Source organism: Clytia hemisphaerica, unplaced genomic scaffold (assembly GCF_902728285.1).
Source record: "Clytia hemisphaerica strain Z4C2 unplaced genomic scaffold, Clytia hemisphaerica genome assembly, whole genome shotgun sequence".
Lineage (NCBI taxonomy): Eukaryota > Metazoa > Cnidaria > Hydrozoa > Leptothecata > Clytiidae > Clytia > Clytia hemisphaerica.
The window spans coordinates 935354-1007442 of record NW_027103721.1 but is presented as its reverse complement, the minus strand read 5'-3'; the positions used below and the strand labels follow the sequence as shown (position 1 = coordinate 1007442).

The following is a 72089-nucleotide window of genomic DNA, read 5'->3' as shown; positions in this document are numbered from 1 at the left end:
TCAAGATGACAACTTTCCTGTCAGTTTAAATGATAAATTTTGAAGGTGCTGGCTCGAAATTTTCACAGTATTATCCATTGATTTCTAAAAAGATTTCACTGAAATATTGCGAAGGCATTTCGAGGCACCTCATTAATTTTTTAGTTCTTTCAGCCCAGCCATTTTGTGCTTGTTTAAATTTCTTAGTGTTGATTTTTCCTTTGCAATGATTTCATAATGCAAGTGTATTATCAAAAGAGCATATCATTAATGTCTAAAACGCACTGAGAAGTAAGTATTAACGACAAACCAATAAAATTTACCATTAAAGATGCTACATTACTGATTTCTTGATCAACAAATACGACAGAGATAGAATAACAGAAATTCAGATGTTATCATTCCAGCCGCGGCTTTCTTATACTATGATAGGTATATGATTCATTATAACATTCTCTTTTTTTTTAAGTTTTTTTTATAGCAATGAAATAGGTTTTTTATTCAAAACTTCTAGGTGACCTTAAATTTCAAGTTGATAAAAGTTTATAGATGAGACAAACAAACTAAATACAAACATTACGCTATGAGTATCTTTTCTATTTCTATCGTCAGATAATAAGTCTAGAAGGTTTTCATAAAATATTTTTAACTTTAATTAATATTTATTCATGCTAAAATTTTTCAATAGTTTCGTTCTGTACTTCATAACATATTTTATTTTCTCGAAAGAAAAAAAAGTGCAGGGATTTCTATAAATAGTTTGAATATTTATGTTTTATCGTAGCCCCATCATTCTATTTTGTGAGTGTTTAATAGCCCCTTTTCTTGAATTTCCACTAATGTTTTTCGTGTATTGGGTGCTTCCAGAAAATGTTTGTACATGGGGGGTGGACACTATGTCCGTGGGGTAGTAAAAAATCTAACACTAAAATTTGCCTTGTCAGGGGGGTAAATTTGCTCTATTTAGTGGAAATTTTGAATGTCCAGGTGGTCAACTGGTGTTTGTCCGGGGGATTAGACCTGCTGTCCGGGGGTCACAATGTCTGTGGGGGGTGAATATCTAAAAAATGTTATGTTATATCCTCCACCACCCCCCACCCACGTTCAAATTTTCTCTGGAAAAGCCCATTTTTAACTTCCCCAGACCTTGTGAGTTTTATTAGAATTTCAAAAATTCAATACAAATTGCAAATACAAGAGCCCTATTTTGTCATACGGAATCAATGTCCTTAATAAACCATGAAATTTAATTTTTCAAAAAAGGTAACTGCTATATTTTGGCCAAAAATCTAAAAAAAGTTCTTTGTAAATCATAATTTTATCGTCCAGTTTCAATATTCTCCAAATCCTCAATCTCTTCCTCTTCTCTCTTTATAAACGTCATCAAATTTTGGTCATTAAAATTGCGAGGAAAAAATATTGACTACTTAGTACTCTTTGATTGTCTTGATGCATCCGTAAACAACACAACACTATTTCCAATTGATTTTTACATAGAGATAAAATAAATTCAAAAAAAAAAATTCAACCGCAAAAACATTTTTTTCAAAAGCTAGTTTGTCAAGCATGTTCTGGACAATTATAACCGCCTCTGGCAAAATTTTAGCAAAAGTTAGTCTGGCCCTGCGCCCTTTTTATGTGGAAACAATTTTTTATTAGAAGACGAAGCCCGAGTATGAAATTAACTTAAAAGTTTAAAAGACTCCATAACTTAAATTGTTAAAATTTTTATTTGAATAGAAAGTCCCGTTATTCTTTTATCCGGACACAGTGTAGTTTTTTTTATTAGATATTTACAATGATTATAATTTTTTTCAGCTAAATATAGTATTTGTTAAATATTTGACGATCTCCTACCCAGAGTGACTTGCAACATTCTTTAATTTTATTGATTAACGTTTGTGAGTGTTATTAGAGCAATAAAAAACGAATTAAGGGACTGGGTTTGAGTTTGGTATGTATGGTTTTGCTCTAACCTCCAGTTTAAGTAGAAAGAGGTTGTTGTGTCGCTTGACCTGTACTTCCTCCACCTATAACCATTCCAATCGGGTCATCTTGTTGTTCTACGCATCTACGTTCGATGGGCTGCGTGGAAACAATATTGCATAAATATGAACAACATTCAATGTCGGACGTACAGTCAGAGCCATTGGTTTTACATTCACAAAGTTTTGGTGTTCCACTACAAGATCCAGAGCAGCAATCAGTGTGATCATTACAAGTCGCACCATGATCTGAAGCACCGGTGCTGCAACATGCTCCCGAATAATTCGGTGGTGTGCCGACACACCAATCTGTGGTTGTACAGCAATCTGAATCCTTCTCACAATAACTTCCATTTGCACTACATGCCTGGTAAGAATGGGAACAAAAAATATTTCAATGACCTCGTGACAAAATAACGCACGCACACGTGAATAACAAGGGGCTTTTCCAAAAAAATTGAATTGGGGATGGAGGATATGAATTATCTTTTGAAAATTAACCCCGCCCGGACGTTGTGTTTGTGACTTTTGACCCCCCCCCCGGACAGCAGGTCTAACCCCCTGACAACCATCGGTTGACCCACTGGACATTCAGAATTACCCTTCAAACAGAGCATGTTTACCCCTGGACAAGGCAGATACTATTTCCTCCACCCCTCCCCATGTATGTTCAGTAAAATTATTCTAAAGCTAAAAGAATAATAAAGAACAGGATAATGGATTTAAGTCATTAAGTAAGTGGTAATAAAAAAGCTTATTTTGACCACCGTGAAAATTTTTATTCCGACGAGCTTTTTGTGTAGATATTTTGCAAAAATAATTTTGTAAGACAAAACAAAATATACGCCATAATAAATACCGAATAAGAATATGATGATTAGCTAATTCAAAATGATTAAAATACTTACATCTGCACTCAGTAATTTCAAAATCAATACAAAGATAATGATGGTGATATATTTAGACGAAGCCATATTTCAAGATTTAAATTTAATTGTGACTTTGTGACCTGATTGTATGTACTCTGTTACTTGTTTTTCAACTTGATATCGAGCTTGATATGATAAAAAATTGATTTACGTAGATGTGTCTAAAATCAGATTTAGATATTGATCGTTGCCTTCCATTTTCAAGATATAATCGACATTTGATAACTCCTAATGGTTCCGGTCATGTACAAATTTGTTATGGTAATTGACTTTGACGTTCCTTTGGTAGTAGGAAAAAACCAAAGTTATATATATATTGTTTCCATTTTAAGTAGTTGAAGGTTTTATACTTCTTGACTATATATATTTTTTAAATACTTGGCAATGAATAAGTGATATAATTTAAGAAATAAATGTGTCCTTTGCATCTATATTTTTGGCATCTATTTCTTTTTTCGGTTGAAGGTAGTTTATACAAAAATTAAAAACGGATAAGCTAAACACGCAAGCTAAACACGCAAGCTAAACACGCAAGCTAAACACTTAGAACAAGGGATAAAACACTCGGGAAAATCACGTACACTTTTTTTCAAAATCAAAAAAATCAGAGCCAACATCAGAAAAACCAATAAAAGCAAAATCAAAATAAATTCAAGGTCGAAATCAATAAAATCAAAGAAATCAAATAAATGAAACAAAAATCAGTAAAATCAAAAAATCACGTACGTTTATTTTCGGAGTGTTTCACCTCTCGACTTAAATACCGTGAAAAGCACATATCGAAATATCGATTCTTCCCTACATTTAAACCCACCCACAGTTTTTTGCTAGACATTAATATGATAATATTCTATCTTCATCTTTGATTCTTTCTACAAAGATTACATTGACACGTGTGCGATAAAATTTGTATACTTGGTCGTCAGAGGTTGATATGCTCTTTGAAAACTCTGATACTCAGTATATATGGCTTACATCGATGCGGCTTAGAACATCGGGAAATTTAAAAAATTTTGAGGCTAGTTTATAAGTGAAATTGGTAAAAACATAAAATCGACTTTTGATTAATGACAGTTTATTGGTACGAAAGAATTCGCACCACTTGCGCGAGAACAATTGAATGAAAGCTACTCCCCCGGCTCACTAGATCACATTTACTTAGATACATTTTTTTATATATAAGAACCAGCAAAATTTTTCTGAGGCTTGGATTTTCTTATTTTTTTGCACTTTCAGCCTCGAATTGTTGTTAATATCTTGTTCTTATTTTTCTGTTCAAGTATAGGGGGGTTTCAGGGGGTACCCAATTCCGCAATTCCGCCAAATTTTTCTCCAATTTCCGTCAAACCGTCTTAAATTGAACCAAAATTCCGTCACCGAAAATTCCTTTGAAATTCAATATTTTTGTCGAAAATTCCGCAAATTTTGAATATCTTTTACTAATTGGTAATTCCGAAATTCCGCAAATTTTTTGGCTAAATTCCGTTTTTCCGTCTCCGTCAGAGAACCCAATTTCCGTAATTCCGTCTAAATTTTCGCCAAATTCCGCCACTCCGTCCGAAAAAAGGGCCGATTCAGCTCCTCCACCAACCATGAAACCCCCCCCCCCAGTATAATCTCTGTAAATTTTCTCTTTTTGACACATTTGAATGTCGTTTCAGCAACATGATTTTATCATCTTTTTGTTTAGGTTATTAGAAAAGTCGAAAAGTGTGAAACTGAAAGTTCAAGTTTAACCCAACTGTTCTCTAACTTGATTTCTTATTGTGATGTGAGCCTGACCAGTTCCTTAACAATTCCTTACTTTTGGACCATTTTCAGCCTCAAGTTCCTTATAAACGTGTTCCTTATAAAAAACGTGTAGGATGCAATTGAGGTATTTTAGGCGTTATACACGATTTTTACTACTTTGACACCTTAAAATTGAGTAAATTATTCAGCAAAGATAAAAAAGTGTAGAGAGTAGAGATTCTCAAATCAACACTGACCGATGATGAAAGCGTAAACAGGAAAGTTTTGAAAACAAATAAACCGTTTCATTAATCTTTATATATACTAGATTCTCAAATGTAAATCTTGCAGGTCTGTGTCGGAAAAAAATCCGCTACACTACACACCAGGCAGTCCGGGTGGCGTAATCGGGCCTAAAAATTAGCCGCCGGCCAAAAGAGCCTAACATACGGATAGAATGCCACGTATCATTGGTCTTTATGTATTATCCTTTTATCTAATACATACTATACTTTTTATCTATTGAATATCTATGTATCTATGTATCTATATATCTACATATCTACACATCTATGTATCTACATATCCATGTATCTATGTATCTATGTATCGACATATATACGCATCCATGTATCTATGTATCTATGTATCTATGTATCTACATATCAATGTATCTATGTATCTATGTATCTACATATCCATGTATCTATGTATCTATATATCTACATATCTACGCATCCATGTATCTATGTATCTACATATCTACAAATCTATGCATCTACATATCCACGTATCTATGTATCTATGTATCTACATATCTACGCATCCATGTATCTATGTATCTACATATCAACGCATCCATGTATCTATGTATCTACATATCTACACATCTTTGTATCTACATATCCATGTATCTATGTATCTACATATCTACGCATCCATGTATCTATGTATCTATGTATCTACGTATCTATGTATCTATGCATCTACACATCTATGTATCTATGTATCTTCGCATCCATGTATCTATGTATCTACATATCTACACATCTATGTATCTATGTATCTATGCATCCATGTATCTATGTATCTACATATCTACACATCTATGTATCTACATATCCACGTATCTATGTATCTATCTATCTATCTATCTATGCATCCATGTATCTATGTACAAATCTATGCATCTACATATCCACGTATCTATGTATCTATGTATCTACATATCTACGCATCCATGTATCTATGTATCTACATATCAACGCATCCATGTATCTATGTATCTACATATCTACACATCTATGTATCTACATATCCATGTATCTATGTATCTACATATCTACGCATCCACGTATCTATGTATCTACATATCTACGTATCTATGTATCTATGTATCTACACATCTATGTATCTATGTATCTACGCATCCATGTATCTATGTATCTACATATCTACACATCTATGTATCTTTGTATCTATGCATCCATGTATCTATGTATCTACATATCTACACATCTATGTATCTACATATCCACGTATCTATGTATCTATGTATCTACATATCTACGCATCCATGTATTTATGTATCTAAATATCAATACATCCATGTATCTATGTATCTACATATCTACACATCTATGTATCTACATATCCATGTATCTATGTATTAACATATCTACACATCCATGTATCTATGTATCTACATATCTACACATCTATGTATCTACATATCCACGTATCTATGTACCTACATATCTACACATCCATGTATCTATGTATCTATGCATCTACGCATCCATGTATCTATGTATCTACATATCTACACATCTATGTGTCTATGCATCTACGCATCCATGTATCTATGTATCTACATATCTACACATCTATGTATCTACATATCCACGTATCTATGTATCTATGTATCTATGTATCTATACATATCTACACATCTATGTATCTACATATCCATGTATCTATGTATCTATGTATCGACATATATACGCATTCATGTATCTATGTATCTATGTATCTATGTATCTATATATCTACATATCTACACATCTATGTATCTACATATCAATGTATCTATGTATCTATGTATCTACATATCCATGTATCTACATATCTACGCATCCATGTATCTATGTATCTACATATCTACACATCTATGTATCTACATATCCACGTATCTATGTATCTATGTGTCTACATATCTACGCATCCATGTATCTTTGTATCCATTTATCTACATATCCATGTATCTATGTATCTATTATATGTATCTATGTACTTATGTATCAATGTATCTATTAGTCGCGAATAGAGAGAAATATATTTTCCGATACTCAGATTTTGTGCTTTTTCAGGCAATCTTTAGTCAGATTTTAAAAACTTATGAAAACGACATTTGTTCACAGTATGATTGATGTCTTCATTCCGGCGTTAAAAGTGCCGGTAAAAAGGGCAAAAATTTTGCAAATTTTACTTAAAATTAGCGTTAATTTTGATCATTTTTCTCTATTTAAAGGATTATAATCATGATTAAAAGATAAAAAATGATCCTTTGTTTTACTACATATCTAAAACTTCGCAAAAATCCGTGATTTTCAATGAAAGTTTCAACAGTTTACTACTGAAAAATGATATTTTAATGTAAATTGAAGCATAAAAAGTCATTCTAACAAATTTTGGCGTTACTTACGATCCTAATTGGCGTAAGCCCAAAATCAGGCTGTGGCGTAATAAGTGCCTGCGTAAAAAGGGCTGATAAGGTAGTTTAATAACCAAACCATTGTTTTCCGACTTAACTCTGTTTTGTTATATAACATTAACTTCTATGTCACTACTTTAGAAGTAGAAGTTTCTCTCGCGAGTAAAAACTTTCGTGAGGTTGAAAAATCGCGATATTTACTTACGTAAATTCGACGAAGAAAAAATATTTTTCGCGAGCATAAACTTAGGTGAATCAAGACGTAAAAATGAAAATTTTAACATAAAAAAGACTTAGATGGAGAAATGCTTCTTAGATTGGTTTGAAACTGTTGCCCTTTGACTTATTACTATCAGGCTTTTGATAGGCAAAAAAGTGCCATGAATATTACATTTTTTCAAAGTTTGAAGTTTTACAGATTTTCTATTTGTCACGAATTTTTCTCGAATGGCTCTTCTAAAAATATTCAAAGACATTTACCTTCGAGAAAAGGGCCGAAATTCACGCAGATCGAGAAAGTTTCTGCAAAATGTTTGGCTAGAACAAATCTTTGTGAAACAATTTCACGGGTTTTTTTTTACAAATCCGCGAAATTAAACACTGCGAAACACAAACATTCCATTCTCGGGATTTAAAAAAACACATCTAAAATAATAAATAAAAAATTCTCTCTCCGCTTAAGGTATTGAATTGTATTTAGTTTGAAAAGGGCCGTCTTCATATCATAAGTTATTTGGAATTATATTATTTTTTCTTGAGAAGTGAAGACTAATATTTGATGTTATAATGCTATAAAGGTATTGTACTCTAACACTTCTATTCATTTATCATTAGAAACCAGAATAAACCGAGACTCAGATTGATCGTCATATGATACATAAAATGATTTTTTATTTTAAAACAACCAGACGGTATGAAAATGAGTCAATCAAATGAGCAAGTTAACAATTAAATAATATACAGCCTTGCAACAATAGAAAAATATAATGCTATCCAAATATTATTTCAAAAGATATAAAAACAGGATAATACAATAAAAAGTCGGTTCAAGATGTGCGAGAGTCGGAAGGGTACATTGTAAGATTTGTCACATTGTAAGAGGAAGGGTTAAATTTGCATTTTATAAAGACATCCTCCCAGTTTACCTCCCAAATTTACCCGATTCCGCAATTCTGCAAACTTTTTCTCCAATTTCCGTCAAACCGTCTAAAAATCTACCAAACTTCCACCACGGAAAATATGCCTTTGAAATTCAAGGTTTTTGTCAAAAATTCTGCGAATTTTGAATATTTTTAGCCAATTCCGAAATTCCGCAAAACTTTTTGCTAAATTCCGTTTTTCTGCACTAAAATTGTGTAATTTTCCGTCTCCGTCGGGGAACGTAATTACTGAAATTCCGTCTAAATTTTTGTCAAATTCTGCCACTCGTCCGAAAAAAGGGCTGATTCCACTCCCCCGGCCGCCAACCATGAAACTGTCGCTTCTTATCTTAGTTATCTTATACACAGTTTCTTTATAAGAATTGCATAAATTGAAATCAGCCTCGTGATTATTTTCAACCTCGCATGCTGAATAAATAATAAACTATCCTGCGTCGTGTGACGTGGTGCCATCACAGGGGGGTCAAAGTAAGCCCTGGGGTAAGAAGATCAATTTTTTTTATTTAATTAATGGTTAAGTACCCTCTCCCCTCCCTGCACGCACGCGTACGTAAATGGCTATACCCCCTGGTGAGTGCGTAATTTTTCATTCACCCCCCCCCTTGGTTGAAGAAAATCAAATCCTTTGGTTCATATTTCATACATGAAACTCAATATTTACTAAGAAACTTTTTCTTTTCCTTCATGCGTATATATAAGAAGTGTAAAAGTCGACAAAAATACAAACAAAAAAGGGCTACGAATAAAAACATTTTCCTTTGAACCCTCCCCTCACCCTGTACGCAAGCATATGCTTCTGAGAAGACCCACCTCCTCCTTAGTGCGTACGTACTATGTTGACGGCCCCAAGGTTCTTTTATAGTATAATTTTGATTTTAAAAAGATGTATAAGTATAGTATTTGTTAGCTTAGTTGCATACAAAGTCAGTAAAAACAATCTCGCCTTTGCCGAAAACTTTTCGTATACCTAGAGGAATGTAAAGAGATGGAAAAACAGCTTTTCTGATAACTCAAAGTTCAATAATAACTTCTATTGAAAATTCCATTGTAAAAACGTTGATTAGGTCATTAAATGAAACTCCAGAAAAGACGGCTCCCCATACAAATCGGACGGTTTCTACATGATTTGACGATAAAAATGAAAATTTGTTTTTCCTTTTTTGCCGATTACTCTAAGGTCCCGAATAGACGTCCCCCCCCCCGCTTATTAATTTTCGAAAATATTTCGGACCCCCCCGTTCTTATTAGGACCCCCCCGTTTATTAGTTTTTAAGAATATTTTCAGCTGTTAAAGAGAAGGACCCTTATTTTGCTCTAAATAGCCTGATTTTAGCCTTTATTTACCTAAATATTTTTCAGACCCCCCCGTTTATTCAGACCCCCCCCGTTTATTATATTTTGCAAAAATTTCGGACCCCCCCTTTTATTCAGACCCCCCCTACTATTCGGGACCTTAGAGTACTAGTTCAATTTTTAAGAATAAGGAGCAATATTTTTACCAATGTACTGTATATACTAACATAATGATATTAAATTGGTTCTTGTAAAACTGTCAGAAGTCGAGTAAAATCAAGATGAAGTTATAATTTTCTCGAGCTCTAGCTTTCCATATTATGGTGTAGTAATGACGCGGTTATATCAGTAGAATCGCTAAGAAATTCTGAGCAAGAAGAAATAGGTACCTTTTCGTATAGGAGAGGTGTACCCAAAATATGAGCCCTAAAAGTTAGAGCATAATCAGGCTTGAAACAAAAGAATTTTGTCACAACACGCTAACTATGCAGATTTTTTATAGCGACACCAAAAGAAACCTATTTACTCGACATAAACTCCCTTAAGGGCAAGAGACCTGGTATATGACGAGCCGTTTTTCCATCGTTTTCAAGAAGCTGTTTTTCCATCTCTTTACATTCCTCTGGTATACCCAAGGCAATGTGAATAAAAATATTTTGTTATCAAAGGCAAAAATAGCAACAAATGGGTTTACATCTAGGGGAAAATCGATTAAGGAATACAATGAAAACAGCACGAATTCTTTTGGTTCCACCACGATTCTTTTGTAAATCATAATTGATTTTCACTAAGCTTTCTGATTGGTTCAAATTTTGTTACAGAATGCGAATATGGTTTTTCTACAGGGTGTCTTGAAAAACGTATAGAGTCGTACCACTTCTATAGAAAGAAAGTTCTTGTGTGTGTTTGATTAAATTTGCAATGTTTATCATATTAGGTTCTGATATATGTTTTGTATATCAGAGTTTAGATGCAAATGGTTTGTTTTGATATATATCCGGACTCTTGGGACAGCCTCACTCTCATACGTATTTAAGGCCTCAGTTCTTCCACATGGACCTTTTTCAGTTCTTCATTTGCCTAGTGCTGACTGCTGTAATTTTGCTCCACCACCCTCCCCAGCATCTTTTGGGAAGCTTCCTTTTTTCTTTTTTATGATCAGCGTATATGGTTTTAGTGATGCCCTTTTTTGTCAATGTCAGTTTATATTTCAGTATTTACTCATGTTTTTGTTATTAGTTTGTATTTTTATGCTGTATTATTTTATATGTTTGTGATTTGTCCTTTTAAGCTTAGCTGTGTACTCATTTTTATTTTATTCTGGTTCCTGTACATATTTTGTCTGTGCCGTTTTTACTGTTTATTTCAAGAATTGAAAATACCATGTAGATATTCTGTGTGCCTTTCTGCTCTCCCCCCTTTTCGGCCACTTGTGTTTAAACATATTAATTGTCACGAGACATCTTTTATGAATAACTTTTACAAAAAACAATTCTCAATAACTTTAACGTCAAGAAAATTGTAAAGAAATTTAGTTTTTTTAATCATAATGACTGTTGAAAAAACAATTATACTAACATATTGTTAAACACACGCGACAACCTTCTACTTAGAATCATGTTCGAACTCGATACTTTTTTTCCGGACACCCTGTATAGTCAACCGTCTATACACTTCAACTGGACACCATACAAGTTCATGCTGCAAAGTAAAACTTGATCAAAAAAGTCATTTGCGTAGTTGACATCATCGTTATCGAAATCATTTTCCAATTTTTTACTCATTTAAAATGAATTGGAAAAATCGTTTACATGATTTCTTTTAAAATGTTAACGGATCTTCTCCTCATTGCATCCTTTGTCTTAAGATGTACCAAAATCTACCTTTTGTAACAATGGCAATAACAAGGGAAGATCGATTATGTCTATAAAAGAATTCGTAAAAATGATTTTGAGCTTTTGCTTTCTGAATTGTTATTGACAAAGGGAGTGTTAATCGATTCTTCCCTACAAATGCGAGTGGAAATACTAGTAGAATCTGATTGGATGCAGTAAAACGCGCTGCAACAAGATTTTTCGCAATCAGCCAGACGTTTGTATAAGTGCAGTAAAAATTCGTTGAACGGTGGTTAGATTGGACATCGCATTTGACACCCTGGCTAAAGCATGGAGGAAAATTGCAAGACAAGAGTAGAATATAAAAGCTTCACCCCCTCCCCAGTGAATCGAAGGACATTGCTAGGGACATTGAACAGTCACTGGAACGGCCGTTCGAACTAAACATTGCAATTGGCGCGAAGAAAGGGTCGCACTAAACATTGCAATTGCATGGTATGTAGATATATAGATACATAGATACATAGAGACATGGTTATGTAGATGCGGAGATACATAGATACATGGATGCGTAGATATATAGATACATAGATACATAAAGATTAAGAAACGTTGTATTTCTTTTCAATACTTAAAGTTTCTTGCTTTCGCATTCATCAGTTGATAGATACATAAATACATGGATGCGTAGATATGTAGATACATAGATACATAAATCCGTGGATATGTAGATACATAGATACATGGATGCTTAGATATGTAGATACATAGATGTGTAGATATGTAGATTCATAGATGTGTAGATATGTAGATACATATGTAGATACATAGATACATAGATACGTGGATATGTAGATACATGGATACATGGATGCGTAGATATGTAGATACATAGATACATTGATACGTAGATATGTAGATACATAGATGTGTAGATATGTAGATACATAGATACATGGATGCGTAGATGCATAGATACATAGATACATGGATGTGTAGATATGTAGATACATAGATACATTGATACGTGGATATATAGATACATAGATGTGTAGATATGTAGATACATAGATACATGGATGCGTAGATATGTAGATACATAGATACATAGATACGTGGATATGTAGATATATAGATGTGTAGATATGTACATCAATAGATACATAGATGTGTAGATATGTAGATACATAGTTCCCGGGGGGGTACTACCCTTGTCGACCGACGGGGGTGCTCCGCTGAGGTTCGAAAAATGGACCCTACGTGGGACTCGAAATTTGCGAAAAAAGTGACCCTGAATGGGACTGAAATTTCAAAATTTTCTCAAATTTTCTACTTTTTCCCCAAATTTTCCAAAAATAGGCACCCTACGAGGGACTGATTTTTCTATTTTGGTGTTTTTGTGACCCTACCTGGGACTCGTGGAGGTTAAAAAAGGCACCCTGACCAGCGGAGCATCCCCGTAACCCATCTTGCCCTAGTACCCCCCCCCCGGGACATAGATACATAGATACGTGGATATGTAGATACATATATGTGTAGATATGTAGATACATAGATACATGGATGCGTAGATATGTAGATACATAGATACATAGATACATGGATATAGATACATGAATGTGTAATATGTAGATACATAGATACATAGATACATGGATGGATATGATACATGGATATTAGATACATAGATATGTATAGATGTGTAGATATGATACATAAAGATGCGTAGATACATAGATACATGAGATATGGATGCGTAATATGTAGATACATAGATACATGGATATGGTAGATACATAGATACATAGATACATAGATACATGGAGATAGATTAGATACATACATATAGGACGTAGATATGTAGATACATAGATGTAGATATGTAGATACATAGATACATGGATATGGTAGATAGGTAGATACATAGATACATAGATACATGATATGATACATAGATAGATGATACATAGATACATAGATACATGGATGCGTAGATATGTAGATAGATACGTAGATACATAGAATATAATGCGTAGATATGTAGATAGCTATAGATACATAGATACATGGATATGTAGATACATAGATGTGTAGATATGTAGATACATAGATACATGGATGTGTAGATATGTAGATACATAGATACATAGATACGTGGATATGTAGATACATAGATGTGTAGATATGTAGATACATAGATACATAGATACGTGGATATGTAGATACATAGATGTGTAGATATGTAGATACATAGATACAAGGATGTGTAGATGCATAGATACATAGATACATAGATACATGGTTATGTAGATGCGGAGATACATAGATACATGGATGCGTAGATACATAGATACATGGATACTTAGATACGTGGATATGTAGATACATAGATGTGTAGATATGTAGATACATAGATACATGGATGCGTAGATATGTAGATATATACATAGATACGTAGATATGTAGATACATAGATGTGTAGATAATAGATACATAGATACATGGATAGATACATAGATATAGATATAGTATATAGATACGTGGATATGTAGATACATAGATGTGTAGATATGTAGATACATAGATACATGGATGCGTAGATATGTAGATACATAGATACATAGATACGTGGATATGTAGATACATAGATGTGTAGATATGTAGATACATAGATACATGGATGCGTAGATATGTAGATACATAGATATATAGATACGTGGATATGTAGATACATAGATGTGTAGAGATGTGTAGATATGCGTAGATATGTAGATACATAGATACATAGATACGTAGATAGATTAGATGTGTAGATATGTAGATACATAGATACATGGATGCGTAGATATGTAGATACATAGATATATAGATACGTGGATATGTAGATACATAGATGTGTAGATATGTAGATACATAGATACATAGATACGTGGATATGTAGATACATAGATGTGTAGATATGTAGATACATAGATACAAGGATGTGTAGATGCATAGATACATAGATACATAGATACATGGTTATGTAGATGCGGAGATACATAGATACATGGATGCGTAGATACATAGATATGGATACTTAGATACAGGATATGTAGATACATAGATGTGTAATATAGATACATAGATACATGGATGCGTAGATGCGTAGATATAGATACTGGATATATAGTAGATACATGGATGCGTAGATTATAGATACACATCGATAGATTGATCGATACATACAAGATATATAGATATAGAGATAGTAGATACATGGTTGTGTAGATGCGGAGATACATAGATACATGGATGCGTAGTCGCGTAGATACATAGATACTGGGACTTAGATACGTGGAATATAGATACATAGATGATTGTAGATATGATAGGATAGAGATGTAGATAGATAGAGATATAGATACGTGGATATGGATGTAGATAATTGTAGATTGTAGATACCTAGATCTATATACGTGGATATGTGGATACATAGATATATAGAACGTGGATACGTAGATTAGTAAAAATTACATGGATGCGTAGCTACAAGATAATAGATACATGGATGCGTAGATATTCATATAGAGTGGATATGTAGATACATCGTTGTAGATGTGTAGGTGTGGTGATACGTAGACATAGATCATGGATGCGTAGGCTGTAGATACTCGATACATAGATACGGGGATGTAGATACATAGCTAGATAATACGTGGATATGTAGATACATAGATGTGTAGATATGTAGATACATAGATACATAGATAAGTGGATATGTAGATACATGGATGCGTAGATGCATAGATACATAGATACATAGATACATAGATACGTGGATATGTAGATACATAGATGTGTAGATATGTAGATACATAGATACATGGATGCGTAGATATGTAGATACATAGATATATAGCTACTGATATGCATACTAATGTGTAGATATGTAGATACATGCGGATAGATACGATATGTAGTGGATGTAGAGATACATAGATACATAGATACGTGGATATGTAGATACATAGATGTGTAGATATGTAGATACATAGATACATGGATGCGTAGATATATAGATACATAGATATATAGATACGTGGATATGCAGATACTAAATGTGTAGATATGTAGATACATAGATACATGGATGTGTAGATGCATAGATACATAGATACATGGATGTGTAGATATGTAGATACATAGATACATAGATACGTGGATATGTAGATATGTAGATACATAGATACATAGATACATGGGTGTGTAGATATTATGTTATATATCAGTATTATAGTATATTGTAGTAGGTATAATAGTATAGCATAATATATATAAAGACCAATGATACGAGGCACTCTATCCGGTAACCCGGTCGTGGAAAAAGAGTCTGGGACACAATAACAAAGATGGTAGATTTTCAGAAAAAAATAAATTCGAAAGTACTGTCTCGCCAACAAAGAATAAGAAACCAGAGCAGACTGGCAGAAGTGGAGATGTAAGCTGATGAAATAAATAATGAGAGAAAAAAACATGAGTGTCGAAGACAAGAAAAAATCTGTACATCAAAAGAATGTTATTGATGCAGCTCACAAAGAAGTTGAAAAGTATATTAAATTTTTCGTTTTAAAGTCATTACAAGCTATTGTATCTTCTCGAATTGGTATCCATAACAAAACAAGATGCAAGCCAGCCGCAAAAGGACAAGATTGGTTTAACATTGCATTGCATGAATGTGAGGCTAACCGTAGACTTCAAGCAAAAGTGCGAGATATTTATGGCAAGAAAATACCAACATTATGGGATCCAATAAGTTTAGATATCATACTGCGCACTTTTGATGGAAATTACATAATTCTAGAAACATGGCAATTATCAACTAATTTGGAAAACAAGGATCCAAAACATAAAAACCACTTTTCTATATATAATAGACTTGGCATTCTACTAAAATCTGTGCTATCAATATCCAGGGTACTACCTTCTTTCAACTTGGCAAAGAAAAATGAGAAAGACTTTTCTTTGTTTTTCAAAGTGCATACAGAAGTTTATTCCTTACATCAATATGAACTCCACAACAGTTTATCAATCGGATTCGTTAAAACCCCTATTGGCACTGTCAATATCAAAACAATGTACAGATCAAAAGTTTGGTTGAGTGGATCTTTTCATGCCCACACATATAAAATTAGTGATCCTGATTCTCTTTTACCACTTTTTAATGAGAAAGATGGTGGACTTAGCAAATCAGCTTTCCAATCAATTGATATGTTTGAAAATGAACTAGCATTAGCAGTTTCAGACCAGGAATGGATAAACAGTACATACTCTACGTCATCAAATGTACAATCAAAGACAAAACATTCAGTGACTTCTCCTGTTGACTTTTCATCTGTTGCTGCTAGTATTGGCCATGAAGATGGATTACGTCAAATCGCAGCATTTGTTGAGCCCTTTACTTTGAGTGATATTAATTTGGAGCCCTTAGACTTACCAAAACTACCACCAACACCACCTTTCCAATCTCTGTTACCAGGAAAATCACCTACAGATAATGTGGATGCTAATCTAGACCATGACAAAGGTACAAAGCAGGAATCCAATTTTAAAAGCTTGCCAATGAATAAAAGACAGTCTACAGAAATTTATAGACAAGCAGAAGCTGTGGGGTTTGAAGATGATTTTGTTCTTGTTGAACTCAGACCAGCCTTTTTCTCAGAAGATGATACAGTTGGAAATTTGTATAAACAATGTCAATCGCCAGTTCCTCTTGATATTTTCACATCTTTAGAACAAGAGGACCAAGACTCAGAAAGTATTGATCTTGACGCACAACTTGAAAAATGTCGGAAAGAGCTCATGGAATATCAGGAATTTTTCAGTGACACGTTGAAAACTGAGAAAAGCATCTGATTTGTATTACAAGAAATTTTGAAAAATTTAGCTTTTGAAAGAGTTTCTCATATACCCTAATCTTTTGAGTCAAAGCGATAAATATAATTTTTTTTAAATCAAAGTTGAAACTACCAGGTTTTTCAAAAGATTAAATTGGTTAAAGTATCTGAGAAAACTACCTTAAGTGGATAAATTTTGGCGCGGATTTAATTTGGCGATAGATCAATCTCATAAAATTTGACGCGGATTTAATTTGGCGAATTGGAAATTTTGTCACGCTGAAATGGGTGAAAATTACTCAAAAATATACTAAAAAGTTGTGATTTTTCACATAATTCTCTTTTTGTTAAACTTGGCGGGGATTTAATTTGACAAATTTTAGCCAAATTCGCCAAATTTAATCCCCGCCAAAATTTATCCACTTAAGGTAGAAAATATTATCACTCTAAACTTTTCAGGATTTAACAAGATTATCAAAGAAGAAAGTCGAATGATTTTAATTACAACTAACGTATTACTTTGAATAAAAGCCCCTTTTGAACACCCCCTTGAATAAACGCCCTCCCTAAAGAAAAAAATTAACACCCCCTCGAATAAACGTTTACTTGTAACTATAGGGCAGAATCATAGGAAATCATACTTTAAACGCCTCTCGAATAAACACCCTCTTAAAATCCAAAAAAAATTAGTAAACGCCCGAGACGTTTATTCCAAGTAATACGGTATTAAAAGTTTAAAGTGACTGACTATCATGCAACAATAAAAACGCACTCTCTCCTAGTGTCGTAGTGACTGAGAGTTGCTCAAAATTTAAGTTTGTGCTTTACAATGTCAAAATGTTTATGATAACATTCTAGTTTTCGAAATTGTACAATTTTTTGCAAATTTTTGGTACTTTAAAGTGGAATTTTTCATATAAAACCTACCTACTGAAATAAAATGAAGAAAACCATTGAAATGTGATATAATTTGAAGTGTTCAAAACTAAATTTCAATAAAAATTTTGCTACAATTTAGACGTATTCAATATGTCAATATTAATATAACCTAATCTTTGTATTTTATGTTCATAAGTAGCATTATAATTTTATCCATTATAAATATATTGACTACAAGTCATTTTTAGATACAATTTTCGAGATCGTTATTAATGATATCATTTTATCAGTCTAAAAGTATTCGTCTGTCGTTATTTTTCTTACGAAGGTAGTTTTAAAGTGAGTAACCACTTTCATAAACTAGTTTTTTAAATGGTTTAGAACTCTGATATTTAAAGCTTAAAAACAAATTAAAGTTATTGATAAATGAACCTAGAGCTTTTTTTATTATTAATTCGAATTTTGTTACATCAAAATCTTTAACTATAATTATTATATACTAGATGTTTATTGTAAATAGGTCGCATTATCTTCTTTTACTATCTGGATAGAATATGCTTGATACATTTTATGTCACATGTGCGATAACTTTGTTTCCTATCATGTTTTGTTTCTATGATGGGATCATTCTTTTAAGGAATTCTGTCACTCCGAAGGTATGGGAGTTTCAAAATATCTGGTTAATTCTATTATTCTAACTTTTTATCATGCTGATAATATTGATGCTGCCATGAACATTATAAACGACTTGACGTCTATCTTCTATTGAGTCTTTGAAGCCTGTAATTCAAAAATCCGACAATATTCCGTCACAATTTTATTTCTTTTAGTTACTTAGCTAAAAGGATTGATAGAGCTTGACATAACTCGTAATTCACAAAAGAATTATTCTCGAATTTTATCACAAGTTTGCAATATATTTTATCGACATTTTTCAACGCTGAAATGCAGAATTTCAACGGCATGTATACTTTTGAATCACTTTTGTCGCTTTTGTCACTCAAATTTTTTGATGACTTGAAAAAAATAATATGCTGAGAGCCTGTGTCATAAGAATATCGATTTGAATCCCATACTCTCTAAATTTATTCCATACTTCTGTTATCGTTGTTATTATATAGATAAAAGACTTGAGAAGAGTAGAACAACAGAGGCTTTTGTCGAAGTTTTGACGTTGTTAGCAAGATATTCCCAAGAGGTATATAATCAAAATTTGTTTTTTCATTTTTATGTTTTTAACGAGGTGGCAACGAAGCTAGCAGTACTTTCTACAAAAATACAAAGGAGATGGATGTCCAGTCCGCGAGACTCCTATGGGATGGTAAATGAACCATATTTTTCCCATAGAACGCTCGCGCGTAGTTTTTACACAAATGCCGGATTGAAACTAAAGTCTATGCGCGTTTTGGATTCAATTTCTCTTGCCTAAGAAGGGTCAAAGTTTTACCTCTAGTGCTTCGGGCTTGAAAATCAATGGTCCAGTCGTTTTTATATGTTCATGGGAAAACTTTTTAATACATTACTATTATCGAGGAAAAGGAATTATATTAGGGGAGAAAGGCACCCCTTTCCCTGAATTTCTCGAATTACCCTTTTAACAATTTTGGCTAAGAACTTATTTCGTGGCGGGGAAGAAATTTTTTAATTTGGGCGAATTTGTATACTAGTAATCTCGTAGATATGAGGGAAATCCGGGATAAATTACCCTCGGTCAAATTTCAAAATGTTTTAAATTTCCCTCGTTGCACTCGAAAAATTTCAAAAAATTTCCAAATTGACCTCGGGAAATTTATCCCGGATTTCCCTCATATCTACGAGATTACTAGTATACAAATTTTTCAGCTTTTTCTTGTAAACCATTTAAATAAATTACATAATTTAAAGTTATCCATAAATTTACATCCAATAAAAAGTACTAAATAGTGAGCATAAAATATTATAACAAAATTACATCACAAAAATTATTCATATAAAAATTTACCATAAAAATAGTATTCGAATCTACAAATCCAACAAGTGATAGGGCCACTTAATGAGGAATTTTTTATAATTTTTATCACAAAATTAAAAACTTCACTTTTATAAATGTAGAACTTTCATGTGTACAATACAGGGTGTCCCGAAAAAAGTCATTTTTCATACGTAGAAGATTAGTGTTTGCGTATTTTCATATAATGCGAACGTTAATGTCATCTATAAGAGGTGTTCATAAAAATGGTTTATCGAACAATTGATATTTTGATTACAGTTGACGCTCTCTTATTCGACGTTCTACTATTCAATACGCTCCATTATTCGATGAAATTTAAAGTCATAGTCATCAAGAATTTCTCATAAACAAGGCTCTATTATTCGATCCAATTTCCCTTAAAGGTCGAATTAGAGAGTGTCAACGGTATATTTATTGCGTTTATGCTCCATTGTAACCGTCCAAATGTTACTGTTAATAACTGTGTTGCATTCAAGAGAGAAAATAGACATACACGCACAAAGATTGTTCTACTTGTAGTTGTGTTCTGACACAGGACTTTTCGGGACACCCTGCAGTGTAGTAAAATTTTAGTTACTTGTAGAAAAAAGCTAAAACTTATGGACAAAAAAAGTACAAAAATGCAGTTTGATACTTTTCATATGAAACTTTGGGGTCAGAGACTGTACTGTAGAAGCTTTTCTAGTTGTTTAGTTTAGCATTAGGCGTTTAGGCGTTTAGCATTAGAAACGAAAAATATATAGCACAAAATTTCCAAGATTAGAAGCAGCTTAAGTTTTTAAATTAATATAGTTGACGCTCTCTTATTCGATGTTCTATTGTTCGATAAGCTCCCGTTTATCAATTTTCAAAATTTTTCGGATCCCTTCGTTTATTGATTTTCTAGTTATCAGTTCTTGAGTTGAGGTGTAAATCTGGCTTAATTTCATTTGAGCGTTCGAAATTCATTTGAGCGTTCAAATTTCCTTTTCCATGTTTGATTTCCATTTAATAGGTTTTACCATAAAGTTATATAAAAGCAACGTTCTATAAATTTTTCAATCCCCTCGTTAATTATATTTTGAAAAAATTTAAGACCCTTCTACTATTTAAGAGCTTAGAGTAAAGGATTCATTAAAATAAAAACGTTTTTATAAACTATAGTTCGATAGAATCGGTTTAGGGAGACTTCTATCAATTCAGTACACCCCAGTATTCGATAAACATTAGAGAGTGTCAACTGTACTCTCAAGTCAAGCTCAGCGTATTGATAAACAGAAACCAGGATCATCGAGTTTAGAGTTAACAAACCTAAAATACTTAAAAATAATTCAGCAAAAAACACAACTACTAATACTGACTATTAAAAAGAAAATTTACCGCGCTCTTTTAAGCCAAAAATCTGATTTTGAACATTTCGATTCGATTTTCGCAAGTCAGGAATTTCACGCCAGAGATAGGAAGGCGAAAATTCCTGATTAAGGCGAAACTTAATCTCGAGAAAGTGAAAGTTTACAACACAACACCACGATATCACCCTAATTAGACTGCGTGTATCCCTAAAACAGTTTTTTGTTATATCTAAATAAAGTAAGAAAAATCTAATTTGGAAGAAGACGCAAGTATTATTTTTCAACAAAAACCTAACCATCATCCCAACCATTTTGACGACCATAATCTACAGAGGAATGCGAGTCAGAATCGAAAGGCACGTAAAAGAAACTTGCTTGAAAAAAAGTTGCTGAGCGGACGTGAATCTAAAGTTGATAAAAGCCTACTCTTAGGTGCCAAATAAACGGCCCCCTGCTTGTTAATTTTTCGAAAATTTTTCAACCCCTCGGACCTTAGAAGGAGCCCCCCCCGTTTATTAAGCTGTCAGCTGTCAAAGAGAAAGCCCTTTATTTTGCTCTCAATAGCCTGATTTTAGCCTATATTTACCTTATTTTTGGGTTTTCAGAAGTACAATTTCCAAACCCCCGCGGCAATTAAGTCTCCCCCGTTTATTAAAATCTCAAAAATTTTCGAACCCCCCCCCCCCCGTTTATTCGAACCCCCCCCCCCCCCGTTTATTTGGCACTAAGAGTACACCAAAACAAATTCACCACATCATGGCGTTTTTGATTCTCTTGAATTGATCATCGGTAATTCGCATTGCTTCGTCAGCTAAAGCGATAGTGTCTTTAATCTTTTCTATATTATCTTCCATACTTTGTACAGCCACTCTTAACTGTTTCTTATTCAAACCAACACTGGAACCTTTATCTAATAATGTTTCAGATTCTCGTTCAAGTTCTTTCACTTGATCAGATAATTGTACTTTCAGTGTGGGACATTGAGACAACACTTTTCTTGTTTTCTTGCAGACCTATAACGAATTGAAAATGGCAGAATAATAAATAAAAAGTTTTATAAAAATTTAGTGAAATCATGAATCATCATCTCTTGCACTACATGTTTTTTTATAAGAACATTCAAAATTTTTGAAGCCTTCAGATGTTCTTAACTTTCTTAGTTTTAAGCCTAAAAATGTTCTTAGCATGTTCTTATTTTCAGAAATAGCTCATTGTTTAAGGGGTTTGTAGTGGTCCGAAATACCGTTTTCCCATCAAATATTTTGCTGAATCCCGGAATCCCGAAAATTGAAAAATATAATAACCTCGTCACACCGGTTTGTAGAGGTTATAATACATGTTTTTTTTTATAAGCATAACGCTTATAAGTATATGAAGGGTCAGATTTGCAGAATTCCTAAGCATAACATGAGCATATATGTCAGCCTAAAATATTTTTCAAGTTGTCATTTTTTATCTGTTTAAAAAAGTTTGGTAGAGGTCAAGTAAAAAATAAGAAATTCCACGGCTAGCTTACATTCCACTGCTCCCAAAATCTGAACAAATTTTTACAAAATTTCTGAAATTTCATTAAAAACTTGGCTCGGGGTGAATCATAAGCATAATTCTTAAGCATATAATAAGCATAAACTATGCCTGGATGCTTTGAGAACTTAAGCATACACGAGCCTGACCAAGGGGCATACACTTGCTTATAAAAAAAAAAACATGTACAGGAATACTGACAAAAATTAAGGCTAAATACAGTCACCCTCTGATTTCAAAATACCGTTTTCCCGTCACTTTTACAGTACTGCAAAAGGGCCAATTCCGTCACACCATAAAAGTACAAACCCCCCTTTAAGAACAGTAGGGGGAAGACACTTGCTTATTAGAAGAAAAAACATGTATTTGAAATAATTACCTCTTTATCGTAGATATTGAGTACCCTTTTAAGTGTTCCAGGTACCTCTGCATCATCAGGTATGCTCAGTTTGATGTAGCCAGCTTCTTCTGACGCCTAGAATGACGATAAAAAGCACCACGATTCTTAATATTTTCAATTGTTTAAATCTACCTCAAAAGTAAGTGGTGCACCTTTTTCTACCGGTTCGAAAATCATGACAACTGACTTATATAAATATTTGCACCTTAGTGATTTCAAATCTGTTTTCTGATCTTTCGTATCTTACTTAGTTAGATAAAACGTTAAAGCCCTTTAAAGTAGGCCTAAATCGACCAAAAATGAGAATAAAAAAAACAGCAAAAATGAACTGCTTCACAGTGCTGTAACTTCTTATCTAAGAAAGACGGCATGTAGAATGGGTGTATTTAAATGATAAAAAACACGTGTCGAGGAGCTGTGACATCCAATTGGGGTCCATTCTTTGAAGGGGAAAGGCTTTTCACAATTGGTAAGATCTAAGGTTTTGACAAAGTCAAAAAGCCACGTCTGGAGGGGGAGAGTTTGAAATTTCTTTAGCTCATTACAATACCTTAGTTCACTTGTGTATTATTTGAGCAAGTGGCTCTGGGTGTGAACTAAAATATAGGAGGATATTCAAAGATTAATCAAGAATCGAGGGGAGCTGAATTTCTATAAAATGACTTTAATACGAAGATAATGAAGTAAGCCCAATGGGAAAAATGCTCCTGTATGGTTTGTAAGAGACAAAAAAAGCTAAACTAGATCATTATTGTCATTATGAAAATCTCCATTAGTAAAGACGAAAATTCCTGAAGAACAAGCAACATGCTGAATGGACCTACCTAATGATTAACATCAGATGAAAATAAGAAAAAAATGACAATAATGGTACAAAAATTCAGAATGGAAAAATAAAGCTTGTGTGTTGAATAATGTAAAATGGTAAAAAGGAATGTCCCCAAATACGAAAATCACTTAAACCATTCAGACCCAAAAAACCTTTTAAGCTGTTTTTGGCCCAAATTTGCCCAAAAAAATTTTCCTTAAAAATCTGGCTCCGTCACATTTTGGGCATTGTCATTTTGCATCATTGTGCAAAAAATCAGAAAAAAATTATGGGTCAACATTGAGAAAAGCTATATTTTCTTATTTGGTTAAAGAGGGAATTTCCCCAAAATACGAAAATCCGTCTTTTAAGGCGAATAAGAATTTTCCAGGAAAAAACACTTCAGCCATTCTTTAAAGAATCTTGCCCTGCATCTTTGTACAAAAAATCAGAAAAAAGTAATGACAGAGTTTTGCACAAAGTCCAAAAAACCCTATTTTTAGGTAGTTTTTGGCCCAAATTTGCCCAAATATATTTTTTTTCGAAAATCGGGCTCCGTCACATTTTAGGCATTGCCATTTTGCATCATTGTGCAAAAAATCAGAAAAAAATAATCAGTCAACTTTGAGAAAAGCTATATTTTCTTATTTGGTTAAAGGGAATTTCCCCAAAATACGAAAATCCGTTTTTTAAGGCGAATAAGAATTTTCCGGGAAAAACCACTTCAGCAATTCTTTAGAGAATCTTGCCCTCCATCTTTGTACAAAAAATCAGAAAAAAGTAATGACAGAATTTTGCACAAAGTCCAAAAAACCCTATTTTTAGGCAGTTTTTGGCCCAAATTTGCCCAAATATATTTTTTTTCGAAAATCGGGCTCAGACACATTATAGGCATTGCCATTTTACATCATTGTGCAAAAAATCAGAAAAAAATAACGAGTCAACATTGAGAAAAGCTATATTTTCTTATTTGGTTAAAGGGAATTTCCCCCAAAATACGAAAATCCGTTTTTTAAGGCGAATAAGAATTTTCCGGGAAAAACCACTTCAACCATTCTTTAGAGAATCTTGCCCTCCATCTCTGTACAAAAAATCAGAAAAAAGTAATGACAGGATTTTGCACAAAGTCCAAAAAACCCTATTTTTAGGTAGTTTTTGGCCCAAATTTGCCCAAATAAATTTTTTCTCAAAAATCGGGCTCCGTCACGTTCTGGGCATTGCCATTTTGCATCATTGTGCAAAAAATCAGAAAAAACTAATGAGCCAATCCTGAGAAAAGCTGGTAACAGACGGACGGACGGACGAACGAACGGACATGGGTTAATTTATAGAACCTCCACTGGGGCACCCGGCGGTAGGTCCAAAAATACGAAGAAATACTAACCAGTAAAACGTCTTCTTCTTTCCCGTTCCGTAAACTATCCTTTAGACTGGTCACACATTCCTCGATGCTCGATTTGTTATTATCAGTGATTCCAGACACACAACATGATTTCTTAAAGTTCTTCACAGCCACCAGTAACCCCACACTGGTGAATTCAACAGTACGAACGTTCTTGTCGGCTGCCTCTACTATTTGATCGACCTAAAAATTGATTTTAAAGTAGTTAGGTTTAGATGTGCAACTCTCCCATTTTAAAGCAAACATCTTTTACACTTTACGGTTTTTTAGTCTCCAAAAAGTAAGTTTGCGACCGCAGTCGAAGGCGACCCGAAGGCTCCCTTTTCGTATAGCTGTCTACCCGAAGGTAGGGGAGGACGCCATTCCTTTCCCTGGATTTCTCCACTTGCCCTTGATCAAGCAGAGAGGCATCAAGTACCATTTTGGGAATCTTTGGTATGACCCGGCTGAGGATCGAACCCACAACCTTGCGCACCGTAGCTGGATGCTCTACCTTTACGCTACGGTCACTAAAAGTCTCAAAAGCAGTCTATGTGAATGAAGAACAGTTCACTGGATGCATTTTGTAGTTTTTTGTAACCCTGGTGATATCATATCTAAGGATTATGTTGCCTTTAGCAGTGTTCATTCGCAAGTGCACTGTATTTCTAAATTTATAAGAAATTTGGTTGCAATGTTGTTTTAAAAATCTTTAAATATTGTTAAATACAGTCTGAGCTACTACAACGTTAAGGAGACATTAACACCACAAAAAATTTCGGTACCTCCGGAATACGTGTGATTTTCAAAGGTTCATAGACATGGTCATCAACGCTGCCCATATTCCTTGTAAATGCGCCATGTTGATTTGGATCACTAAAAATGCTGATTAAGTGGTTCCCATTGCCCTCACTTCGTTCACGGTCTTTTACTTTCTTTGGCGCTTTCTTGTGTAAAAGGAACCGGAGAAGCGAGCGGAAAGCTGCGTGTACTCCGCCATCGCATTCACAGGCTGATACTGCAACACTGTTAAGAAAATTCGAAAAAAAGTTAAGAAATTCGAGATTGCTTAATAGATTGCTAAATACTCAGACCACCATATATCATCTTTTCTTAGATACCACATGAACTTAGCTTTTGATCACATTTCTTGGATCTCATGTAAACAATAATCGAAAAAATTAAACGATTTTGGAAGTATGAACAAGTGCTTCACTTTGGTCAAATTGCTTATAAATAAAGAGAAATCCAAGACAGTACAGAGTTAACATGAGAATCGCACAACGGCCTCAATTTAGTAAGGAAACACTTAAAGCTAATTTAGCGGTATTTAAGAGGATGTCAGAATCGCTATGAAAAATATGACATGTCAGTTGATTGTTCCATTTGACAATGGACTGTCTTCTTTCCAAAAAATTACATAATGCAGACCCTCAATTTAGAACGCCTTGACGTTGAAAATATTGAATAAAGATCTAAACGAATAGTCTACAATTTTGATATGATGGTCCAAGTAATTTATTTGTATTTTATGCAAGATCAGTGAGCAATTTCATATTATGTATAGATTAGCGTTCATCTGAGGATCCGAACTCACGACTTTCGCATTGGTTATCTACTATTCTACAGACTTAGTAAAAAAGTATAACTCACTATTATGACTACTATGTTGGGAAGATAATTTCATAAGTATACAAACCTTCCAACAAAACTATGTTGTAATGCGATTTCTTCAAGAGCAACAACTTTTTCATTATCAGAATGTTCATTCAAATCTTGGTCCTCATCATCTACATCCATTACTGATGACACCTGAGTTTTACAAAAAAAAAGAAGATTACGATAACATTAATATTGAGAGAAAAGATTTTTCTCCTCCCATTACAGACACATATGTTTTGTAACTTAGCCTCAACTATGTTGACTCAGGCTTAGGGGCGACCAATTTGTTAAGTTGTTTTACGGGCCCGAGCGACCCTGAAATTCCAAAAATCTAAATAAAAATAAAATTGATTTTGGCAGTACATTTTCGTTTTAATTGCTTTACATACTGCCAAATTTTCAAAATTTTGGTAGTTCTTTCATGATGTTTTAAGAATTTTATGTTCAATCTTTCATTTTATCCATGAATTCGAATTTTTGTGTCTTTTTATTTTCTATTTCGCAATTTGTTTAGATGTAGTAGTTTTTGCTGCATTTTTAGGAGATTTGATAAGTGAAATTCTACTTTTATTTTAATTTTTTCACTGACCGACCCTCTTTTTTGGTTAGCTTGGCCTGTAAAACAACAAATTAAATTGGCCTCTCCTTAATAGATTAATTTTCCGTGGATTTAATTTCACGAATCAGCCAAAAATCAGTTGAAAATACTCTTGAATACACTATTTTTAATTGAAAATTGCAAATTTACAGCGTCTTTTATGCCGAATATCTGATTTTGAAAATTTCACGCAGATTAAATTTGTGAGTCAGAAATCAAACGATTTCGAAAAAGGCAAAAATACACAAAAAGACAAAATTTAATTCTTCAAAGTTACGATTAATAAAGATTAGTATAAAGATAGTATACACATCACACACCTTATCTAACTTGTTGCCGATCAATAGTATGGGAACTTGTGCTTGAGAAGCTACACTTTTCCTTCGTGCTTTCTCGTTTCCATTGTTATCAGCTGTGGTCAATGTACTGTTGTTATTAATGTCTTGTTTCCAGGTCCCTGCCATCTCTAAACTACCATCATCACTCAAATCAACCACAACTATGACAATAAAGAATTTCAAACAAGGTTAAGTTGTAACTTAACTTTTTAAGAATAATATAATTTAGCTTGTTTAAATGTAGACCATATTAAAGAATACTTTAGTGTCAAAAAATGAATAAAAGTATTAGTATTAAAAAATAAATAAAAATAAATATTGACGTCAAAATCTTGGCATTTGAAATATCTTTATACACGTCAGTTTAAAAAAAATCCCGTATTGCACTGAGTGGATTACCTCCACATACAATTTTTTCGAATGTTGAAAAAAGCAAATTTCATTTAAAAAGGATTAAACAATTCAAAAGCCTTCATTAGTTAAAAGTACTAATTCTAAAAATTTTCATAATGCGTATTAAAATCCATTTTGAATGCCAGGATTTTAACATACCAATAGCTGCATCAATATCTTTATAATAGCTTCTCCGCAAATCAATTTCTTCTCTCCCTGGTAAATCCCATAGTGAAACAGAGACCAAAGTTTCGAATGGAAATTGCACTTTTTTAGTCACATTACCAATGTTAACATTCATGGTGGGTTGGTAACTATAATCAAACTGTTCTCTGGTGTATCGAAGAAAGATTGAAGTCTTCCCAGCATTAGAATCACCTATAGATATAATACAAACCAAAGCAAATAAACAAAGTTTTTCACTTTATTATAATGAATAAACTTGTATAAACTTGTATTATTGGAAAGATTACAATTATGAAAGTGTTCATCAAAATGTAAAAAGTTAATGATATTTTCTTTTAAAAGATTATGACAGGGTCAAATTTTACCCCCACTTTTGAGGATATTGATTTTTCAAAGTATCAAACCACCTGGATATTCTTGGAAATCCTCTCTTATAAAGATGCTTACGTACCCCTGGATATCGTATTTTTTTACTTGAAGACACTTTACCCCCTGAATATCCGCTCTCTTGTAGATATTTAAACCCCTGGATATCCACTATTGAACAAAAATCGTTAACCTCCTATATCTGATATCCTCAACAGGAGGGGGGGGGGGACACAGACTATTTCTGGAAAAGCCTAGTATAAATAACAAAAAGAAATAGATGGCTTACCAACCAAGACAATTTTGAAGGTTGGAACATCCTCAATAGGATAATTCTTCTTCATTGGATCTAAAATGACAAGAGTAACTTGTCACGTAAAACACAAGTATAATAATAAATGATGATGATATCATCAGCTTTTAAGTAAAATTAAGAAGTTCATTTTGACAATAAATTTTCAGAAGAATTCCAAGTGTTCAAAGAAAGTGTACCAGTTTTAAAGTATTAAAAGTTTGAACTGGGTTTGGAATATACAAAATGGGAACCTTTAAGCTTTTGAAAGTGGAAAGTTTTAGTTAGGCCTTCTTCTTTCTATGCTTAATAGTTTAGTCTGTTAGACCAAAATATCATAACAATACTTCAGTTTGTGAAAAAAGCATGAAACTTTGCACAGACATGCACAATTGTATTCTGAACAAAAAAATTGACAGAGACACGTCTGAAAACCACGTGACTGCTGACGTCAGCACTTTTTTGCTGACGTCGTGAAAAATTTTTTGAAGGTATGCAAACCATCAAGTATTATATACCATTGGAAAGGAAACTCAATTCTGAACAACTTTTTTGCCTACAGTTTTTGCTGAAAACGAAATTGAAAGCCAAATTTTTGTCAATCAAATGCAAAATAATAGACGATATCGGCTTAACGTGAAAACTCAGATTTGATTCCCGAATATTGCCCACAATTCTTTGCGCGGAAAAAAGTTCACGGTGAAATTTTTTCCGCGCAAAGCATTGTGGGAAATATTCGGGGATCAAATCTGAGTTTTCTCGTTAAGCCGATATCGTCTATTGGTAATCAGGGCAAAAATGGCATATTTTGAAGTCAATCGAATTGGCTGCAGCAATCAATTTCAAACCTTTATCAAAGATCGACTCCAAAGCGAGAAGAAGTCCCAGTATGACGTGATTCCAAAGAACAAGCTCCTCATTTTCAAGCAGTCCAATCTGTCCATGTGAGCCAAATTCAAAGCTTAACTGCAGACAGGAGATTTTTCTCTCTCCTCTTTATCGCTTACCAGTTACGAAAAGGAGATCTTCAAAACTTCTTTTCGCACAAAAATTATGGGTACCCTATCGCCCAGAATATGGCAGACTGAGGAAATGCACTGCCAAGTCCGATTTTGTAACTTGTCTCAAGAAAGATGTTGGCGAACCAGACACGGAGGCACCTCAAGTCGACATGAAAGTTATCGATGGGCCAGCATTTGTGAATATCAACGCTCCAGCTAAGACATTGACCACCTTCAATTGCTACTCCAACCAGCCGAAGATATTTTATGATCGTGGAATAATTTTTAACGTCTAGTTACCTAGCCTGAAATTATTCTTTATTTAAATTATCTCTTTATTTTCCATTGCGTCAGAGGATCTTTAATGCTGTGGTTAGAGTATATAGTGTTAGTGATTAGCCTATTAGTATTAGGTTTCCGTCCGTTGTTTCAGTTTTGAAGGAAAAATAATGGCGAAAAGGTAAGGTTTCTTAGCGTAAATATTTTAATTGGTAGAAAGATACTGACTACTTTTGACTACAAGCGTCCACTTTGACATCTAGTTTTTATTGAGTAGTTTTCATAATAAAATGTAAGCAAAAATGTATTCAGCATGAATTATCCTTTCCAACTTTGTATATTGTAATACATGAGAAAATTTTTTGTCTTTTTTAACTTTTATTGACATTATTTTCATGAAAAACTGTAAGCAAAAAAGTTGTTCAGGATGAAATTTCCTTTCCAACGGTATATAATACTTGATAGTTTGTAACTATAAATTTTTTGAAAATTTTTGATGACGTCACAAGTCAACTTCAGAGGCTTCTAACTTTTATTGGCTTCGTTTTAATCAAAAACTGTAGACAAAAGAGTTGTTCAGAATTGAATTTCCTTTCCAATGGTATATAATACTTGATAGTTTGGATACCTTCAAAAAATTTCATGACGTCAGCAAAAAAGTGCTGACGTCAGCAGTCACGTGGTTTTCAGACGTGTCTCTGTCAATTTTTTTGTTCAGAATACAATTGTGCATGTCTGTGCAAAGTTTCATGCTTTTTTCACAAACTGAAGTATTATTGTGATAAGCCACTGGACTATAAAGTTTAGATTCATTTCCACTTTGAGTGCACATATGTACAGTTAGAAACAGCACAACTAAGGAGCTCAGATTCTCTCGAATTTAAAGTTTTTTTAACTCCTAATGGTTTTTAAAGACTAAAAAAATAAATAAAATAAATTTAAATCATAAGCTATCCAGTAAAAGATACTTGGGAATTATTAAATTAACTAGTTAGTCTCTATGAATTTAAAAACATACTTTGTGAAAACATATTTGAAGCACCAGCCCCCATCTTTTTGTTTTATATTTCTTCTCCTAACCATATACGATTCATAATCTGGTCAACCTATAATGACCAAGAAGAGAAAGTAATTTAAGACAAAATGAAGACAATTTATGTTGTCATGTGACAGTAAGTAGGCTACAACATCAATATCAACTATCCATTAGGACTTGTAGCGGAGTGTATTATTGACTGATTTTGTTGTTCATTCTACAAAAGTTTTTATTAAGAGTAGGGCATAAAAGACTGGACTACAAAAAAGCTGTTGATCCAGTTCTGATAATCTGCAACTAGTTGTTCTGTCACATAAAGCTTCTAAGCTTCTACTTTCAATTTAGCCAACTTTTAGCTAACTTTCTTTGACTCTCTTATTTACTTTAAATACTTTTTATTTCTATACTATCTAAGGTGCCCGAAACACCTATTAAAAATGTTGATAACACCTTATCAATCTTCCATAGGGATGTGTTAGAGAGTAGAGGTACACTACATCACGCAGGGGGTGGGGGTCGGTACTAAAATCTCAGACATCATGACATTTAGTGACGTGGTGGTACTGCAAAAAAGCTCAAAAATAATTTTAGTACCATGTGTACTAAAATACCAATTAAAGGGTGGTCCCTTAAAGAAATATTTGAAAAATCTTAGTATTTTGTTCTAAAATCAGCCAAAATGGAGCATTTTTTTAACAATTTTGGATGTGTACTGACCCCCCCCCCTGCATCACGCTCATTCTTGACTAAATACTGAGAATAGGGACTTTAGGATACTGGGACCCATTCACCATTTTGTAGCACCTATAGAGGCATTTCAATCCAGGGAAATAATATATTTGAAGAAAATGTACACAGGAAAAAATTAGCAGATCACAAGTTTGTGAAACGTCGTTTCCGGCCCTTAAAATTCGGATTTTCAAAATTTAGTTTGTGAAAAAAAGTTTGGGATATGGTGAACATTGGTTTTCTTATTTCACATTGAAGTTTTCTTTTCACAAGGTCATCGTGAATTTGATTTTCAAAATGATAGAACTAATTTTCACAATATTTAAAAAGATAGGTTGTAAAGTTCCATTTAACAAGTTTGTTAATTGTATACGTCATAACTTGGGATATTGACAATCACAAGGTAAAATAGCATAGGAACTAACTGTTCTGATACCAAGTTTGGGAATATCAATTTCCGACCCCAAAGACATTTTCTTTAGTCTGATTTGGGATTTCTCAAATCCTGGGTATTTTTTAGTTAAAAAGATTTATTTTCACAAGCTTAAGAAAAATAGGTTGTAAAAACCCATTTCACAAGTTTGTTAATTGTATATACCATAATATCTTTGGGATATTGATAATCACAATATAAAATAGCATAGGAACTAACTATTCTGATACCAAGTTTGGAAAAGTCAATTTCCGACCCCAAAAACATTTTCTTTGGTCTGATTTGGGATTTCTCGAATCCTGGGAATGTTTTATTCTTTGCTATGACAAATTTGTGAATTTAGTCTTTGCAATGTAAAAATTGTTTTCACAAGTTTCAAAAATAAGCTTGTTAAATTCCATTTCACAAGGTTAAGTTATGTGGTTACCATAGATTGGGATATTGAAAATAACGATGCAAAATAACATGGATTCACTAATTAGACACCCGATTCGGAAAAATTCATTCCTGTATCTCTCCTATAGCCTAATTTGGGATTTTGTGAATCCCGAATGTTTTATGATCTAATATTATATCTAACTTTTACAATGAAAAAAATATACATATGTACAATGACGAAAAATGATAAAAATGAAGAAATAACTTAGTAAATGCAATTACTAGAGTTTGAACTCGTGCAAAATTCTAAAAACATAAAAAAAGAGTAATTACTTTCAAAAAACATCCATAAAATTATCATTAGTTTTGTTCTCAGCATGTAACGCAAAGATAATTATTCTAATGTTACATTAATAAAATCAAGCAACCTGGATGTGTGAAATGGTTTGGTTTAAGTGCAGCTTTGGTTTAGGGTCAGACTTTGAAATAGTATGTTTTTGATATATAAAATACAGTAAAACTGTATTGAAATAATGTGTATTTTTGATACCGAAACATTACGTCATTACTCAAAAGAGTATACTCTTAAAAGTAATGAACAGCGTTAAGATCTGGCGGGAGGTATTCCTTCGGGAACCGTAAAGACAGCCATCGACGAACACGTAGCCCAGCTGGATTTCAACCTGCTACGTGAAGACTGACCGTGAGTGCTTAACCGACCGAGGGCAAGTGAAGTTGAAAACTTGCTTAAATGACTTGCTGTGAAGGAAAAAACACGGTCAACCTCCACCTCGCACGTGACTTGTTTTTCGTCACGTTCAAGCGTTTACCTGTTAGTTTTCAAGTATACTTGGCTAACCAGAATCCTAACTTAATTAAACTCGGTTTAAAAAATGCTGACCAAAAGTAGCATAAAGCCCTTTCGAAAAATTCCTCGTAAATTGTCATAAGTACATTGACTTGAAGTGATAATCGTAATATCCATAATCAAAAGAACAAATGAATAAGGTGGACTAAAGTCACAGTTCAAACGACTCAATATCGATCATTGGAATTCCACCAGAATCTCTACGATAAAGAGGGATATTACGACTATCCAAAATTTTATCATACAAAAAGAAACTGCTAAAACCAAACACACCCTATTAAAGAAATCCCAAAAAATAAAGATAACACGAGACTTCACCGATGAAAATTGACGTATTTACAAAACTCCATGGTGAAATTCAAAGGACGTCATTAGCTTAGTCGGCAGTACGGTTTTGATCTATTGTCCATTGATACACTGCGAAAATCCAAATATTCCAAATAATTTTCCTGGAGAGCTTGATCGACCAGTTTAACGTTCGTTACTGTAATTGAACCGATGAAGACGACAACTGGATTGTTACTTCCATAACATAGGATTCGCCACCTTCCAAACTAGGTACAAGCTGTGAAAAGTAGAAAAAGTAATGAGTTTTGGTACAACAGTCCATTCTTTGTGGCTCAAAAGTCCAGTATACTACGACTACGTAGTCGTTCGAGTTATGGGGTGTTCAAGTTTTAGAGAAGAAAAACAGCCTAAGATTTTCTCAAAGGAACGAGAAAAACTGTTCGAGTGATACATTGTGAGACATCAGGAGACATTCGAGTTATGGAGAGTCGACCTGGTCGACTGTAGTAGTATACTAGAACTAATAAATACGAAAAAAGACACTCAGTTTGAAATCAGCCGGCGAGGCGACCTTTATTTCCGTTGTGTTCTGAGAGTATGTTTCAGCTAGAAATTTTGATCTGTTCTGATAAGATCTTCGAAAATTAATCAGCTAGAAATAATGGTGTGTTCTGACGAGACAGGGGTATAACCAAGGTCATCAAACGTGTTCTTGTTGTCCTGGTAACCCTAGAAAGCTTCAGAACACATCTTTTAAGTAGACAGGGGGTATAATATAGATAAAATTTATGTGATATTGTTGCCTGGTAACCCTAGAAAGTTTCAGAACACATTTTTCGTGGAAAAAAATCAAATATCTTACAAGTATATCAAAAAGTTTAGGGAGACAAATAGTGCGATAAAGGTTTTCTAGAAATCAGAACACATCATTTATTTGTATAAGAAAATCGAAGTTCATAACATGTGGTCTCCTAGAAGATAAGAACACATATTTCTAAAAGATCTCTCCGCCGGCTGCATATGTCAATTGTTGTGTATAAGTCGTATAAGTGACAGACTAGCCCACCAACCTATACTATTTTCAGTTACAAAACAATATAAATACTTGGATTTGTTTGATAAATTACAAGTTGACTTACTTTGTTGAGTTGAAGTGTTGCTTTTTGATAGCCAGCAGTATCTTGCACTTTATTTCTTGCTTGATTCCGATTTTTTTGAAAGAAAACGAATTTTCGCGCTATCAATAAATACAACTGTAAAACTATGAAAAAGTCTTCCATATAAGGAAATTTGCAAACATGGAATAACGGACAAAATCAACGCGAAAGAAAGCAAATTGTTCTCTTCAAAACTTATATGTGTGGGAAAGGTGTAGAGGTGTGAAAAATACTTGTGTGTGATTTACACATTTCTATTGCAAAGGAAACAATGGAAAGACAAATTAAACATCACAAGAAATATAAACTTCTTTATCGGTAAGTTTTATTACTTTGATTTCAATTTTATGGATTTTAAAATTAAAAAAGAATTTTTTCCATACCAAATTTGATAGCAAAATTTCATTTCATAAGATTTTTATAGGAAAAATATATAAAGAGAGAAATTTTCGATTACGTAATGAAAATCTACTCCAATCAGCTTTTAAGATTCAAAATGAATCTGTCCAATCAGCTTTCATTGCTAGATTTTCAAATTCTGTTCATTATTCGTTGATATTTTTTTTCCATACAATATTTTTGTTAGTCTGTTGTCTTATGTATTTTTAGTTGAGCGGGGTAACAGCATGGAGGGGAGTTTTTTTGATAGAATAAATTTGAAATAAGTTTCATTTTTACCATTAATTTTTATTTTGCTTTTTAGATTAGATAATATTACCGTAAAAATTCAGCAAATTACTATTATGGAAACAAAGAAAGACGCCAAAACGACATCATTGGCTCGCAATATCTTGGTTGGAAAAAGAAATTTGGTTGTATCGCTTTTTCAGGTCCTTGATGAGAATTATACAAATTACTAGCTAATTATCAGATTACTAGCTAATGTTATTGACTGAAGACAATGTAAAAATCGACAAGATGACTGAGATGACGTAGTAAACCACCGACTTACAGAGAAAGCTGTGCTTGAAAATTGCAAAAATCAATGGAGAATGGAAGTTATGTCAGTTGCTGAACGATACTGAACTACAGGAGCTATTCATGGATTCATCTTTTCCTAAAGGTTCTCTGTGGATGTCGTTAGAAATCAAGACTGTATTTGTTACTTTATTTTAATAAAATCGTTCTTCAAGTTAATTGTATTTTAGATATTATAGAAACAAGCAAGAAACCTATATTCACATTGCATTTCAAACGTGCTTTAAAGTAGAGCCCAGATCCATTTTCGACCATTTCCTAATTTAGCCAGTTTAAGGACAATTTTGGACAAGCTAAGTTCTACATTGGGATCCGCTTTTTTACAAAGTTTGGGAAGAGTAAAATCTAGAACCATTTTCGACCATTCCCTAATTTAAACAGTTTCAGGGCAAGTTTGGATAAGCTAAGTTCTGTATTGGGAAGTGCTTTTTTACAAAGTTTGGGAAAAGTTAAATCCAGATCCATTTTCGACCATTCCTTAATTCAAACAGTTTAAGGACAAGTTTGGATAAGCTAAGTTCTACATTGGGAAGTGCTTTTATACAAAGTTTGGCAAAAGTTAAATCTAGATCCATTTTCGACCAAACCCTAATTCAAACACAATTCCAAATATGGGGGAAAACGTAATATTTTATTGGGAAATGATGTTTCACAAAGTTTGGTAAACGTAACATCTGGACCCGTTTTTGCTGGTTCCCAGCGTCAATCTAGGCTAACAAAAGGTCTGGACAAAAATAAATCGGTTAGGTTTTTGTCATTTTTGGATTGTGAAACTGTGACTCACAAGCTCCAGAAATTGAAATTCCCAACCAGGGAATATCCGAATATCCGCATCCAGATTTAAAGTTTGTGAAATTGCATTTGACAACCTTGTGAAGAGTTGCAGGATCCCAACCTTGTGATTAGTTTGGGAAACCCACCTATTCCCAAATCTGGAAACGACATTTCACAAAGCTTGTGATCTATTAATTTTTTCCTGTGGTACCTGCCATTCCAGAGTAAGGGGTACATTGGGACACGCTCATTTTTGACTGGGTACTGTCAGTAGGGACCATGCACCATTCCATAGCACCGATTCAATAGGCCAGCATAGGCATATCTCAAATTGTGGTCGACAATTTTGTGGAATGGCCCTATTTCCAAATTTGTAAGAATTTATCCCATTTTAAGCCATGTCAGCCCTGTTGAGAAAATATCCTTATTACAAACCACACTTAACCCTTTTCCTATACCCTCAACTGCTCTAACTTGGGAAAATTGGTCGAAACATGGGACTGTTGAATATCTGGCCTGTATTTTCACTTACTGTTATCTCTTTGACAAAAAATTTGTTTTGATAACCAAGTTTATCAATCATACTTTCTGTCATAACATGTCACGATAGCTTTCACTGATAGCACGCCCTTTTTAACTTTTTTGTTTTCATTCAAAAAGACCGGACGCCAATTGGAAAATTAGAGAACGCCCGCTGCCTAACCACATATCGCCCAAAGGGATTAACAGATAACGAGTGTGTAACTTGCTGCACGAGTGACGTCAAACGCTCCATCGTTTTGCCACTAATATGGTCTTCTTCATTCCAGACATTTGCGTATGTTCTACTACAGATTTTTTTTTGTATTTCAATTTAAAAGCCTACTCGGTGTGAAAGAGAAATCGCATATTTTTCAATACGTCGTTCATTAACTCAAATCAATTGACTTGGAGGTTCAGTGAAATGGTGGCGAAATTGCCATCCCATGTTTTGTCAGATAGTCCCAAATTAGAGCAGTTTGACGGTAATTGTCTCATTTTCTTTCTTGCACTGCACTTCTTCTGTTTAATCTTTAAAAGGTAACATTAATGAAGTTAGTTTTACGCCAATATTTAAGTTTGTCAATTTAGTACTCACAAATTGATTAGTGTTTGAGATATTTAAAATCCTGCACATACCAGGGGAGCACCAAAGACTACTTGATGTGGTGTATAAAAACTTGATTTGTTTTTACAGCATCATTTCAATCTGTTAGAGAAGAATCTTTCCTACATAACTTTTCATCATATATATCCATAATTTATAGTTATAGACCTTAAATTAAAGAACTTCAGGCCTCACACATTTTCAATATTTGAGGAAAGTTCCCAAATTTTCCTTGTCGAGAATTCCCTTGATGTAACGCCGAAAAACAACAGACATTTGTATTGGATTGATGTAATAATCACGAAGAAAGGTGTACAGGTATATGTACCACAAAACCCACAGGTACCTCAAAACCAACAATTTCATTTCAGGAGTTCTAGAAAAATCTAAAATGTTTTTATTAGCATAACTTTTTAAGATTATGTTGGTATAATAGTTTCTTTATTATCTAAAACAAAATTGAGCATTATTGGTTGGGTAAAAGTTTTTTTATCAGGATTAAACGCTAGAAATCTAACTTCAAAATTTTTGATTTTTTTCAAAAAATGGTCAGATAAGTCACTTGCTATTGACCAACCTATCAATCTTTCGTTTTCTATTACCTCTAGGCATAACTCAAATGTAGGAAAAAAGTCCTAAGTGCTGTAAGCAATGTCTTTATTTTAATTGCTCTCAAAAAACTCACTTTTAAATTGTGGGTTTTGAGGTACAAATGAGAAAAATTGCAAGTTTTAGAATTTTTTGATGTCAAACACAAAAATATTTATCTATTTCTCAAACATACTTCTGGAATACAATTTTGTGACATATTTTCAAGAAAAACTATGCAAAAATACAACAATAATGATTAGCATATATAACTCAAAAGCTTAAAAAAAAGTATGGATTATTACATCATATTGACTAAAGCTAGAGGGTTTAGTCCTGATACTTCTTTGTTAAACATATTTTCAATTGAATCATGATCTGGAATGTTCATTTTTTTCCTCAAATGGGAATGACCTTTAATGACCCATCTATGATGTCATGAACTGGGAAAATGCTTATATCTGGAAGATGGTCTGGGGTGTCTTCAAGAACCTTGCCACTCCCAACTTTAGGCTTTAGACAGTGCAACTGAAGTGAGTTAACAGCGCCATCTTCATCTTTTAAGAATCTCTTCAACAAACGACCAATATACAACATTTTTGTTTTCTTGATGGTGTAAATGGCAGCATACAATCTACCAGTGACTTCAGTCGATCTTTTGTTGGCGATGCCAGGCCTTTCCAGCAATTCTTGAGTTTTTGGATATCACTTTCATCATCAGTTTCATCTTCGGATATTTCGCTTTCTTCAGATTCAAATTCCTCAAATTTGCTTCTTCTTTTTCAGTTTCCTTCTTCAGTTTCTCATCCCTGATTTCTTTGACCTTGGTTGCTACATCTTTAGCCCTTGTCAAGCCGTGTACCTGAGTCACCCTTGTAGTTGTGATTGCTTTCTTTTCTTCGTGTGGCTTAACCCTTTTTATTGTCAGAAAGCCAGGAATTTCCTCCAGTTGGATGCTTCTTTCTGCCATCTCCCTTATCAGGGACTGAGCCTGGCCAAATTTATCCTTCCAATAATCACGAGAACCTTTTTATTTTGTCAGAAGGAGACATGATGAGTCTGGAGTTGATGTAGATGTCGATGGAGGGATTTCTTCTTATATACATGCTGCTGCTCTGTCAAGCTTATCTTACTGCTTGAAGTTTACACTCAATCCACTTGATGTTATTCCAACCCTCTTGGCACATGAAACTAATGTATCTTTATCTGCCCATTTAGGCCAAATCTCTCCCAAGATAGTCATAAAAGCCTCACGATTTATGTTTTACATCGGAAGGGATTCTTTAGCTTTTCGATATTCATGGTGGAGATTGCACTGTAATTTTAACAACTTCAAATGCTTTGCAAAAGTCTTCTTTTCATAGTAAATAATAGTTTCATTTGCTTCAATTAATGCCTAAATCAGTTTGATTTGCTATCCAGACAATGTAAAAAAGTTTCTATCATTTGCAATAAATAACTATGTATGGATGTTTTGTAACTTTCATGAGTGCTAACAACAGTCGATGCAGTTTCCAAAATCATTTCAACACAACTAGGAAAGCATGTAATCCTTAATTTTTACATACAAAATACGTATATGAAATACAAAATCAATTGTCAAAAAGTTTTAGGTAGAAATATAACGAGGAGAGAAATAATTTGCAAAACTCCCTTGTGGGTTTTGAGGTACATCTATTGTGGGTTCTATGGTGTAATAGGTAATTCTATTGAGACTAACTTATCAACTTATGAATAGTTCCAAAACAAACTTACCTAGATGTACAGGTGCAAAATTTTACCTTGATTGACCCAGTGGAATTAAAGATATCGTCAATAATAAAAGTGTGGGTTTTGAGGTACGTATTCAAAAAAAGTGATAATTTTAAAAACAATGACATAAAAACAATCTAACAAATGACATTGAAAAATACCGGGGATCTTCGTCGGAATAGAAAAGTGTACAAACATTTTGTGAGAAAGGCAGACAACTGGTGAAGTCTGCTGAACTGCTGAAGTTCCTTGGTTGCTATCGAGGGCTGTTTACAATTGATAAGTTGTTTTGGGACATGGACTTTAATTTTCAGATCAAAGAGAATATTTCGCCCTACCGTTTTTGCTCGTTTTCGAAATTTTTAAACATCAAAAATCGATAATGCTTTTTCATTGTTAATCTAATTCTAAAAATCATGAACTTAGAACAACTTTCACTTTCGTTCTCCGCCGACCGACCATTTCGGTCGGTTCCATTGTAAAAAGGTACAACCACTAACAACTCAAATGCAAGAACTTCCCACTGCTTGATACGGTATTTCTTTAATACTTCCTTTTTTTGTTTTCTTTCATTAGCTAGATTTATTGTTTTCTCTGCAATAACTTATTTTTTAGTTTTTAGAACCCATTTTATATGTATTGACAGATTGATGCTGCTTTATATCCAGACGATCTCAATCGAACGGAATCGACAATCGAACCAGTCGAACCAAATCGAACGCAATCGACCGATTGAAATTCGATTGTCGAACGCAATCGAATCTCAATCGAATATTACCGCAATTTTCAGATTCGATTGATATTCGATTGCGTTCGATTGATGTTCGATTACGTTCGATTGCGTTCGATCGTCGATTCATTGACCCCCGTATTGTTCATCGCATAATTTCTACGGGAAATTGAAAGTAATTTCATTCGGCTTGTGATGTTTGAGAGCTTGGATGTTGGGAAGCTGCAAGAATAAAGCCAGACGATCTCAATCGAACGGAATCGACGATCGAACCAGTCGAACAACAATCGAACCAATCGAATATTACCCAGAATTTTGACGTTCGATTGAGATTCGATTGCGTTCGACAATCGAATTTCAATCGGTCGATTGCGTTCGATTTGGTTCGACTGGTTCGATCGTCGATTCCGTTCGATTGAGATCGTCTGGTTATATTACTATTAGCCTATATTAGAATTAAGATAATATCATCCACTAGGATGCAAGTGAAATTTTTCAATCTGCAGACCTAGATGGGGGTTTGGTTATTGTCAGTTAGGGTTAGGGTTGGAGCTATTGGTTGCTTGCATTTGGTGAGCCGGGGGGGTGGTCGGAGACCAATAGACCTTTTCGCCTTTGCGTCCGCCATCTTGAATTGTATGCAAAAATACAGGAACGAAAATGCCGTGGTTGGATTTAGTTGGAATGTATGCAAAACATATGCAAGTTTACACAAAGATTAAAAAGACAACAAAGCATCTTATAAATAAATATTATAATCATTAGAACAATAAAAGATGGAATTTCTTAATCCAAAAGGAAATATTTACAGAACAACAAAAGCCTTTTAGGAATTTGTTCTTAAAGACATTGCATATTCTGTTTTCATGCCATAAAAAAATTCCACGAAGACGGAGTACACACATCAAACTTTCAAAACACGCAAACTGAAAGCAGTAATTATGACGTCACACTTTCTCAATGTTTTGATTTGATCATTTGGCGGCTCTATTCCCAGGAGAATAATTTGCCGTCAGCCAAATAAGGATTGTTTTTTACCTTCGCGGGTGATTTTTCAGTTTGAGTTTCTGTCTAATGTTATGGTCTTTTGAAGTGCTTGTTCTAAGAGATGAGTGAATATAATTGTTTTTAGTTTTCAAGAGAAGCAAATTTAATCTTTCTTCTACAAGATTACACTTTAATATAATGCCAATTATGCATGTAAGTTTTTAATTCATACTTTCTTTTTGCATATGTTTTGCATACTTTCTAAGGGAATTTCACCACGGCAATTCGGCCACCATAATTTTTGCATACAATTCAATATGGCGGATGGAAAGGCGAAAAGGTCTATTTTACCGGTGTGCGGGCAAATTTCAGAAAAATACCCAGAAAACAGTTAGACTGGGCTTAAAAAATTGTTGGTTTGCTGTCACCAGACCCTGGATTTTGGATGTGGGTCGGAATTTTTTTTTATTTTGGCAATTTATGAAATTTTCGTCCATGGAAGGGTTAACAGTTTGTTAACATTTAGGTAATTTTGAATAAAAAACAGAAGTGCTAGCAGGGAATTTACAATACACCGTTTAGGAGTGTCAACTGCACATGCGTCAATCCAATTTTCCATTGTTTTGATTTTAGCGACCACGGAAAATTCACTCTCCTCCGTAAAAAAACGGTAGGTAAACATCTGGTTCTCATACAGAGTTACATCAATATGCCTTCTTACCTGTCTTTAAAAATATAAATAAAAGTAATCACGGAAAAGGACGCGAAAAAAAAAGACATAAGTGTGAGAACAGAGTAATCAAACTCGTTAGAAAAAGTACCATTATAAGTCATAAAAAATCAACCTGAATAAATGCAATCGAAATTCCAGAGAACTTCATAATTCCCCAAACAACATTACATTACTATGTCAAACTCCCATCACATAAATTTTACAATTACGTCAGAGTAGACTACGCTCGCCACCGAAGAGGTTTATTTGGAAAGGGTAATTATATTTTATTGTTCGCTTCTTTTTTAAAGATTTGCCAAGTTGGAAAAGTATGAATTTCTTTGTACATATTTTACCTACCCCAAATATTTGGGACGCTGAGTTTTAAACGAATGGTCAAGTTGAAACGAACGATAAATGTATCAAGGTCTGTTTTATTTACCCCCTGGTGACTTAACAAAAGAGACTTAACTCGATGTTACAATCCAATTATTGAAAGTTTGTCTCGGCCTTTTTATAATGAGCGAGACATACGTTCTCTGATTACGCAATTTTCATATCAACATTTTCGAGGCATTTTGATGTAACTGTCATAAGGAAACACAGCAGAAAAACGGTAGGTAAAGAACTCCTTTTAATCATAACTTCTTTTCCTCTTGATGAATTTTTGTGAAATTTTCAGGAGAGATTTATAAAATTATCATTAATATCATGTTCAAATATCTAAATCATTCTCTTTAAAGGAGAGAAAAAAATTCACACACAATGTTTACATTCCTCTAACCTTTCACACCAGACGTAATTAATCGAACAGTTCGATTACCGAACTAATCGAACTTTGTCGAACTTAATCGAACGACAAAAGTTTGATTAAATTCTTTAATCGAACTTTTCAAAAGTCGCCAAAATTGTGAGTATTCGATTAAGTTCGACAAAACATACTAAGTTCGACAAAAGTTTGACAACGAGAAATGTTCGACAAATTCAACAAAAAACTCCGTTCGATAAAGTTCCACAACAAGAAAGGTTTGACAAATCCGATAAAAAACTCCGTTCGAAAAAGTTTGACAACAAAAAATGACCTCCTCCATGGACGACTCTTGGAGGTCCCGGCCGAGGTTCCGGGGGGTCCGATTGGTGCCCACTGGTCAGGGGTGTGAGGGTACACGTCTGCATCGTTGGGGGTCGTTCAAAGTTCCTCAAAGTGTTATCAAAAGCCAGCAAAAATTGACCTCCTTTGGGTACCAGCCCCGGTGGGACCAATCGAGGCCTCTACAGCCCCCCGCCCCCCCCCCACAGCCTACCACTGCCCTTCAGACCCCTTTAGACCCCGCTTTGGGTACCCTCTGCTTTGCTTTCCCTCAAAGCTAGCACCTTCCATCGCAGTCATCCAAAGCATTTTAAAAGGCTTGGAAAGGCGGGAAAATTGGTCAAAATTGGAAAAAAATGATCACCACGGACGGCCCCTTGGGGTCCCAGCCGGTGTGCCGGGGGGTCCGATCGGTGCTCACCACTGGTCAGGGGGATGTGAGAGTACATGCCTGCACCATTGGGGGTCCTTCAAAGTTCCTCAAAGTGCCGTCAAAAGCCGGCAAAAATTGCCAAAAATGACCTCCTCAATTGAGGCTGCTACACCCCTTTCTCACCAGGAAAAATCACTGGTGAGGCCAATTGAGGCCACTACAGCCCTCCACAGCCTTCCATAGCCCTTCGGACCCCTTTGGATACCCTCTGCCTTACTGTCCCTCAAAGCCAGTACCCTCCATCAGTGCTCCAAAGCCTTTAAAATGCTTGGCAAGGCTTGAAAATTGGCGAGAATTGGTCAAAATTGGAAAAAAATTACCTCCTTTGGGTACCACCGTGGACGACCCCTGGAGGTCCCGGCTGGGGTTCCGGGGAGTTCGATCGGTGCCTGCACTGGTCAGGGGGATGTGAGGGTACACACACGCCTGCACCGGTGTGGGTCCTTCAAAGTTCCTTAAAGCGTCGTCAAAAACCGGCAAAAATTGGAAAATTGGCGAAAATATGTCAAAATTGGGAAAAATGACCTCATTTGGGTACCACCGTGGACGGCCCCTGGGGGTCCTGGCCGGGGTTCTGGGGAGTTTGATCAGTGCCCACTGGTCAGGGGGAATGTGAGGGTACACACCTGCACCAGCGGGGGTGCTTCAAGGTTCCTCAAAGTGTCGTCGTCAAAGGCCGGCAAAAAGTGCGATCGAATTACGCGCAAGTGGAGCGGCCTTCAGTTGCTCTGGTTTTCTCAAATTTTTGTTCGATTAAACTTGACAAAGTTCGATTAAGTTTGATTAGTTTGATTAAGTTTGATTAATGTAATCGAACTAATCGAACTGTCCAGGTCTCTTTAAAAGAAGTTCGATTAAGTTCGATTTCAGTAATTTGTATTTTGAGAAATTTGCGAGTATTCGATTAAAGTTCGACAACCGAACTTAGTCGAACATTAATCGGCCAACAAAGTTTGATTAAGTTCGACAAAGTTCGATTGAAAATACCGTTCGATTGGTTCGATTAATTACGTCTGGTTCACAGTACTAAAGTGCGCATTTTTACCTACCATTTTTACCGGCCTCTGCAATGGAGTACCGTGAAGATAGCGAGACTCCTAAACGGTGTATTCTTATGTTTGAGACAAACAAGATAGGTACGAGATTTTTTTTTTTTGTGTTTGAAGTTTTTTAAGGAAAAAAAATCTCCTTAAAATGTCAATAAAATCTTTTGGGTCGACAGGTTTTGAGGTATGGTCGGTCAGATGACAGCAAACCAACAATTTTTTAAGTCCAGCCTTAGAAACACTTAAGAAAGTCAGAAAAGGATGTCAAGGATGATAAACACTATACCACCACTACACCTCAAAATGATTGTACATTCTTAAAATATACATTCTAAAAATCAAGACACATAAAATAATAAAGGCGCATGAAAATATGAAGCACTGAGAAAAATGAGGGCGTAGAGGCGCGTAAGACGCATGATTTAGCAAACTCATGGGGAATACTTCTGTCGATGTGTATATTGTGTGTCAAAATTTGTAAGCATTGTATTATTGGAATAGGAAAGAGAAAAGAGGTAAGTCTAGCCTAGCCTAAGTGTCAGCTGTCAGGGGGAATATGAAAACTTATTTATATCAAAAACAAACATATGGTATTTCCCAAGCTGCTTTCGGTAAAATTACCTACACTCTCTAGTAACATAAGATATATAATCAGGCAAATTTTCAGGGTTTTGAGCTGCTACCGTTTTTATTTCAAAGATTAAGTTTGAATTCAGTACTACAAAGGACAAAATAATCAACCCAGGCTCTATTCAATTAGTTGGGAATTATTAAAACACAAAGAATTAACCTCATAATAGGCTTTTTCTGTTAATAAGGGCCTAGGACATCAAATTTTTGTCATGATTCTCATGGCTCATGTACAAAAATTGGGATTGAGTATCCAAATTCAAGCAAAGATTTTGTTTCTGTCACCGTTATCCGGTAGCAGAAAAGGCATGGAAATTTACCTGATAATGAAAGTAAATGAACTGAAACCTCGCAAGAATAGATTTTGATTTTTGGCAAAGATGTGGCACAAAAGAAAACCACAGCAGGGGGAAAAGGAGGAAACTTTTTTGAATAAATTGGAAAAGGTTGATTTGCTAGAATATAGAAATCGGAATGGTTAGGGATTGAATTTGACTTGATTTTTAAAATTTCACCTGGCAGAAAAAGTCAAAAAAAATAAATTATAAAAACGCTTGCGTTGGAATGGTGTCAGGAAAATTGCCCCCGAGAAAACTGCCCCCCGGAAAACTGCCCCCCGGAAAATTGCCCCCCGGAAAACGGCCCCCCGGAAAATTGCCCCCTAGGAAAATTGCCCCCCAGAAAATTGCCCCCCAGAAAATTGCCCCCTAGGAAAATTGCCCCCCGGAAAATTGCCCCCTATTTTTCCATTTTTCGAAACTAAATCTAACTCAATTTTCAACATTCGGGAGATTTTGGATTACGCAATTTTACGTGATCGCGTCTTAACGGATTAAGAGATCTAGAATATTTTGGGGCTATATTTTGGTCCAACGGTTGCAGGTTGCAGCCGTAATTTTCATTAAGTTGACGCTTTTTATAAGGAATAATGTGGTTTAACCATGGAATACAGAGAAAGCGTTTTCTCTGTTTAGCGATAGTCAATTTCAATGTGTTTTATACTGTATTTCTTTCGCTATTCAAGTATTTTCTTAATGGTTTTACAAAATTTCTTGGTCATATGGAATGGATAACTTCATTCTAACTATATTCCTCACGCTGACCATTGATTTGCTTTGCATGTTTTAGTTTTTAGTTTTTTCTTAAAGAAAAAAGACGCCTCAAAAACGACTTTTACAAGTTTTGTATGAGGTGGAGAAAGATAGTCGAGTAATAAAATCACTTTCAAAAAAATCTTTCCCCATTTCTTAACCCTAAGCGCCCTATCCGTGCTATCTTAAGCTAAGGGAACTAATTTTTACTAACTCGCCAAAATAAGTTCCCACCAAAATTAAAATTTCAGTTTTCTTGGCTAACTAACCCCTGAAATTCAACAAAGTTGCTCAAAATAAGATGAAATAGAACAGATTTGCGCTGTCATTCGCTAAAATTAATTCCAACCACAGTTAAAAAATTTTTTCCAATCCACCCCCGCTGACCCCCGTTTACTAGGTACCCTAAGAGTAATTCAAAACTACTTAATTTTACAGCTACAATGGCCATTTGAAGTTTCATTGGATTTTATAAAAAAGTGGAAAAAAAGATGGCGGGGGGGGGGCAATTTTCCGGGGGCAATTTTCCTAGGGGGCAATTTTCTGGGGGGCAATTTTCTGGGGGGCAATTTTCCTAGGGGGCAGTTTTCCTAGGGGGCAATTTTCCGGGGGGCAATTTTCCGGGGGCAGTTTTCCGGGGGGCAATTTTCTCGGGGGCAATTTTCCTAGAACCGTTGGAATATTTGATTTGAAATAGATTTGAGATTTGAAAAGGGAAATTGGGGGAAAAAACGTAGAAATTTTGACCGGATAAAGATCCAAAAGGGACGTCAGCTTTGGGATATCATTTTTACCATTTTTTTAGAGAAGATACCCACTGTATGATGATGAAGAAAACTGATTGCAAAAAGAACGAATAAAAAATCTTTTTTTGGCTGAGTTATTTAAATTTAAATGGAGAAAATAAACGAAGGAGAGTAAATTTGTGACATAGTGTTTCTGTTTCCCCTCCTCTTTCTTTTGATAACAAATTTCTCCAAAAAACTCACGAATATCTGGCCTTTTTGACAGTGATTTTTAGAACAGATCCTACAATTTCCAAGGCACTAATCCTATACTCGGAACAGGTCGAATTACAGAATAAATCGTGTTTCTACAGCCAAAGTATAGATAAAACTAATAGAACAGACGGATGGAAAAATCATCCATGTTATGATGGTTTATAGTTTTATAAGGACATCATCCCATCTAACACAAATAAATAAAAATATATGATAGATGAAAAAAAGTAAGAGAAGGGTATAATGGATGGATAGAATGAAAATCATAAAAGCTTTGACAAATCAACATTTCTGAAGGGGGTAATAAGATTGTGTATTATTACTTTTGTTTTGTTTTCAGACTACCAAAGATGCCTTCAGTCAAAGATTTGATCAAGATTTTGACCAAAATGAAGAATGTGAAGAAAGCAATGTCCAATGCACCTTATGTTGGAATCAAGCCTGGCTTATATGGTGATGGTGATAAACTTCTTGGAGTCTCAATGCCTGATATACGAAAGTCAATCAAAGATTTTCAAGTGGATTTGTCATTGAAAGACGTGCAGGTACTTTTAGATTCTGAATTTCATGAAATTAGAATGTCTGGTGTTCTCATCTTGGTGCATCAGTACAAAAAGTGTTCTACAGCCAAGGGAAAGAAAAAACTATATGAATTTTATATTTTGAACGTTGGTAAAAAGAAGATTAATAATTGGGATTTTATTGATATTTCTGCTCCGCACTTATCTGGTGATTATTTGTTTGGACAGTGTGTTGATCATGGTAGGAACGTCTTGTTGGAGTTTTCAAACTCACAAAATTTATGGCTTCGAAGAGTAGCAGTGATTTCGACTTTTTATCATATCAGGCAAAATGAATTTGATCTGACTGTTGAATTAGGGAAGTGTTTGCTTCAGGATGAGCATCATTTAATTCATAAAGCTGTTGGTTGGATGCTTCGAGAGGTTGGCAAAAGAAATGAATCTGTTCTCATTAATTTCCTTGATGATTATCACCAGGATATGCCACGAATTATGCTCAGTTACTCAATGGAAAAACTAACACAAAAACAGCGAAAACATTACTTAGCAAAAAAGTGATAGTAGCAAAATTTGGTTTTTTAATGCTTTTTTAATGACATTTTACTTGATACATATAATTCTACATGTTTAACAAAAGTTACTGTCAAAACAGATAATCCTTTTTTTTCATACGTCCCAGAGATCATTTACTGTTAGGTCTTTAACAATACAATCAGAAAATTAGCAGTGCTGCAAATTGCTGTTTGTAACCGGTTATTTCGTAGATTCTACCGGTCATTCTGAAGCTATGTCTTGTTAAAATTTGAAGACTATGCTTATATTCATAATTTTTACTCATGTTAATTACATTTTCTTTAGTTCTTTTCTTTAAATTAAAATAGGTGTTTAGCCAATCTTAGGGTCATTTCTGACTCCAAAATTATTTGAAGGCTCTACCCCCTAGAACTCCAATTGGGAGCTTACAGCGCTCCCCAAATCCCCTTCTCAAATTATTCTCACTACACTGGCAAAATTGCCGGCCAACTGAAATTTCCTTATTTGCAGCATTGATTGGTTGGTTATTTTTAATATACTTTTGGTCGTCAAATTATTCACAATGTTTGTTTGCAACAAGGTTTAAAATCATTATTCATTGATTATCTTCATTTCAGAAATTTATTTCTGTACATGTCAAATGAGGAAAATTCACTATGGTCAAAACCCTTAAATTTACTATCGACAGTACTCCATAGTCCATGACAAACTCAACTTTGAAAAAGCTGACCATAGTGAATTTTTTACTTATAAAGGAAAAAATTGTAAACGTTAAAAAATTTCCAAAACGTCTGAAAAAGTATCACGTTGTTTTTTACTCTGACTTTTCTTATCGAGAAAAAAACATTTTCATCAAGGTCAAAGGTAAAATTCGTAGAAGGTATAGCTAGACTAAATATCCTAAAATGTCTAGGTTTTTATTGTTTTTAATGTGTTTTTACTACTTCTTTAATCTGACTTCTGACATCGGAAACTTTTTAAAAGTATGAAAATATAAATGAATTTAATTTTTTCAAAAGTAGACACGCTTTTTTATAGGAACAATTTTATAAGGATACGAGGCAGAAAATTAGCCAAAACCTAAGAACAAATTAAGAACAATCTGAGGCTCAGCAAAATAGAGGTACCTAAGGCTTTACACCTTAATTTTTCTACCTTTTAGCAACTCAAGGCTTAGCACTTTGTCCTATAAATGTCCTTATCTTTTGACAATTTCGAGCCTAATTGTTCTACAAAAAAATAATGTTGTTACAAATAAGAATTATCTTTTTGTTTCAAGTTAATAATTCCTTTTCTTTTATAATTGCTGCTAAATAGAACCATGTGAAAGCCATAAAGACGTTTATAATCCTTTGATTGGTTCTCTTACACGCTCTTCTTTTGTTTTCGACATCAAATTGAGACTTGCCCAGGCTTGCCCGAATTCTTTGCATAATTGAGAAGCTCTTCTCAAAACATATTTTATTTTGATTTGCTCTCAGAACAAAGAAAGGGTAATTATAACTATGTTATTTTTTTTTTGTAATTGATACCAGAACGCTTCTCTTTTTTCCCATTATTTTTTTTTGTTGTTGAAGCAATCTTTATATATAGGGCATATTTTCACTTCATTTTGGATTCATTTTGAAACTTCAAGAGTCATAACAGGATAAAGAGATGAAAGGTATTTGTTGGAGGTTTCTTTTTACATTCTTTTTTTGACTTTGAAAAATAAATTTTCGTGAGAACGTTAGAAAAACAACTTTTTCTTAACTCACTCTAAATTCTTATAAAAAAGGCAATTTTTTCACCTTTAGATGTAATAAAGTCTACAGGGAATAAAACCTGCTTTGTTATTCGCCAGACTGTTGTCTGCAATAGAAATCTTTTGTTTCTTTTTTTGACTATTTTGCATAATTTTCTTTGTTTTGTTACCATGGTACAATAATTTATGCAACAAACTATCAATAATTTATGACATAATCTCTTTGAACAATAGAAAATGGATCTGAAATTAAAGTTGAATTCCTGAGCTTGAAATTCTTTCGGAGATTTTTTTTTTTTTGCAAGTTTTGGATGCCATGTGGAATGGAAAAATTTTTTTAGACTTGTTTTGACCACCATGGTTGGTTGTGCGCGTTGATGTTTCAGATTTTCATTTTTGATTTTGATAGCTTTGTAACGATCAACCTGAGAACTTTGAAAGTTTAATTTTGGGTTCTTAAATCTAGGCCTTTTTTGATATTTGCAAAAGATCAAGATATATAAAATATTACCAACATAGATACCGTACCTTGCAAACACTATGTTCGTTCAAGGTTGCTGAAGCAGTTAGGAGCAGGAGGAGGGTTTTTTGGCAATTTCTATTTTACCTTGATTAGGTTTTGGTCAATTTACACGTTTATTTATAAGGAACACGTTTATAAGGAACTTGAGGCTGAAAATGGTTTGAGAAAAAGGAATTGTTAAGGAACTGCTCAGGCTCAGAATAAGAAAACAAGTTAAGGAACGGAGAGTTTAACTTGAATTTGCACACACTTATACATACGCTACATATGTACTTATTCATACAAGCAAATCCAATCTTAGCAGCTAAATAAATAAGGAACTCGTTAAGGAACTTTGAGGCTGAATTTCTCTGGAAAATAAAGAACTCCAGGCTCGTAGTTAAGTTAAGGTTCTTTATATAAAAAAAGTGTATCAGGTCAAAACATTTTTCGCTTTTTTTAGATTTTTTGGGATTTCTTTCAAAATGTTATTGGATTTAGGATTGCCTTTAGGGTTGTATTTGTACTTTCTTATGATTTTTGTGATCTTTTTAGATTTTTAAATCTTATGGAGCGAGTATATTTGGAAAAGGATAGATATTTTTTGATTGATATTCAAACTCATTAACTTTTTGACAAGCAAAGTCTTTGAGACCAAGTGGAAAAAAAAGACATAAGATTTTGTTTTCTAGCATAATCAATTGAATAGTCAAGTGAACAGACGTTACAAGGTTTGAAGAGAACATGAAAAGCCTTAGCTCTTAACCTAGGTTTAAAGTCTTAAATTTTCTGCATTCTTTCGAGTATTTTGGTCAAATTTTCTTAAGAAATTACATGTTTTAGAATCCAAATTTTGTGAAATCAATCCAAATTTTCTTTAAAATGTTCTTACAAAATTCTCTAACCTTTGGCTTTAACATGTACTTTGTATCCGGGGGTTTACCCTTGGGGATAACTTTTGTTATTTCCCTTTATGGGTTCAAACTTTCGTAAAGCATAAAATTTCAAATTGTTTAAGAAGCGAATTTTTTTAGTGTTTTTTCCAGTGAGTAGGTGATGTCCTACAGAAGCATTCACTGAGGCAAAAAGGCAAAATAACTGTTTAATTTTATTTTAATTATTAATTAATTTAATTTTGATTTAATAATTCTATTAAAATTTTACATCTCCAGCTCGAAATTACAGATGTGAATAAAAGGAGCTCTGAGTTGATATTTTTCCTGATTTTGTAGGAAACAGATATGGTCGTCTAAGAGGCAAGCGTTTTGGAAATTTAGGAAACAGTTCAGGTATTTCTGTACAGGGTAGGCTTTGCAGAAAACTGTATGTAAAAAGGTTCGCGGTACATTCCCTTCTCACAGACCCTCTGAGACCCCTTCCCACTGGAAAAATTAGCAAAAACATCGTCCCTGGTAGAAAATCTTTCTCCAATTTTTGTCCCCACTGAAAATATCAAAATAAACCAGTTCTCGCTGCAAAATATTTACTATTTTCTCCATCCCAACTAAATTTTCTAACTTGAAAACAAAAGAATTGAAATTCCCAGCCATCAGAAATAAGAAAATATCAATCCCCATCGAGATTCTGTCTTTTATTTTTACCCCCACTGGCTGAAAAAATTCTACCAGGTCTGTGAGAAGGGGGTGTCTCGGTGGATGCTGTCGCTCCCAACGGGTCCTTGATGTAGGGATGAGAATATTCTTCATCAATGCAGGGGAATCAATGACCTAGGTAGATAACGTGCAAGTAACAATTACTGTATTTTTCGATTGGAAAGCTACAATGTGTAATATATTTGTAAAGGTACGTATTTCAAAGTGTCATAGTAATTCTAACCCAATTCTAACATGACATTTGTAAAGCTTATTTAAGGAGGTGGAGTAGTAAGGGTTTTCAAGAATAAGCATGAACATGCACATGAAATAGTATATTTCATTCAGTTTTGTCTGTGTCTGTGTGTATTTAAAAAACTATAGGAAGCCTTTTATCTAGTATGTTAATTTTTTTCTTTGGGTTTTGTGTTTCATGTTTTGGGGTGGTATTTCGTTTCGAATTTCTATATCTGTGTGAAACATTTCTTGAGGCACTTTTATAATTTTATGATAAAAACACAATTTTTGGATGTTCTTATAAGAAAAAGTGCAGTCTGTTTGTCATGATTGGTTCAGGGTACACATTTTTTTTATAAGCAACCCCAATTTTTGGATCAGGGCTGGAGTTGCTAAGGATTTTCCAGATTTCAGCTAAAAAGTTCATGGATTTTAAGCTAAAAATGCTCGGCAACTTCAAAAATTTTGGCTTTTTATCTCATTTTATGTCTAAAATACCTCAAGCTTTGTATCTAAATACCATCAGTACACATTTTAATGCCAAATAATGACTCTTTTTTAGGTATTTTTGGTCGCTTCCCTGGTTCATGCTAGGTTGCTTAATTTTTTTGTCATTCTCAAGGGTCCACCCTTAGCCACTAGGTTGTGTACGAGATTGGTTACTCCTTTGTTTTCAATTTTATTTTTCATTGCTCTAAGCATTTTGATGTCCTGGCCTGTTCTTTTTTTACAACAATAGTATTATCTACATTTGACTGATCTTTACCAGGGCCGACCAGGGCTACAATAATCAATAACAACTTGATTTAATAATAGACCCGTGAGAAAGATCAAAGGTCAAATAAACAGCTGCTCTTTTTCTCAAAACACGCACTTTTTATCAGAAACTTCTTTGGTTGATGTTTGAAGTGCTGACCTTGCACATAGATTTTTTTTACACACTCTCGGTTTTTGGCATTGGGTCGATGAAAGGGTGGTGTATACAGCTTATGGAAGAAATAAAGTCAACAATCGTAGTAGAAGGAAATAACAGATATGCAGCTGAGAATTTTCTAAGGTAAACAAACACACGGCAAAATGTTTGTTTACATATCTTGAGACAAGTTCGGGCATGTGTTTTTGTAATCCTCCAAAAATATAAAAAGAATCTTTTGATTCTATAAAATTTTGATGAACTTTGCATTTTTTTGTTTTTCGTCGTTTATTCATAGATAGTGAGGTAATTTCCTTTGTTATACAAAACAATGCATTCTGTTATTTGAAAACATCAAAACAATAAACCCTTCAAAAGTAACTTCCAAAGCCGGGAGTTTCTAAACATCGACCAGAAATGGCGACCACGACCAGCGACCACGACCGGCGACCAGATAAATTTGGGTTATCGAGTTTTTCCTCTTTCTCCACCGTAGAGTCTTTCTCTTATGATCATTTATTTATCGAATTGAAAAGTAAAGCTCACCCCTGTCTCACCTACAGTGATTATAAAGCCACGTGCTAAACGTGTAGAGCAGCCATTTCAACGCTCTTGAAGCTTGAATAGAGTGTCAATTTCTATCCTTTTGTATTTTTGGCATCAAATAAATTAGTGGCAAAATTTGTGCTGGAATTTATTTAGGAACCTTTATATTTGATCATCAGATCATTATTTTGTCAAAATAAGTCATTTTGACAATGTAAGGACAATAGAATAATTGATGAGGTTGATATCTCTAAAACTGCCCTTCCCAGGGTTTGCCTACTCACAATTTCTATCTATTCATACTAAAAGCATCTCATTCGGTACAATTAAAATATTTGGTGTAATAAAGTTTACAGGCATCACACTTAATTACCCTGTCAATATTTTTGTCAAAAAGTGTCACTTTGTCTAGAAAATGACTGGTAACGTCAAAGGTCACTTTTAGTATTCTCAGCTAGAGTAATTCTCAGCCACGTGCTCAGTGGTTCATTTGAAAGCCACATCAGGACTCGGTTTGGATGTTCTCTACGGTGGAGAGAGCAGATAAACTCGATAACCCAAATTTATCTGGTCGCCGGTCGTGGTCGCTGGTCGTGGTCGCCATTTCTGGTCGATGTTTAGAAACTCCCTCCAAAGCCATTTAAAGATTCCCTTTATCGTTCAAAGGGAATTTCCCATCCATACTAGAAATTCCCATTGCTCATTAAAAGACCTACCAATCAAGTGCATTCTATTGTTATTGAACCAATCAGATGAGAGGGAATATATTATTTGTTGTGATGAGATCAGCAAAAAACAACGTGGTTTTGGTAACATTACATCAGGATGGTGAAATCGAGAACGTTCTGTGGTCGTTTTGATGCTGGAGACGGAGGAGGTCATAGAGGCTCTGGAAAATTTATTCTTTTTTGTTTGTTTGTTTCAAGAAAGTTTTTTGTTTGTTTGTTTGCTTGTTTATTTGTTTATTCAAAATGATTTCGATTTTGATTTGTATACTTTTTTATGAAAATTCGTTGTCTTTCATATGTTCTAATCATATCTATGGGACCATACTGTAAATCGGATAAATCCAAAAAATCAAGAGTAAAAATTATTTACGCATTGGCGTTTTCGCGCTGATTTACTTTCGCGAACGAGCCTAAATTTAGCTGTATTACCTTACTGATTTCGTTAGGTTTCTTTTTGCAAAAAAGGTGAAAGTTTATGAAATCGCGAAATTCAATCTCACTAAATTGAATCTGATTATTGTACGGTTAAACTATATCGGTGCTTTACCAGCAATCAAAGTATTTCTTTACATTCTATAAACATTTTGTGCATGTATATGACTTCTCCTAAAACACCGACGACATTTCAAATCTTTAATTTTAAAAAGGACAAAGTACTTCATAAGTTTCCGAAAGTCTTACAATTTTCGCTTCAATATTGACATAGCAAGTTGTCACTCTTTTTTTATCTTATTTACTCTATTCTTTTAGACTACAGCAATTCTCCCTAAAGGCTTTTGATAATTAAGAAAAAAAATTGACATTTTTCTTTTATTTCATTTTGTTCAACTGTTATGTTCACCGCTGTCAGCAGTTTAAAGTTTGATTTTGGTTCACTTTTAATCGCTTTGGAGCAAAAAAAAGTGTCTATGCTGGTATATTTTAACCTGAAAACAGCTGTGGAGTTTTCTTAACGCGACACGCTGAAACTAACTGTATGTTTTCACCCTCTTCTTTAGAGCTTCAGCGTACTGGGCCAGAAAATACGCAATCTGTTAGGTTAGTAAATTTAGGTGGTTTATTGTTTTGTGAATATTCGGTTTGGAAAATTTGAAACTAGATTTTAATTTTGATTATTTTTTTAAGAGTAAAATATTTTACACTTAGCAAAATGTCTCAATTTACTAATTTATGTCACTTGTTGTAGTATCGAGATTTTCTGAATCAATTTCAAAATACCCATTTTTGATAGAAATTCCTCAAAAATATAATTCGGCAAAAACATCACTGACTAGTTCTTGTAAGAGGAGTGTTCGGATGTATGTATTTATTTGTGTAATGAGGCAATATTGTGTCTACAGTGTGGAATAAACGATATTGACATTCAAACGCAAAATGAATGAAAGTTTATTGAAAGTTCAAAAGAAACATGCCCAGGCAACTCTCTGATTATCGCTGCCATCTCGTCTTGTCTTCATCAAATTACAAATAAAAAGAGTTTTTTGATAAAGTATGAATTGTCATCTTGTGTGATGTATTTAAAAATTCTAGGAGTTCTGTTTTGTATTGTGATGTGATTCAATTTGGTGATCATCGGTGAAGTGTTGTTGCTGAAGACTAAAAAGTGTCGGACTAGTGACATGCACCCGTTCAGTCTTAATTTTTTCTACTGTAGAAAGAAAAACATCAGAAGAGGCGTTGGAAGACATTCTTTAGCTGGAAAGTTTTATTTTTTAATATTTGACAGACTTGTTATCCAAGGGCGTTAATTTTCATTTGTTTTCTGGAGATTCGATTTCTTTTCAATATATCGATGGTTTTCTTGAACCATGTTCATGCTTGAACAAAAAAGAACGGGTTGGGAGCTTTTTTCGTAGATGAAGCGTTGTATTTTCAATTTGAGAGACTTAAGATACATCGTGGTGTATTCTTGTTATATCAGACGAATTGTGAATTAATGGATCGCTTCAATTTTGTATCGCTTTGGAGTTTAGGAAATTTTGAAGCTTGTATTTGTGTAATGACAGGGGGGGGTCAAGCAGTTAGTACAAGACATCATGCCTACTAAGTGATTCTTTGGAGGAAAGAGGCCACACCACCACCCTTTGACAGTTAGTATGAAATATACTAAGTGATTTCAAAGGAAATTCACTAAGGACCACCCCTTAAAACCTATCAAACGAGAGTGTGATATTTACTTTTTGTCAAACCATGTTCCCAAAATTGTTTTGAAACAGTTAGACTCTCACAGAGGTTTGGCAAAAGCAACACATTCGAACATTTCTAAGAAAAAGATGCATATTATTAGACAAAATAATCATTTCATTAAAAATTATCACTACAACATCAAGCTTTATTCCAACACCGCGTCTATTCTACTAATAACACAAATATCAAACCAATAAGTTAGCCTAGAAATCTAAGCTAGTTTGATTCAGTCACTTGGATAAATCTGATGGTTAAGTTGTGACTGAATAACTAGCTTAGGGACAGTAAACTCGGTAGCTTATCAACTGACAACAACGACAATTCAAATTTCGCGGCGAGGGATAACGTAAACTCACATAATTTGCATAATTATTCGTCGTTGACTTAATTCGTTTCATAACAAAAATTTGAAATCACACCACACACAGAACATAATATCAAAACATTATTTAGAATTTTTTTATTTTGTCTTTTTTTCTATCTTCTGATTGGCTCTTATTGTAAGATTAGATAAACAAACTCTCCGTCTTACAGTTTATGCGCTCCTTTTGTAAAATATAAAATGAAATACTATTGTAAAGTGTGCCGATGGAGAGCGAAGGAAAAATTTGTTCATTTTTTCAAAAAGTTATGTTCGTGTTTTGGAAAAGTCAACAAGAGACAAATTCGTTTCTTGAGTGATAATTTTGTGATTTAACATAAAAGTATTTTGTATGATTTTTACAAAGCTCATCGTAAAAATAACCTTCAACAAAATAAATAAAAATTACTTTAGACTAGCAGGCTAAAATACCGTATACAAAACAATGTAGTCAATCCCCCCCAAAAAAAAACATTATCTTGAGTCTTGAATTCGTATAGCTGTCACTGAAAATAAGCACCGACAATTTTATGTTCTTCGAAAACGAAAGATGTCATAGTCTGTAAATTCGAGCAGAAAGTCTCAAATTCATAAAACAACAAGAAACCACAACCAGTCAAAAACCAATAACTGTCCATCATCCACCCATTACAGTATAATACAATCCAATCAGAATACAGAACTACAGCATAGGATTTGTACAAGTACTCTCTCTTATATATTGCCACATACGATAGTCAATGTTCAATCACAAATCTTTACTTTATTATTTGCCATTCTGGAAACAAGCAACTTTTGCTGTCTTTACGACGAATAGCATTCTTTTTTCTTCATCAGTTCAATTCTTCCCAAAAAACAAGAGAAGCACTATCAGGTCGGGATCAGGTCTTGAAAACTTTTGCTGATACAGTATTCCAAATATATCTCTCGGCTCTCTCATGGTAATAGTCTCACATCATAATATAATCGAAGAAAGATCTTGCATTCAATGAGTCCCACCTCTTCTACTCGTTTTCTGATAAAATAATTATAAACTTCTATCGCTCACGAAAACTCCCGATTTTTTACCACGTGACCCACTCTGACCAATCAGAAGCTCACCGAATCCTGCGTTCATATTATGAACGCGCCCTTTCCCTAAGCCAGTATTCCAAGGCAAACTTAAAATCCGTAAATATAAAAAATGTAATAAATATAATAAAAACGCTATATTGCCATAAGCCTTGTGAATACGGGCTTAGTTAACTAGGCTACCAATAAGTGTGACATCATTTAAACACAAAACTTTTCTTAAGTACAGGGAATTACCCTACGAACATTAGGGGAAAATCAACTGACTTTTTTCTTTTATTTATCAATCTATAGTTAGGGAATTCCCCTGATATAGTGTTTAACTAAAGGGTAATACCAAACAAACTCCAAAGGGGAAGACTTAAATGTCTTAGGTTCTTTGATTTCTCTTATGGAGGGGGATTTCCCTGATTGCTTTTAGTATTTATTTTTAATATTTTTCTAGAAAAGGTAAAAAAGTAGCACTTAGTATTCATTTGTACTAACTGTTTTCCTAGATTTTTTACTTGACACCACCCTAGCAGTCACTTAGTACCATCAAGTACTAACTGATTTTTGAAAATTTTGTAGGTATACCACCACGGTACTAACCGGCATGATGTCTTGTACTAACTGCTTGACCCCCCCCTGGTAATGAGGCAATACTATGTCTTTGCTGCGGAATAAACGATATTGACATTCAAAAGCAAAATGAATGAAAGTTCAAAAGAAACATGCCCGGGCAACTCTTCGATTATCGCTGCCATCTCGTCCTGTCTTCATCAAATTACAAAGAAAAAGAGTTTTTCGATAGAGTATAAATAGTATTGCTGTGTCATGTGTTTGAAAATTCAATCACGGAGTGATCACTCAGTTTAATTCGATATTTATCGGTTTTTCTTCATCGATGGTTTGATAGAAAGGCGTTATTGGGCTTTAAAAGCTTTCTTCGTAAATGGAAGCGCTTTATTTCAAAATTCACTGAGTTAAATTTTCTCTACACTACATCTTTTTAAGCGGGCTTAATTGGTCATTTTGATTGCATCTTCAGACTCGTCTTTGTGCCAGGTCTTTTATGTTTCTAAGTAATTCTTGTATCACGAATCAAGGGTTTATTTGCGAACTTATTTTTAGTGAACACGAATTTTTTTGACATTAAGAAGCTTATAATGTATGTGATGCCAGAATAGATGAGGAAAATCTTAAACCAAGAACAATCGAGCATTCTTATCATTTTTTGGTTTTTGTTTGAGAGTTTTAATGTATTTGTGTAATGAAGTAATACTATGTCTTTACTTTACTTTACTTTACTTTAATGAGATTGACATTCAAAGGCAAAATGAATGAAAGTTTATTGAAAGTTCAAAAGAAACATGTCCAGGCAACTCCCCGATTATCGCTGCCATCTCGTCCTGTCTTTGTCAAATTACAAAGAAAAAGATTTTTTCGATAGAGTATAAATAGTAATGCTGTGTCACATGTGTTTGAAAATTCACGGAGTGTTCATTTGAAATCAAGTTGACTTTTATGTCCAGCTTTGGATTCTCTTCATCGATGGTTTGATAGAGAGGACCTTAATAGCTTTCTTTATAACTGGGAGTAATTTTCTTCCAAATCAACTGGGTTGTGTGTGATATAATGGTGTATTCTGAAAATTCCAATCTCATGTTCTATCGGGGGATAGAGAAAGAAAGAGAAATCGACTCTACAGTATTATTTTATCAATCGAGTTCAAAGGATCATTTCGATTATTTTGCTAGGAAGATTTGGGAAGCTTTCTGGCTCGTTTGAGGGTTTTTCTGTTGTCAAGCAGAAAACCTCTGAAATTTGTGAAAGAAGAATAGGGGTTAATTTAGGGGTTAGTCAAAATGGTTTTTCTGGGCGCAAAATTGCGAAGTTGCAAAATTTCATTCTGCCTTTAAAGAAGGTTTAATGACTACTAACCTTTCATGTATTTCTGTTTGTGTAATGAGGCAATACTGTGTCTACAGTGCGGAGTGAATGATATTGACATTCAAACGCAAAATGAATGAAAGGTTTCTGAAAGTTCAAAAGAAACATGCCCGGGCAACTCTCTGATTATCGCTCCCATCTCGTCTTGTCTTCATCAAATTACAAAGAAAAAGAGCTTATCTTTTATGTGTGATTTGATATAGTATGTCACATATTATCTCATAGTGATGATTTAGGTGTGATGTTCACGCATTCCTTGTGCTTACTACCAGTTTTTCATTTTACTTTTCACGGACGAAATTCTATATGTTTTTTTTGTTGGCTTGTCTTGGCTGTCCGTTAATTTTGTTCTATGGTTTATAAATGTGTTTTTTGTTACATGAATGATACAACACTGATATCTGACTAATAACATCCCTGTCTCAGTAAAATCGTGAATTTAAATACACAGGCTGCAAAATTAAAGTCTGAAGACAAATCACGCTTCCCAAATCACGAATTTTTTATGTGCTTGTTACATGACATTTATTTCTGATTGGTTCGAATTTATTGACACTAAAGTTATCAGCTGTAAGTTGTAAAGCAAGTAACATGGAAATAAAATCACGTGAACTTTTTCGGGTAACCACATGTTTTGACTGCATTGATATAATTTTGCAACCCGTGTTTATAGCCAAAGGCAAGAATAAAGAAGCCTAATACCCTAGGGATAGAAAATCTTTGATTTTCAATGAGAAAGAATGTCAAATTTAATAGCTTACAGATTGTAGTGGGAGTAAAGGGGAGTCCATCGTATCGAGCTACTGGCATGGGGATGCGTCTGCATCGCATCTTCCCAAGAAATAGCACAGTGAAGTCTCCATAACTCGAACATGCACACGGGAACACAAATCTGTTGGAATACACCTATTTCCTATTAGTAGATTCATGCAAAAGTCACGAAAAAACGTCGAGTAAACAAACTTTGATTGGCGGAGGCATGCAAAGATTACCTCATACTCTGGACATTTTGAAAAATATGCTTGTATATGCAATGTTTCAGCCAATCAGAGACTTTCTCGACGTTTTTCGTGACTTTTTTACATGAATCCGCTAATAAGAAATACGTGTATTATGGAGATTTCAAGTTTTGAAGATTGGTTTATAATATAGAAACATTTTTAACTGAAGATACCAGAAAACTTAAGGAGTTGAGGAGAGATTCGAGTTGTAATAGAAGTTCAAGTTATGAAGACTCCACTGTAAGACGAAGAAAAAATTAAGAAGAGAGAACTTGCCTGACTTGTTGCGCAAAACTGAAGAATTTGAAGTATTTATCGTCAAGCTTTTATCTCTTAATTCGGCTTAATAATCCATTGTCTGTGTCGTGGGTATTTAGAACGTTAAAGCGATAAAATCACTGATTTCATTTTATGAAATTAAAATGAGAGAAAAAGAAAAAAAAAACGTTGGGTTGGTTGAGACGATGACTGAAGGAGTTTCTTACAGTATTAGTAGAAGTTTTGAAGTTCGTATTGATAAAATTTATTTTGGAGCAATGGGATGGTTTTTTTGTTGGGAAGCAAATTTTGTACCAGTTAATAAGGCTTATCTTTTGTCGTTTTCTTCCGTATTTGAAAACATCATTTCCGCTGCTAAGGAATCTTTGAATTCCTAAAAAATGGAAATGAAACCGAACATTTCAAAGTGCTATAATTTTAATTTTTACTCTCTGCATTCTACAATTAGTACTCGGATGAATGTCGGGACACTGTCGATCTTTCCCTGATACCTTATCTTTTCTGACCGCAATAAAGTTGCTTATGGTCAGCTTTTTTCTAAAGGATGTTACGGGCCGTTGAAAATTGAGTTGTTTTTCTATTTATAAATTGCGACTACATACGCAGTATTGTCAGTCATGAGACATTTTGATTGAAAAGGGAAGTACTTTTAAACAATTACCGTTTTTGTAATTATTTTAAATCACGTGCTGCTTCTATGATGTTGATATTTGTTTGGGAAATATTCCTTTCGGGAATTCATTAGGTTTCTATTATACGGATAATTTGTGACAGTTTTTTTTAGGGGTTCGGAAAGAAAAAGCCCTTTGGAATTCACCCCTGCATCACAACCCTGTTAGGCCTTATTGGGAAAGATGATAGAGTCCAAATTTAACCTATTTGGAAAAGTTGAGAACAGGTCTAGAAGTAAAAAAAACATTTAAGCAAAATATGATTTTAAAGATCCCACTTTTTTTAATATAAACTCTACTGATAAGATTTTAATGATCAATGAACGATACATTTAGAGTAGGAGTGCGTTGCTCCCAGAGTTTCCCCCATCTCGAGCAAGGACTTCCTTTATTTTCTTTAATATCATTCATTTCCATTTTCAAAAGGAAATACCTCAAGAAGTTGGTATTTTGGCGGCTCCTTAAAATGTTTTCCATTTTGGTGATTAGAGGCGTTTTTTTGCGTCGAGTGCCAGGGAGCTGATGTACGGTTCAGTTACTGCTAACTAGATTGATAAACATTTTTTCTTGTTAGATTTTGGATTGTTTTACGTATATTTATTTATGATTGACTCAAGGATTTTCGTTATTTGGTTAAAAGTAGATTGAAGCATGGAGTAGACCCCACGCTTTTGAACACTTTTCGCTTACGTAGTAAGTAATACACAAGTTGAAGATATTTGCTGATTAGGTAAGAAAACTAGTAATATGGCTTATTGAGTACAACCTACTGAATCATTCGAAGTACTAGTTTGTAGGCATAGTGACGGCATACCGGAAAGTTTTCTGTCTTGAATCAATAATCTAATTCGATATCTAAAGCCACATATCTGATAAACACACATTTTAATCCATAAAAAGGACTTGAAGGGCTCGCGACCAGACATACTGAACAAAAAGAGGGTTTTTATTAGCAATACAACAAACAGACATTTTGTTTTTAATGAGATATTTACCCGAAGTAGATGGCTTTGTTTCATAAAGTACATTAACATTTTCCCCTTAATATGTGATTTATATACAATAAAAAATGATGATTGTGAACAAAAATTGATGAAATTCCTTACTTGTACCCCCTGTGATCTTGTTTAACACTGACATAGAACAAAGCATACACGTTCTTTTTTATAAGAACATCCAAAATTTTTGAAGCCTACGGATGTTCTTAACTTTTTGAGTTTTTGATATTTATATTCTTAACATGTTCTTATTTTTACTTTTTTTGTATTTTTGTCCATTTTCCTAAGAAATTGGCTGTTTTTGAGACCGTGAAGCCTTAAAATGTTCTCAACTTGTTCTTAACATTTTGGCCATCGAAGCCTTATGTTCTTATATAGTTTGTTCTTATTAAGTTTGTTCTTATTATAAAAAAAACGTGTATTATTTGAATCAAAGAAAATTTGTTGTTTAATCGTGTCCAACTTCACTATACTTTGTAATATATGCGCGGGTATATGCGTCTTAGTTACATACTTAATTGAAAAAACTGGTTAAACTTTTTGTAGACATTTTGTTAGCTTAATTGCATTTTTTGGGTTGGTTGATAATATGGCAATACCATTCTCTCAGACGTGTATTTTAAATCAATCAATATGTTGTATGGATAAACCGTTTGTCGATAATACAGTCCTATCTGACCTTAGGTTGGTTGATTCAATCAGATAGGCTATCATAGATTATCATCAAAATTAAAAGTAAATAGGCTAAATAATGTAACGGTCTTTTGAGCGGATATACTTTATCAAAGTTAATGTCGTGAGTAAATTGCAAGCCAATTATATTGGTTTATCATGTTTGGATAATGTGTTTTTGGTAGTGTTGTGTTGAAATTATAATTTTTACGAAAGACAGAAGTATTTTTTCGGACAAATAACCACACATCGCTTTTTCTTTGATAATGATACAGTTGACGCTCTTCAATTCGATTTTCAATGGGAATTGGATTTTCATCGAATAAGGGAGTGTATCGAATAGTAGAGCATCGTTTTTGAGAGTTTCTTGTTGAGAGTGGCTTTCAATATTCTCAAATAATCGGAATGTATCGAATAGTAGAAAGTCGAGTAAGAGTCTGCATATGGTTTGTTATTGGAACTTTTTCTCGATTTATTGTTTGTTCGCAGTGTTTCAGTATTGCCTTGAATGTTGCTTGGATTCGGTTCTCAACTGAAGAAAGTAGACAGGGGTGTGATAAAAGTGAAATGATAAAATGTCAAATGATTTTGTTGGAAGTGATCCACTTTCAGTATTACACCAAGACATTATTCCGTAATATCTTTTGACTGGGTCATGCAGATGTTACTTTGCAAGGTATTTAGCCCAGATTTGATTCTAAGTGGCTTTTAATGACTTGGTCAATTTGCTTTTGGTATAAGGTTGAATGGTGATGTAATGTTTTACTGATTTGTGATGTAATGCTTACTGGCTGAACCCTTCTGAATGGGTGATATGTTTTTTTATAAGAACGTTCAAAAGATTTTTGGTTTTAAAGCCGAGAAATGTTCTTTTTTCTAGTTTGCTATGACCATTCTTAGTCTGGTCCGCAAATTTCTATATATATACTTCCTATAAGAAACTTTTTCTAAGAGGATGAGCAGCTAGAAGCCTAGAAGCCTTATGACCTTGTATACTAAACTTATTTTCCACCTGCTCGACATTAACAGCCGTTCTTCCTTATTTCTTTCTCCTACACGTTTTTTTATAAGAACATCCAGATTTTTTGAAGCTTTCGGATGTTCTTAACTTTTTGAGTTTTAAACCTAAAAATGTTTTTAACATGTTCTTATTTTCGCCATTTTTTGAATATTTTTGACCATTTTCCTAATAAATAGGGTGTTTTTGAGTCCACAAAGCCTTAACTTGTTCGTAACATTTTGGTCAGCAAAGCCTTATATTATTCTTATATAGTTTATTCTTATAAAAAAATGTTTATTATATATTTGCTTATGCATGCCTATGCATGTTTTTTTTCAATAATATTTAATTTTCAAAAGGGCGGGAATAAAAGACGATGCATCATCACTAATTACCGTCATTAAAATATTCTTGTTCAAACTTGTTTCATTCAATTTTTCTTTCTTCAAATTCAATTTACTATCTTTACTATATTCTGGTCAATCTCAAAGGAAGTGTTTCGTAATAACAATTTTTGTAAATATCACATCAGTAGCTATCACTCATACTTTTGTTCGAAAGTTGACTTAGGCTATCTACCAGCGTATACCGGGGTTGTCTGTAGACAACGGATATTTCAAAATTCATTGCCGTAGAGCCTACGTTATATATGAGATACAATCTGGTGCAGGGTAGTACCGAGGCTATTTGTCCGAGAATCTATAACCCGATATATGGTCGGATCAAAAAAAAAAGATATAAAGTTTTGGGTGAAAATTGAAAATAAGACACAGTGATTTTTAAATTCATATAATTTCTCTTTTATTTTACAGCTTTAGGAAAAAATATACAACATATTCGAGATGGTTCGATTAACGTCTTTAATTCTTATCATTACTGTAAGTATAATCTTAACATATTAAATTTTACAGTTTTATATTCTTTCTCTCTTCTAACCCTAGTCTCGTACAACCTTTATTTTAGAAGCTGATTTGGCTTCGACTCACTAAATAGAAGAAATTTCAGCGAAATATTCCTGAAATTTAAAAATTATTGTATTCATTCCTCAAATTTGTGCTATTTGAGGCCTTAAAACAGGTTTTTTCTTATCAAATAGCGTTTTTAGGCCAAAAATATCACTCATCCGCCAAAGTAAATTCCTGCTAAAGTTTTTTCTATAATTTCTTCCCTTAAGGTATGAGGTTATTTTGGTATTTCTCTTTAGCCTCGTGGCTTCTTTGTGTTCTTTTTATGGAGACTCCTGAAAGTCTTCTATAATCTCCTCTAACTCTATTATTATACTTCCCCTGTAATTTACGAGTTCTCCTTTGGTGTCGGTCATGTTAAATTTTCATTTGAAATCCCAAATATTTTTGATACAGAATCTAGTTCCTAAGCAATACGGGAACAGTCTTTATGAATTTTCTCGTATTTTTTCAGGGTATCTTCACCCAAGTGAAATCAACAAGCTTAAAAGCATGCCAAGTAAGTAACGCCCCGCAAGGTGGAAATCTGAATGTGTAAGCTGGTGAAGAGGGAACTTAGATGCCCGAGTTCTTTTATTTGCCAAAATATGAAATAAATATCAATAGAAAGGGATATTGAGTGACTCAGAACACCTCTTTCAATCAGTTGCAACTCTCTCCCCAGTGCAAAATTTGGCAAAATCTTCTCGATAAAATTGGACACCCTTTCACGTTTTTTTGCATTTTTGCTCTTATATCCCAACTCGAATGGAATTTGCCATTGAAATTCTCGTTCCCACTGAGTAGAAAAGTTCCACTGGGGCACCGATACGGTGTATTTTAGATGAAAGGCAATTAATTTACTGTCGAATATTGTTAATTTTGTTCTCAAATTAAATGTACAACTTTAGAGACTAAAGCTAAAGAAAACTTAGATTGAAATTCTCGCCCCGGTTAGTGGAAAAGTTGACTTAGACTAGTTCAAAACTTTAATTTATCTTTGAACATTTATAGGAGGACCATTACCTAAGCAAAAACAACGTTTGCATCCGATGCACCATATGTTCTCGCTCGCAACAGATGATACACACTTGTGCAGACCTTTCGGACACCATATGCATGTGTCCGTTAGGGATGTACCACGATATGAGAAAGGTAGCTTGCATGCAGTGCAGTACCTGTGGTGTGGGCGAAGTCATGCATGAAAGATGCCTGAATTCCAAAGACACTAAATGCCAGCGTTGTCCTAATGTAAGTTGTTATATGGTCCACCCCTGTCTCATTTTTGATTTTTCACCGCTGCAATAATTTCAGAGATGTTTACTAAATCGTGTACCCTTTCTGATTTGTTTTTGAGATTACAAAATGGCGGGTACATATCAAGTTTCAAATCTTAGAAATTTTTTATACCTTTTGGGATATTTCGAGAGATCTTTGTTTTGTTAAAGATTGCTCTTAACCAATTTGCCTTAGTAGTACACCCACCAGTATTTGATAACTTCTTGCATTGTTGTCATTTTTTCTCATTCTCTCATCTTAAATAGGGCAAACGGTGATCCACATATTCAAATCATTTCAATTATTCTTTTAGGGCTTTACGAGTGCAGGAAACAATTCATTGTCGTGTACATCTATACACTCTAGCAGTAAGTATTCATTATAAAAATAATTTCACTACCTTTTAAAAGCTTTGGATATGAGATCATTTCTTTTTGATACCTTTAAAATTAGCCTCTTTTTACTGTATTGACTGCAGATATACTGAGGAGATGAAAAAACCAGTACCTCATGTAGTGTAGACAGCTCTTTCGTCTCAGCGAGGTATCAGGGGTCTTTCTCGAAGAAAGAATTTAAAGAATCTTTCCTAATAAGTTTTTGGCTGGGAAGAAATAATATGCTTTGACCACCTGTCTAAATCAAAGTTAAAAGTTCCAGCAAAAAAACTTTATATCAGGTGTGCAACTTAAGCTGGTTTATTCTTTGAAGACAAAATCGCTTATATATTTATTTTTCTCTAATTTTACTTTTTTTTCAGAGAGTGCCCAAACGATACCGATGCTGTGGAGTTTCATTTTCACGATACCACTGGCCATCTTCCTTGTCTGGCGATGAGTTTTGTTGTTGGAAGCAACCTAAACTAAATAGTTGGTTATGAAGAATTGAGGCTTGTTAAAGAAACATGTTCCAGTGGCAGATCTAAGGGTGTTCAAAATTTATGACGGAATGTTTTTCTTTTAGCCATAATCCTTACAGATCCGCCACATTGCTCTATGGCATCAATACGCTTAACTCTTTCTAATTTGAAAATCGAAAATCGTATGAAATGTTATTTGCAATCTTGATCTTCTCTTAGAAATCCGAAGAAATTATTTTTCGCCCTTATGAGATCGAATATGAGAGAGTCAAACGTAGTAAACTGAATGCAGATATCTTTTCTGAATATTCTTTCCCATTCAAGCGGTTTTCAGAATTACAGATTTTACTATCTTGTAACCTTCAGACTTTTAACACCTGACGGATATTTTCTTTACAAAACAAGGTCTGGTAAAATGTCTATGTAAAAACAGTCAATAGCTTTTTGAAGACTTTCCATGAATTATGATGAGCAGAGCTCTTATAACTCAAAAGAAGGTCGACTTTTTAGCATTTTTTATTACCTTGCCTAAATTCTGAAATTATACCAACTAAAAAACGAAAAATTATGATTTTTTTTAATCGAAAAAAGTGTACAAATTTTTTCCTATATATAACTAAATTTTTTAAAAGAATTTTATTATTTTAGATATTTTATGTCTTATAATTTTTTTTGTTTTTGTTTAGGCTTTTTGTTGTTTTCATAAGTTTTCCTTTCTGTCCATTGCTTTCTTAACTAATTTTCATAAACTTTAAATCATAAACTCCTAGGTAACACATTTTCAGTGTAATGAAACAAGTGGTATACCATCCTCCTTTCCTTCGTATTATCCGCTTTTTGATTTTCATGTTTATAGCTCCAGATATCCTGACATTCTCTGGCGTCCATCAATAACGTAAATAAAGTATTGGACATACTGGGACGAGGTTGGTCATACACGTGGGTCATTTATATGCCTATAGCTAATGCCCCAAATTTTACAGGCTATTTTATAGCGTTTCTAAATTAAAATTTAAATATTTCAACCTCGATGTACATATTTTTTTTTCATATACTTACTGTTGATATTATGTGTTTTTGTAAGAAATTTTTCGTATTTTTTAAAAGAACAAACTACTAGGTACTATACAATAAAAATCGATTGCCATTTAAAATATGAAAAGTGCCATCATTTTGTTTCACCTATTCCTTTTTATTTATTGGAAAAGTCATGTCTTTAAGATATAACTATGTGACTGTTTGACTGAAATTTGGTGATATTTGATCTTTTTGTCTTTCTGATTTTTCATAGGCCATTTCACGAAAGGGGTCTAATGTTTAATAATGTTAATATTGAACCCTTAATATAAGGGCCATCACGATCTGATCTGTGACATCTGTTGCATTGATTTCAAGGTGGCCCCGAAACTCCTGGATGGGAAATGAAGCCACTTTATTTCCCCATCCTAAACACGTAACCCGTGTGGTTTTCAGGTTTTCACACATAAAATTCCTTAAGGCATCACTTTTTATTGCTTGAGAAAGGTTGAAGATTCCTCTCTAGCCCCTTTGGTTTGGGGGCTTCAAATTCAATGACCTGTTGCTCAAAAAATCTTTGAGGATTGTGCGTGTAACCGGTGCGGTTAACCATTTCGTAAAATTGCACATGGCCTATCGTCGTCTGATTCACAAACCTCCATAGTCCATAGATTTACTAAAGATTAAAATTAAACCATTTTTGTTAGTTAGAGGATGAGCAAAAGTCTAATAGACTTTTTAAGTCACAGTTTTCAGCCAAGGGGGTAAAAATATAACGGACTGAAACTGAAACTTGATAGTGGGGGCGTACGTTATTTCGGAATTGCGGAAATCGACTCTCACCCTCGACTCCATGGCTTATCTAACCCCCTTACGCTATTGATGATTCTGATGGACGCGTTGATGGGGGATATAAACGATTCCTCCAATTATACGGTACTGGCCTCTTTAAGTCGCAGAATCGTTTATCGGCCCTGGCTCGCGAGGGTGATCGACTCTTTTTTCTTCGGAATCTCGGAAATCGGGCAGAATTTCTTCGGTATTTCGGAATTCTAAAATTGTTTTGGTATCGGAAATCCATGAATTTTTCTTCGAAATTTAGGTATTATAAAGTTTTTATCCCTCTTTTTCGGAATTAATACATGATATGAAAAATCAAATTTGATGAAAAGTCAGTCAAAACGAGGAAAAATACCCAAAAAATCGGTATCGGAATTGCTAGTATTCTTTTTAATTAATTTATGGAGTTTCGGAAATTTTGCCAAAATTATTCGATATTTCGGAAATCGTAAACCCCGTACGTCCATGATAGGGATCGATATGTTCCCGTTGTTTTATGGTTTTATGGCTGGAATTTGAATATCATTGTTTTCAAGTGAGAAAATTCAGATGATGAGATTAAAAAAACAGCAAAATACTTTGCAATGCAGTGAGGAGCGAGCGGATTTGTCTATTTGATTGTTTTCAGCGGAAGAAAAAATTGGAGGATAATTTTCCACTGGAGACGATATTTGGTTTGTGAGAAGGGAGGGTTCTTCTTATTGGCCCTAATATTCTCGAGAAATTCTGGCGTTCTGGCCAACGACCGGGCGGGAGCAGCACGCGGGGCGGGGAATCTGGTAATGTAATCCGATATCCCGATCTTTTGCGCGCGTAATTACCCGAATCATCAAAACGGGGTTTTAACAAGATGGTTGACGAAAAACGTGCTGTCAGTGTCTGATGTCAGGTGGCTAAAAACACATAAAC

At 34.1% G+C, this 72089-nt stretch overlaps 5 protein-coding genes across 7 annotated transcripts; 3 read left to right on the top strand and 2 right to left on the bottom strand.

Moving 5' to 3' along the window:
* Positions 1-1828: 1828 nt before the first annotated feature.
* Positions 1829-2995, bottom strand: LOC136804431 (teneurin-3-like). Its single transcript, XM_067061143.1, has 2 exons — positions 2873-2995; positions 1829-2331 (listed from the first exon to the last, which is right to left on the bottom strand). Exons 1-2 carry the CDS (start codon positions 2936-2938, stop codon positions 1963-1965), a joined length of 435 nt encoding a protein of 144 aa, XP_066917244.1. The 5' UTR covers positions 2939-2995; the 3' UTR covers positions 1829-1962.
* Positions 2996-16078: 13083 nt separating this feature from the next.
* Positions 16079-18956, top strand: LOC136804348 (autophagy-related protein 13 homolog). The gene has a single exon (XM_067061058.1). It carries the CDS (start codon positions 16126-16128, stop codon positions 17518-17520), a length of 1395 nt encoding a protein of 464 aa, XP_066917159.1. The 5' UTR covers positions 16079-16125; the 3' UTR covers positions 17521-18956.
* A 3461-nt stretch (positions 18957-22417) lies between these two features.
* LOC136804347 (uncharacterized) lies at positions 22418-41320 on the bottom strand. Of its 2 annotated transcripts, none has more exons than XM_067061056.1 (10): positions 41040-41320; positions 31948-32035; positions 29647-29706; positions 28965-29183; positions 28395-28573; positions 27514-27626; positions 26600-26840; positions 25818-26018; positions 23605-23700; positions 22418-22714 (listed from the first exon to the last, which is right to left on the bottom strand). In XM_067061056.1, the coding sequence occupies exons 2-10, from the start codon at positions 31979-31981 to the stop codon at positions 22448-22450; spliced, it is 1410 nt and encodes a 469-aa protein (XP_066917157.1). In that variant the 5' UTR covers positions 31982-32035; positions 41040-41320; the 3' UTR covers positions 22418-22447. The 2 variants fall into 2 exon arrangements, with proteins under 2 accessions (XP_066917157.1, XP_066917158.1); XM_067061057.1 differs by lacking the exon at positions 41040-41320 and adding an exon at positions 38688-38808.
* Positions 41321-41469: 149 nt separating this feature from the next.
* On the top strand, positions 41470-70477 carry LOC136804352 (tumor necrosis factor receptor superfamily member 16-like). 2 transcript variants are annotated; one of them, XM_067061061.1, is made up of 7 exons: positions 41470-41571; positions 49097-49301; positions 67058-67123; positions 67665-67709; positions 68204-68440; positions 68781-68835; positions 69225-70477. In XM_067061061.1, the coding sequence occupies exons 3-7, from the start codon at positions 67088-67090 to the stop codon at positions 69299-69301; spliced, it is 450 nt and encodes a 149-aa protein (XP_066917162.1). In that variant the 5' UTR covers positions 41470-41571; positions 49097-49301; positions 67058-67087; the 3' UTR covers positions 69302-70477. The 2 variants fall into 2 exon arrangements, with proteins under 2 accessions (XP_066917162.1, XP_066917163.1); XM_067061062.1 differs by lacking the exons at positions 41470-41571; positions 49097-49301 and adding an exon at positions 57090-57111.
* On the top strand, positions 49107-49835 carry LOC136804414 (uncharacterized). The gene has a single exon (XM_067061126.1). The coding sequence runs from the start codon at positions 49107-49109 to the stop codon at positions 49833-49835; it is 729 nt and encodes a 242-aa protein (XP_066917227.1).
* Positions 70478-72089: the final 1612 nt, after the last annotated feature.

Bases quoted from the DNA above. Each gene is read 5' to 3' on its own strand.
- LOC136804352 (XM_067061061.1), top strand. From the start codon at position 67,088: ATGGTTCGATTAACGTCTTTAATTCTTATCATTACT. The intron at 68,441-68,780 runs GTAAGTTGTTAT...TTATTCTTTTAG, and splicing joins AATGCCAGCGTTGTCCTAAT to GGCTTTACGAGTGCAGGAAA. The intron at 68,836-69,224 runs GTAAGTATTCAT...CTTTTTTTTCAG, and splicing joins TACATCTATACACTCTAGCA to AGAGTGCCCAAACGATACCG.
- LOC136804431 (XM_067061143.1), bottom strand. From the start codon at position 2,938: ATGGCTTCGTCTAAATATATCACCATCATTATCTTTGTATTGATTTTG. The intron at 2,332-2,872 runs GTAAGTATTTTA...CATTCTTACCAG, and splicing joins TGAAATTACTGAGTGCAGAT to GCATGTAGTGCAAATGGAAG.
- LOC136804347 (XM_067061056.1), bottom strand. From the start codon at position 31,981: ATGGGGGCTGGTGCTTCAAATATGTTTTCACAAA. The intron at 29,184-29,646 runs GTAAGCCATCTA...TTATATCTATAG, and splicing joins CTTCAAAATTGTCTTGGTTG to GTGATTCTAATGCTGGGAAG. The intron at 27,627-28,394 runs GTGTGTGATGTG...TGTAAAACTCAG, and splicing joins TCGGCAACAAGTTAGATAAG to GTGTCATCAGTAATGGATGT.
- LOC136804348 (XM_067061058.1), top strand. From the start codon at position 16,126: ATGAGAGAAAAAAACATGAGTGTCGAAGACAAGAAAAAATCTGTACAT.
- LOC136804414 (XM_067061126.1), top strand. From the start codon at position 49,107: ATGCCTTCAGTCAAAGATTTGATCAAGATTTTGACCAAAATGAAGAAT.